General features: G+C 36.4%; 1 protein-coding gene across 1 annotated transcript; it reads right to left on the bottom strand.

Annotated features, from left to right (window-relative positions):
• Positions 1-31,198: 31,198 nt before the first annotated feature.
• On the bottom strand, positions 31,199-45,758 carry MANEA (mannosidase endo-alpha). The gene is made up of 5 exons (XM_072408661.1): positions 45,622-45,758; positions 38,420-38,965; positions 34,239-34,348; positions 33,270-33,346; positions 31,199-32,840 (listed from the first exon to the last, which is right to left on the bottom strand). The coding sequence occupies exons 2-5, from the start codon at positions 38,937-38,939 to the stop codon at positions 32,204-32,206; spliced, it is 1,344 nt and encodes a 447-aa protein (XP_072264762.1). The 5' UTR covers positions 38,940-38,965; positions 45,622-45,758; the 3' UTR covers positions 31,199-32,203.
• Positions 45,759-72,089: the final 26,331 nt, after the last annotated feature.

Here is a 72,089-nt window from a genome sequence, read left to right as displayed (position 1 = left end):
TGTGAATATTTATTCTGCATTCATATCTTCAAAGTTTAACCTGGTTTATTGAACTCATGTTTGCTCTATAATACTCTCAACCTTAATCTAGATATTTTTAGAATGCTAAGAGCTGGATATGTCATGTGGAAAAGCACAATTTAGTTAGTAATTTACATGGAAGCATGTGTAGCGACACCTCTGATATTCCTAGCTGAACCTACTTTGCCTCTGCAAAAAAAAAGTACCAGGTTGCTTAATTAATCCAATGATTCTGAAACTGCTAGACATAATAATTTGGCTCTAGCTCCAGGTAAGCTTGAAACTCAGCTCTGATTCACATTGCTTAGACACTAGCCTGATAAATTATACTGACACTGACAGCAGCTGTCTGCTTATTAAGGCAGGATTTAGCATTGCCACTATTATAATTATTATTATATTCCATATTTAATCTGTTCCTTCTTTGCTTATAGCGGTAAGGGATCTTTTTCTTTGCCGGGCACACTAACAATGTGCACATATAAAAGAAGAAATAATGTGCACTGTAGGAAATGCAAATACACCCTTCAAGGGGAAGAGAATGCAATAATATAGAGTAAATGAAATGTTATTGCCAAAGATATTGCAACATACCAAAACCTTCACTACTATTTACATGTTGTTGGCAAATTTGTCTGGTCCTAATCCTCCCATTACATCTACTCTAAAGGTACATATACAACATTTCGGAAATGCTATTTGCCAACATCAAAGATCGTATTTCATCTTGAGACAAATTTCAGAAATAACATGAAATATTTTGACCATTCTAACAAAACATTTGTTTGCAGTTTCAGAATTTCCTTCCATATATTAGCAAACACATGGGTGTGGAAAGGCTTTGTATGTGCAGGGGGCATTCGTTATTAAATAGTTTACTTGGTATGTAGTGAAATAGAAGAAGCTTGCACATAAGGTTGACAATGTTGCTGCAAATTAAAAATCCATGGCTTAAAAATGTATATAAGTTAGATAGTGCCTACCTGTGTTTTGGCTGAAGGACGTACATCATTATTCATCCCTTTCCCTCCTAGGCCCAATGCATTTATATATACCATACACACTTGTTCAAATCGTTAGGTTGAGAAAGAGCCATTGTAGCCTTGTTACAAAACTGATGTCAAACTTGGTATTACAAAACTGATGTCAAGACAGATTCCGGTATTTACACTGAATTTACCAATATATATGGGGGTATATTTATTTATAAACAATTTGAGTAGTGATTTTTTTTAACAAAAAAAGTACAAATGTATTTTCTGTGAAAAAAGCAACATTTGCAAAGGAGGTCTAGGGCTTTTTATAAATCAGTAGGAGTTGTGTAAATAATGGCCACCAAATGATCTTGAGTTGAATGAAGGTTGCAGTTCGACAAACATAGCAGAATTGAATGTACTTGAAAGATATTAACTAAACATGAGTGGATGAACTTTAAAGTACTTAACTAGACATGGAATACCACACTGCAAAGTGCACTACAAAGTCTGTGAAAATGTGTATATACTTTAATGTGGATTCATTTTATACTCTTATTTGATATTGTGATCACATCATTTTGTTACTATTATTTGTTATCTTTTACCAACCCCTAGAATTGTGGACAAAGCTGAGATTTAAAGAAGCTCAATATCTTTATGTTATATGGGGCTAGAAGGAGGTTAGTATAAATGGTAATTACTAAGCTGAACAGCGAGTGCACTCTATTGGCTGGTGAGTGTTACACATTTTTATACTTTGTCATACATTCACCTATGTCAATACCTTTGAGGATCATTTAAGAACATTCTCTCATCTTTAGTTACTACCTTTACTAAATTTGTTAATATCTAATTAATATCTATCAAGTAACTAAAATAAATATCAGAGCTGTAGACCTATTGTCAATTAAACCATGGCCAGCGCTCCCATTGGCTGGTTATTGCCAAAAATGGGTCCAACCTTAACAATCACCAGTCAATGTGAACACTGGCTGGTGTGTGAAATTAAATGAGCTAAACAAAGTAAGCTTAAACAATAGGTTTATTTGGTTCTGTTACAACCTACCCAAAGTCAGGCCTGAACCTGAACACTATAAATAATAGGCTTTTTATGAATTACAGAAATGACCAATGCTAAGAAAGTAAATATTAAAAAAGCTAACAATGTAATCAAACTAAACCAACCATATAAAGTAAGTTTAAATTAGAGCTCCCACATGGGTACATTCAGATAAAATGTTAAATTGGAGCATAGTATTGCTGTTATGATTGCTGCTTTACAAAAATATGTATCTCAAACACAAGTTTTCCTTCATAGACACTTGAGCACTTAAGCAGAGAATGTATTCAGGCTGTTGAAATATATGCATATTGAGTGACTGAATTGCAAATTACATACTGCTACCATTTAAAATTATGTTTCTTTCTTCTAAAGAGATTGAATATATGTTTGTATTAGATAAGTGTTGCTGCCTGATCTGTGAATGAAAAGTTTGTCTGTTGCATTTTATAGTTCTTTTGGATATAAAACAAATTTTAAAGGACTAACGAATATTAATAAAAAGAACTGTTTAAATAACATGGTGAATAACATAATTTTTTTAATTTGCTTCTTCGCATATTCAGTAGCATTAGTATTTGAGGAAGGGCCTAATAGTAGTATTAAATATATGGTATTATATGAATCTGTGCTATAAGGCTGTAACTGTGACATTTACCAAATATTTATTAGATATGTATTTTATACATGTATTATATGTATTTGTATGTATATAGTTATTTTACTGGAGCATGTATTTTAAAAACAGGTATAGATTTTACTGCATTATGTTTGGTAAATGTCACATTCACTACTTTACACACATGCCTCATAGTCTTTCAGGTTAATTTGTTAAGAAGCTGAGAAACATTACACAATAAATAGGGGTAATATTCAATTCAATTATCCTGACATGTGAAAACTCATTCATGTTGGATTTTTATCTGCTCATAGACCTGAACTCTAGGCTGAATACTTTGATGAAATACATATATGAGTGTTGTGCTTGCTAAAGGATTTCTGTTTATTCATTCCTAAGTGTCCAGAGAGTTAGAGAAAAATGTTCTTAACAAAAATGGCCATGGCTGCCAACCCCCTGACACTGCCCAGGCTTCCACAATCTTTCTCCCAGGAAGTTATCCTAAAAGACAGTAAAGTCATTTTATTGTTTTTAAATATAGCAGTAAGGTATAGCAAAGTATAGCAGTAAGGTTAAAGTCCTTCAAAACGAAAAAGATCTGTAAATGTGTCCTTCTCCATCTCCTGTGAAATTACTTTATGTTTTTACTACTTACAGACTTACAGATTTATTTTCCAAAACACAATTTAAACAGTCATTACATTTAAAAGTTAAGTTTCTTCTAGAAGAAAGCTGGGACAGATACAGGTGGCCATTTTAACTTTCTTATAGTACTTTGTACCAAAGCATGCTTGCTGCAATCAATTACAAATTATGTAGGATGTAAATTAGATCTAACATATACATACATTTTAACTGTATATAAAACAGTTTTACTGGAGTTCAGCTTTAAACGCTCTATTACTATGAATAGTTTGAACCCTGAAAATAGTATACATAGTATAGATAATTTACTGTGACCAATAACAGCACATATCCATCAATTGTATTTATATGCCATCTGGTAACCATTAGGTAGTTCTAGTGATGACTCTGAGACAACAAAAAAAAAAATAGAAAAATGCAGGAGAGAGCCTATTGATAGTAAAATGTAACTCCTGATTAAACAAACGGAGCAGAAAGGTTAAGGAGAAGCTCAGCATGCTAATTGCATCTGATTTTTTGGAGTCTGATTCAATTACGTGTAATCTGCAGGACTGCTGGCTCAGCACAGAAAACGGTTATCTGTGTCAGATCTTTGATCCCCAGTATATTTAACTTGCTCAGTGTCTCTTATTACTTGTACAAAACACTGCAGTGAAAAAATGTTGTTTATGGCCACAGTGAGCATCTAAAACTATGAAAACAGGACCAAAGGTTTTTATGTTGGTTAAAGAAGAAAGGGATTAGAATGTTTGGAGGACTTTTTGATCATTATGATTGGGATGTTGTATCGGTGGTATAATATATTCTCTATTTTTTACAACTTTGTAGAGCAGGTAAAAAATAGACTCTACTGAAAATGGTCATCATTTAATGATATGGATCATTACCCAAAATTCAAATATCAAACAATTTCTTAATGGCTATACAAGCATTTTTAAATATATTAAAAAGCCAAGCACTAAAATCTATATATAAATTTTTATTATATATAACCTTATATAAGCCAAACTAAATCCACAATTAAACATAACATAGTCAACCTACTTCCTGTGACCACATATCCTGCCCTTCCTCATGTAGGCACAGGTATACTGGGAAATGTAGTGTCAATGCATGATTATACCAGGTTTTTGTCCAACGATTTGCTTCTACTGAATGCACCATTTTTATTCACTATCAACCTGATAAAATGTGACTTATTAAAAGAAAAGATATGCGATGAAAGACATCAATTTTAAGCGGGACTTTTAAAGCCAGTACCATCAGTATATTACAAAAATAACAACATTTTATTAATAATAAACATTAAAAACAAACATCATTTCAAATACATAAAACACAATAAAATTGTAGGTGTATAAAATTACCTCTCCTTACAGAATACCCCCAAAGGGTTTAAATTCTGAATTACTTTATTCTGAACTACTTTTCTACGTGTTTCGTGGAAAAAATCAGCTTCTTCAGGAGGAAGGAGAGGAGAAATCTGATGTTTGTACTTCCAGCAGCCCTCATATTTAAAATTGTTGCAAGGAAGGAGGTGGATATGGGGGCAATCGTATATTCAAATCCGCACTGCTGAAAAGCTGCTGGTACAAACATCAGATTTCTCCTCTCCTTCCTCCTGAAGAAGTGTTTGTTTTTCTGCGAAACGCATAGAAAAGTAATTCAGAATTTAAACCCTTTGGTGGTATTCTGTAAGGAGAGGTCATTATATACGCCTATGATTTTATTGTGTTTTATGTATTTGAAATGATGTTTGTTTTTAATGTTTATTATTAACAAAATTTTGTTTTTTTTGTAATATACTGATGGTACTGGCTTTAAAAGACCTGCTTAAAATTGATGTCTTTCATCGCATATCTTTCCTATGAATGTTAGGGATGTGGCCTGTTTAAGACAAAGAAATGTATATAGGTGGATGTTTCTTTAAATATGTGACTTAATAAATTTAAACTTTGGTTGTGTTTATTTAGGTATATACTTTCCAGGTTTGCTTTAAATACCATAAAAGTCCTTAACCAGGTACCTTCTGTTATGAGGTGACAGCACTTTATTCCTACCATTTATGTTCTTGTATCATCACCTTGCTTCCCATGTTACCCCTAAATAGTAGATGTGTCTTTTATCACCATCAGGAAACCCACTTTGAAAAGTGCCATACAGGTTTTCTTGTCTTGTAGACATGATACAATGTGGGGTGCAGTGTGTATCTAGCTAAGGGCCATTGAGCTTTATATGTTTAACAGACCTCTTCCCCTGTATTGACAAATCTTTCTCTGATCAATGGACTCTCCTTATGGTATTTTTTTATTTACACATAGAACTCTTATCAAGTTCTGTTGTTGAGCCAGCTGAAACTAGCATAGCAAAGAGCATATTTGTAAAGCATTTCACTGTGCTAAATGAGGCCTTAAATGAAATTCTCTCAGGGGCTACATCTACTTCAGGGTTTATGATTAATGGTAAATTAATTTGTAGTTATATGACTTCTCCTAACAAAGTTGTTTCCCTAGATACAATAATGCCATGCAGAGGTCCAACACCATATTTCTCCTTTTATTTATGCCACCCCCTAATGTATGAGGGTTGTGGGGAGTGACCATGTCTGTTAGATTACAGAGTTCACTGGGCAGTGGGACTGCAATGTAGACTGCAACCTACTAAATATCTGACTTATTTCCTAAACTTTTTTATTACAGATAATGGAGAAACAAAGACAAATAATTCACACACAAAAAAAAAACATTTACATGTTTTTTTGTCTCTAATATCTCTTTTATTACACAGTTTTAATTGTTACTGTTCATATTAAATTGGAGAAGCAATGTTTTACTTAAAATGGATTTATGCACATAAAATAAACCACTCCAAAGGGATGATAATTTGAAATTCATTAAATAGATGAAGCAGAAACCAGCCTCTTGTGACTTGCTTTGTACTTAGTGGTAAAAATTTAATTGATTTTCAACATTCCTGCCAAAAAGGAAGCAAAAGAATGTTTTCCATGAGAGACTTTAAATAATAATCTTTACGTAACTTCCTCTGTCTGTACACATTCTTTGAGGCACATATGGATTTTTATGGTAAAACTTACTGTACCTTAATATAAATTCCATAGTATCAGTATAAACATCTTGGGTACAAAAATAAAAGTGATAATTCATTGGATTCAATATCAATGTCTTGGTTTACAAGGTACTCAAGTCAAAGCATGTAGAGTGCTATGTGCCCCAGGGACAGCGATAACCCTAACTCATTATAGGGTCGATGAATCACCGCAATATACTTTTAATACTGAAATCAATATTTGATATTACATACTTCCTAAATATCCAAGCATGGGTATATATATTTACCAAGAAGTAGATTGGCAATGTATTTTTTAAAGACTCCATTGGCTTATTTTGCACATTTATAGATGCCAAAACAAAACCTCAACAGCAAAACATTTAAAAACATCAGAAAGATTCAGTATATATTCGAACTCTAAAAACTGGTCATTTATTTCCTCATGAATCTAAGAATAGTATTATATAACAGGTACAGAGAATATTAACTATTTTTCATGTATGGGATGCTATTTTACATTTGCTCCATTTACATGAATTATGTATTTTTATATATTACCACTTGGCAATACATTATTATGCTTTGTGCTTTCACGAACAGCAGAAACTGGTATTACATTTTTATAAAATGTTAGTTTGGCAGAAATGTATAGTTATGGTTGCTGGAATTCACAATTACCTAACAGTAACTGAATAATGTTATTCGCAATAGCCATAGAAAGGTAGGTAAAACAGTTCTGCTAAAAGATTTTATTCAAGCATTGCATGTAATACTAGACAGCGAATGATATAATAGGTTTGAAATTGAAAACGTATAGACATGTGAGGTCATTTTTCAATTAACATATTTATTTACATCGATAGTATGAGATGAGAAATTTTCTTCATGATACTGGGTCAAAATTTGCTCAATACTCTGTTACCTTTGAATCATATTAGTGGCTTTGAGAATATAATGACATATTTTAGTTCTGACAGATTAAAAGATAATCTGGCAGGGTAACCATACTATCAGGAAATCTAGTGGCCTTTAATTAGCAACAACTATTTTAGACAATCCCTTGACCCTTATAAGCACATATATTTTTTAGTACAATAAAGAATTATTTCATACCATTACTACTCAAGCTTTAAAAACACCTTGGCTAAATGATTTTATCTGCTGGAGTCCAGCTTTAAATAAAACATTTTTTTTATGTAAACAGAAATTAAATTTTGGTCCCTCATCAGTTTTGAGAATTGTACTTGTCTACAACCTGGCATGACATTTGCTTTTTAGCAGATTGTTGCCAGCTCTAAAATATATCTGAAACTTACGTTCCATTGTATGGGAAAGGGGGGTTCTAGCTTAGATTGGGGTTGGAGCTAAACCCATATCTCAATGAATTGGTGTATATGTGATGATGATGTGTGTATATATACATAGTGTAAATCTCATACGGAAAAATCTGTGTATCAAGGTGTTCTGGCTTTTCTTTTTCTTTTTATACATTTTCCCTAATTTCTCTGTTTAGGCTGAAAGGATAAAGCTTGTTGATTCTAGCAACAAAGCCATTTTGGTGTGTAAACCGTTTCTTAGTTTGCTGATGCTAAAATGACACTTTCAGCCTTTGTGAAATGACACCAAGCAGCAAGCTGATTCAAATTCACAGCTTCCTTGTTATTTAGGAACATTGGTTGACTTAAAAAAATGTAAGATTTCCACTAATTAACTGATTAAATACAAACTATGTATCCTAAAATAAATGCCATCAAGAGGTATGTAGACACCACTGTTGAAATCCCATTTAGTATTTATGTTTTTTGGTTGAGAAGAAACATTTTAAGATGAGGAAAAAAGATTTACTGAATGCAAATTCAATGGAAATCACAATCAATGTTGGCTCTGTATTAGCATGTGCAAATTAGTTTGCTGTATATATTTGCAACATCAAGGCTGCCAAAATAAGTCATTGGGGATCCTGATTGTTCCTATAATTTACCAAACGGTGCAATAATAAAGCAATACAATCAGAATTTTTTTTTCTAGCCACTTCTAGAAAAAAAACTATTTAAGCTACCCATCTACTACACCAGCTGATTGCCTAGCCTTACTATCATACTAACAAAATCAGAAGCCAGAGCCACATGACCCATGTCAAGGCTACAATGAGGATCCTGAAAGAGACAGTTCTTCACTCTGTGCCAGTACACCTAAAGCCAACTAGAAGAGTAGGGCAAGGTACACTATACTAATACCACAAATTAAATAAAAGCAACAATGGGAACCAAGCCAAATTGCATTGGCAAGCAGGTGGGCAGTTTGGAAACCTTTATTATACGTGTAAATGTGTTATTAACAGTCATCAACACGTGGCCACATGCTGTTATAAGGACATCCTTCTGATACCATAGGCCAAGATCTATGTTGGACATACAGAATTCTTTCTCTGTAAATTACACACAATGAAGTTCGGTAAATTACGTTGTCTGCTACCTATTGTCATGCACTTTTAAGAATGTTATTGATATGTCAGGTGCTTTGCTTAGTCAAGAGGTAATAGAAAGAAAAAGATAAAAACACATATGATAAAGCAGAATGAAAGTCTGCATCGTGTTTGGTAAGCACTTGCCATATTGTGCAAGTATGCAAAACATGCTCCAACATTATCACAGGCTTACCTCCCAAAGTCCCCTCCTTCAGCGAAAAAATGTCCACAATCTTTCGTGTCTCTTTTATTCAGTTATTCTTCCAGTTTTTTTGGCCATCTTTAGCCAGCACAGAATGAAATAACTCCTACCTGCTTGCTAGATATGTAAATAATAAATATTTGTGTGCAAGATGTCAAACGTACCGAAAAACAAAAATTTTCTTAAATTGGACTATATATATATATATACACCCATTCACTTCAGGCCTGATCTACATATACAGGGACTCAAATCTGCAGGAATACAATTACTCATGGTCATATCCAGTCCCTTTAATTACCAATTACAGACCTCATCTTAGTGTAAAACTCTCTTTGCTGACCCCTGGGCCAGACCTTATCTCAATGTAAACCCCCTTCACTGGCCAGTAACCCTACAGGACCTCCAGGAGCAGGGCCCATTCACCAGTGTGAACATTGCAATAATAAAATCCTGTCCCATTGGAAGGATGGAAGCACATAAATTGTCTAACATGTTTTTGTATGCTGTAACATAATAGTACGCTTCACTGGAAACCTAACCTAAATTCAATTTGGAGGAGACTTTTTGCGGAGTAGTGTAACTTTTAGATTTCTTTGATGTTCACTTTGTCAGCACTCCTTAGGTTTCTCATAATATCATAAGACCTGCTAATATATAATTACTATTTATTGATTGCATACTAGTAGCCATCTATGTAGCAGAGCTGCTATTTACTTTATTTTTATAACATTTACCTTTGAAACCTATTAGTGGCTTTGAGAATATATTGACATTTCTTAGTTCTGACACAGACATTTGTGTAGGGAGGAAATAAGAACTGGCACAACAAAAAAAAGAAAATCATACATAGAAAAATGTAAGAAACATTGAGGTGATGAAATAATGGTGCCACAGGAGTGCAAATAATTTGAAAAAATGAAGTGCTGTAAATGCTGCAAGGAAGGGTTACACTTACAATCAGGAAAGATGCACAGAGAAGCAAAAGAAATATGGACAATACTTATCTTTTTATTGGCAGGAGCATTTGCTGGAGGCACATACAATCTGGAAAATGGAGCATATCAGAGAAAAACATAAAAAAAACTTGGTACATGCCTGCCAAATACAGATATATAATGTTTTAATGCATTAGGCAGCTTTAAAAGAGCAACAGCACCGATCTAAATCCTATAAAAAAGAAATTGTACATTAGTTTTTTCCATCCTTTTGTATTACATGCACACATAGAAATAAAGTCACCTACCCTGGGGCTGTAATGGCAGCAATGCCATTGATGTAATGTATAGATTTTTTGTATAGGTTGTCATGGAGAAGACAGTTAAAAGGGCACACTTTGTGTAAGCCATTAATAGCTGTAAGAGCAAAACGTAATTTCTCTCTTAGATAAACTGTAAGTCATTAATGTAATTTCTCTCTTAGATGAACTATAGGTCATTTATGTAATTTGATGAAAAGGCCATTGGTTATTAATGTCTTAACAAGCTTATTACGCTATAACATATTAAAACACTCCTATTTCTTCTATGCACATATCTTGTACTGAATGTTTGCTTTCTCTGTACATAAGCAGTGACTTTTACATTACTTTTATAGTCAACTCAGGTGCTCTGCTTGAAAGCATGTTAAATTATAGCTGCCTGCAACTAGAAATGACCAAGACACAATGTACAATCAATGCGCAATGTTGGCTTTTAGATAATCTGGCTCACAAATACAGTTGGATTTTGCACAAACCATGAATAATTTTGCACCCTGTTAACACTTAATAAAAATGACAAAAGACAAAATACATTTCTAGACATAGGGAAAAAAAACACAGCCCTGATTATTTATTGCGTCATCTTTGTATCCAGCCAGAGCATGTCTGTAGCTATTTCTTACTTTTATATATATTGTATTGAAAAATCCTACTGATTGGTATTTTTTTTGGTAATTAATTTGTTAAATAATTGTTAATTAAGTTAATAGAAACTAAACTTCAAAAGCAAGTCACTTAGACTAATTAATCAAAGATGATTTATAAATAACTGAGCTAACATTGTACATTCTTTTTCTGATGCAGCTCCACAAGTTGTTATTAATGTAGTGTTCAGAAAGTGAATCTTGAATGCTGCTGTCAGCTTGAAACAGACTACAACACTGAAAGTTCCAAATAAAGAACAAATTGGAAAAAAAAAAATTGTGCAAGTCAACTTTATGGATGACTACTCCTAATTTCAGGCAACATGGCCAAGTTAGATATTCTTATAGTAATATATATATTATCTACTTCTTGTTAAAGTGGAACTAAAGTTTAAAAATTTGCATACAGATAAAAGGTGATATCCCATCTGCAACAAAACATACTTACCTGCCTGATCTTCTTCTGTCAAAACACCTGATGCATCTCAGATTCTTCTGCAGCTGCCAGGACTGGATCAATTGGGCCTGCACAGGAGTTATGTCATCCTGGCCCTGCCAAAAAAGATGGCTGAGGATCATAACTAGGAACAGAAAAAGTAAAGGGATGCCAATTTCCGCAACAGAACAGGGATTGATTTGAAGGTTATTTCAAAGTTACAAAGGACCTGCCTGATCACAATTTTTGTTGAAAAAAAGTTTAGCTACTCTTTAAACTGCAATATTCCCTTTGTAGGGGAAAAAAAAGTTTATCAGTAACAAGAAAACAAAAATAGGTATTTGCCACACGTCAATCCCCAGTCAAATGTAGGCCATTTGTAGCTAAGGCCTACAGATATATTCCCATCTGAGAACCCTACCATAGCAGCAGGTATACCAAAGTGTCAAAGTTCTGTAAAGTTACAAAGTGACATGCAATGATATACCAATTCTGTCAAAGACACAGGCCTCGGCAGAGGGAATTAATTATTATAGAGTATGGCAAAGGGTAAGTCAATTAAAATATTGTGCCAGATACCTTTTGGCCTTTATTGGTAATGGTCAGCATTTAGCATTGGGCATTTTGTAATAATGAAATTGTTAGGAAACTATTTGCAAAAGTCTGTCTAATCCAAGTGCAACTTTAAACTACTCTGTCGATTGATTAATAAATAGGAAGTGTATGGATGCTAAAGCAAAACTCATTTGAGTTCAGCAATCATTTTAATTGCTTTAATATGTTATGGACTTTTATGTTTTTTTTAAATAAGCTGTTCCTAATTGATTTTCTATAGAGACCTGCAATCCCTTAGAAGAATTTTCCAATATTGTAAATTAGAAATCTGTGAAACAAGTTTGTCTAGAAAGGTGTAATACAATTTCCATGTGACTGCTCTGTTCTGAAATTGAAATATATTGTGCTAAGAAATTATTACTGAAAGTCTCACTTTTTCAACTGCTTAGTATTTATGTCACTCAGAAATGTATTAGTTAAAGGAAGCCTGTTCTAAGAAAATGTGTAGGTTGTTATTGTTAACCTCTTTTATTAAAAAAATGGTATATATGTTTTTTAGCTGTAATGCTCATCCAAAGGCTTAAGTACTTTCTGAGTCGCTCACCAAGAAGAAGTTTTGAGATTAGAAATACAGATTTTAGGATGATGGAAATCCTCCATAGATTTTTCAGTATAGGTTAAGGAATATGAGCATAGGAATAAGAAATGTTGGAAGTGTTGATGTGAATTTTCTCTATTAAGAAAAAAAAGGAAATATTCAACAAAATTCATAGGGCAGATCATATTAATACATGCAAACTACATTTTTAAACCCACATGTAACTTACACTCTCCTGAACATCACTGATTTAATTTATTAATAAATATTAAAATCCTATGGTGGATTTGCCAGGATCGGACAATTTACAATTTTAGGATCCATATTGGATTGTCTTTCCATGTTTTATTAGCAAACCACTAAGCCACTAAACCACTAAGTGCCAAATAGGAAGGATTCCTTTAATATTCAACAAACTCTGATCTGTATGTAAACCCTATTGTTATCATTGCATTTGTGCCAAGGTGAACATGTACAATTATACATCTCTTGCATTGTAAATGCTCAATGCTAACATTAAGGACAATCTGTAATCTTTTCAACATCCCCTCAACAACTTACCAATGGGAATAAATAATTAAGGTAGTAGCAAGGTGTGACGAAAGCGCCTTCTCTTAGTCTTCACCCTGCGCAAGGTTCCAGGTCCAGGTTGCTGTATAAAGTACAAGCTATTCGTCAGAGTCACTGGGCTCCCTGAAGTGCTCAATCTGTCCTTGGCAACAAGATGTATCCGTGAGAGCTCCCGCTGAAAGGGTTATATGGCTTTTTTTATGCCAACCACAGGGGTGGGACTAATAGGGCAATCCAAGGCCAACAAGGTCACATGGTTTATGATGGTTTGTGGACACACCCAGGATGCTCCTATTGTAGCAAGACTTATAATTCCCCAGGTTCAGGTTTTATGAACTGCCAACCCCCAGAATATTAGTTAGCAGAAAATATGGAGTTCAAGGACACCAAACTAGGCATCGCCGGGACTTATAGTTCACAAGAACGGGCTAAATATTGTTCCCAGGCTTCCTGCTCTCAGAATGCTCACAGAAATGATCCGACTATGAATCGGCCAACTACAACTTTGTATGGAACTGTGTAGTGGAAATATGAAGATTCCTAGTAAATGTGTTCCTGAATACAGCTCCATCAGATGTCACTTCACTACCCTTATCTGCCAGATGCTAAGTTTTATGACACATGGCAACACAAAATTCCAACTTTTACAATACATGTTGTAAACTAGTGGGTCTGGAAGGATGTGTTGGTGGGTTGTCTGGTGACAAAGCTGATTACCTGGTATGAGAGAATTTATGATCTTGTGCCAAACTTTTAGACAAAGGCTCTAAAGTGGGACTCTAGCCTCCACTCCTTTACCTTTAAGGGGAAACCCACATTAGTGCTCTTCCCAATATCACACAATAGTTCACCTGTAAATGTGTAGTTTAAACTCTGCTCACTTTAAATATGTATTCAACAGCAGAGGTGGGATGATTGAATTTTACACTGATCTCAATGAATCCCTCCCGCCCCTCACCAATCTATTCTCACGGTAAAAAAATGCACCTTTATTGACTTCTACAGCAGCCCATATCTCTACCCAGGTACCGTGGGCATTATCTATTGGCTGTCTATCTACATGGTTTTCATAGGGTCCTAGAGCTATAACAAGGTGGGCAGCCTAGACTCCAGTAGCAGATTACTAGTCCTCAATTCCTGAAGTGGCCTGGACTTACATTAGAAATATGCTGATGAACAGGATATGCTCTTTATAAAGTGGGTCATGTTAGAGGGTATGCAGTGTTTCAGCTGATTGGGCATGTATTCAATTCTTGTACAAGACCACAATTTATCTAAAATGTGCTCTGCTTTTCTACCACCTTTCGCCAAACTCATCTGATATACTGAAAAGACATATAATAATTTTTCAGTAAAAAATTAAAAGACAATTGGTTATACTATCATAGACCATCAAATAAAAATGTTGTTTGTGCTGCATTAAATTTAATCGCCATCAGTGTAATATCTGTGGTTAGAATTATTGCCATAGAGAATTGGCAGTTTTGCAAACAGCAAGAGAATAGATGTAAAATGTAAGCATAACATGATAACAATAATTGTTTTACTATATTGTCAGCAATTGTTGTCCCTCTCCATTAATTCTTTTATCCTCATAGGAGATTGTGTGTCCATAAAGGATGTCTTACCAGTAGACTGAATAAATGCTACTAGCTCAGGTTTCACATTTTTCTCCAATGATCTCAGAGGCAATTATGTGTTATGCAACATAAACTATATTTTTTTACCCATTTCACAACTTCATAACTTGAAATTGACATGTACATATTTTGTTTATTTGGGCATACTAGAAATCATTATTTAATGGTTATATTCCCCCTTTTTTTGGCTCTATAACTGTTGATCATGCCAGTGCTTCTTCTTTCTGTACACTAGTCTGTCGGTCCTACAGTGTTGTTGGCCCTGGGTGCAGATTCCTGCAATATTACAGCCGTGTTGTCATCAGTCAATGCCCACAATCCTGTGAGTGCTTTCAGTCTGGCAGAATAGCTGATAATGTCACTTACTCACGGTTGCCCCAAGACTTGTACAAGGAGTGTGCAAAAGATGGTGCCTGGGAAGGGCTGGCAATGGACCAGGAGCTCACAGATAAAGCAGTATCTAAATTCCAACATAGACAAGTCCAGAATACAGAGCAGAGGTCATACACAGATAATCCGTCCACCACACCATGTACACAAGGGAAAAACACAAGCAGAGTCGGGGTTACAGGCAAAAGGTCGGTCAAGTCCGGGTAAACTCACAGGGTCAGAAACAGGCAATAGTGAGCAACAGTAAATCAGATGAGAACTTTCCAGCACAAATAGCCCAGCTAAATGCAGCTAAAGCCCAGCTAAGCTGGCATAGATCACTGGGAGCAGAGGGGCTATAAAGCCCCAGCAGCGAGTGGTAGCACAAGAACACTAATCTGTTCCTGTAATCATAATACTACACGGAGGTCTGAAGTGGCCAAGTATACCTAAAACTCACATTTTATTTTTTTTTATTTAGGAAATCTTCCTAATCCATAAAGTCAACGTAACATTCACATACCATAATACACAATCAATATGATTTATTCTTGCATTTACAGTCATGTTGCCCATTAAAAATACCAAAATGAAATATTAATACATATAAGAAAATGTCTTCTCCTTTTTCTGACAGATCACAGTAACTTTGCACTGTGGTTATGACTTTGAATAGAAGCTGCAGAACTGTAGGCTTTTCAAAGGCTATTGATGTATCATTTTAATGTTTCTGTGAAAAAGTCTAAAAACCTTCAGACTGTAAAATGACACATTTTACCTTTATGAAATCCAAGCATAATGCTTTCTTCTATTAAAAAAAAACTGTATTTCTCTGCCTATTACATGTTATAACTCACACAAAATTTCAGTGTTGTAAGATTTTTTCCTATTACAAAATCCTGTATAACATTTTTAGGGAATTACATTTTGATCTGTACACGGAGACCAGTAATTGAGATTTACTGCTTTCCTGCTCATTGGGGTTGATTTACTAAAGGAGTTTAGACTTTTCACTTAGAGTGAATTATTGTTCTGTAGGGGATAGTTCATTTAGCATATTATTATTATTATTATACATTAATTAGCTTAGTGAATGAGGTTCACATCCAAATATCATGTTTCCTTGCACGTGATTGGATATTCTTTGCAAAATGAATTTAACTAAGTTCACTAAGCCAAGTGAATTCTCTCTTGTTGTAACTAATGTTGCTAAATGAACACGCTAGACCCCAGCTGAACACATCAAGTAGGGAAGATGAAGTCATCATATAAATGCAGGCTTTCTGATACAGGTACACTGGCATTGCAGTGAAAAATAAGATGATTTGTGCTGTATTAGCCATTGAAAACTATAATGAAGAAAGTTTGGTATAGTTGCTGTGGAAGGATAGTTTGATAAATGCACACAGTTACTAATAAATGTTAAATCAACTATATTAATAACAAACAACAATCTGCAAAGGACAATAGGTTATTGTAATGTTGTTATTTTTCATAAGTCTCTGATGCATTAGTTAAATGTTAATACGTTCTCTGCACTGTCCTTTCTCCAATTAAATTCCATGTAGAATCAAAAATTCAAAATATGTTTCAGAACAGACATATCTAGGTCATATCCAATCCCTTCTAGCAATTGTAATGTCATCAACTCTCTTGAGGTTGAAAGTATAATTTGCAATTAAATTTTTGCATTCAAATATTTAGTATAATTTGTCTGATTCTGCAGTCTAACGCTCTGGCAATTCAAAAACAGAATATCAAATGCTAATTGTTAAATGCTACTGTAAGCATGTATGTGATAACAACACAAGAAAATATCAAAATTGATCTATGTTCTAACCTTACTACAATGAATGCAGCAACATTTTTGTTTGAATTATTATGTACATAATTCTTCCACCCATCCCCTGCAAATATGATATTGGTACTTACCTACCTGATAATATGAACAATGGGAACAGCAGTTTTCCCTCTTCAGTCAGCTCTACTTGCCCATTTTGCAGTTTGTTCACATTTGTATACATAAATTGTTTCTCAAACCCTCACTATTTACCCACCAATCCATATTCCTCCTCTTAGATTGTAAGCTCTTCTGGACAGGGTCCTCTTCTCATCCTGTGTCATTGTCTGTATCTTTCTGTCATTTGCTACCCCTACCTAATGTACAGTGTTGTGTAATATGTTGGCGCTATATAAATATTATTATTAATAATAATAGAAATAATAATAATAATACCTGGTTGACATAACATGTGGCTTCTTTCCCAATTTTGCCTAATTCAGAAAAATTATCTTTTGTCTCTTTACGTAACCCCAGTATTGATCAGGTTTTCTAAAATAATTTTTTAATAAATCACTAAAGTGACATGGCTATGGACTTTGTACAGCTCTGCGTAATATGTTGGAGCTATATAAATACTGTGTAATAATAATATTATAGTCTACTGTTACACTAATAACTTGAAAACTGCTATTGATGATGCACGGATACAAAATGCACGGATATGCATGGATACAAAACAAATAATTGTTACACAACAAAAATCAAAATGCAACCAGCACCTAACACTGGAAAATAGGAATGACTGAGGACCAGTAAGGAAACCAAGACGCGTAGTTTGCACTGGTATAAATATTGAGAATGTTTTGTTTAGTATATTGTATTAATTATTAGTTAGTATAATAAATATTTAAGTTTTACTTGTGTATTTGAACAACAGCCAATGTTGATTCTTTAGCCTAACACTGGACATTAAATTGAATAGTTAAAATGCTTTATGATCCAAAAATCCTTTTTTTTATGCAACATAATTTCTAGAACCACAAAAAACATGTTTTCCTCAGAGAAATGCTTCCCTTTTACCTGTTAGTATAAGATCAAACACATTTTTACCATTTCTGAAGTTGTATAAAAAGAGAGAATTCTGTAATTGCATAACGGTAAGATAGGAAAAGTACCAAACAATGTGGAAGAGCGCTTTAGAAGTGAATAATACATGGCTCATCTAAATTAAATTACACACTGCAGTCTTTGTGGACTTTGTAATTAATGTAATTTGGATTCATACAATAAATGTTTTATCTAGGTAGTTTCATATTTTTGTGCTGCTGGGCTAATCATAAATGCCTTAAATCACACTCATTCATTTTTTTCTGCTCACATTAAAGTGCTTTTCCCAGAGAAAAATGTAATGATAAATAATTTAAGATTTATTGCCTGATTTAACCAGCAGATCACTAAATTCTGTAATGTAGAATATTAACCCTTTATTACACAGGTCAACAAAAAATAAGTTTTGATAATCATCAGAAACCACAGCAAACTTACTAAATCAGTTTTTCAAGCAGAGTTCACATCACCTCAACACGTTACAGTTCCTGTTATGAGTACTATAACTAATATAGTTAACTTTGTACGTGTATGTATGTATTTTGTACTAAAACGTAAGCTCCATTGGAGTGAATGTTTATACATCTTCAGTGTGAAGTAAAAAAAGGTGCACTGTGGTATCGATCTACTGAACATTGTTAGTCAGGTACCATTGTTTCTTCAGAAATGCTTAGAGTATGATTTTCTTGTGTACTCTTTGTCTGGATTGTGGCGGTACAGAATCCAGCAGTAATCAGCCATCATACGTTCATTCCAGAAACCTTGGTAGTGGTGCTCCATTATCTGAATGTCCTGGTGAAAACGTTCTCCTTGTTCGTCACTCACCATTAGTGTTGGTCGAATAGTTCACTATTCGATTCGGCAGCTATTCGCTCGAATATAGCAAAAAAATTCGGGTGGTCGAATGTCAAACCCGAACACCATTGAAGTCAACGGGAGGAAAAATTCGGGTTTTTTTCAGCACTGTGTAGAGCAGCTACAGCCTCCAAACAGATGTAAAAAGATACATTATAAATGGATACATAAAAAGATACATTGTAAAAGGATACATAAAGATACATTGTAAAAAGGATACATAAAAAGATACATTATAAAAAGATTAATAACACTATTACATACCCCTGTACTTCACATGAAGATTAAAGTGCACCTGTCACATCAATTTTAGGCTAAAGCTAGGTACACACTTCCAATAATTATTGTTAGAAAATGAACGTTTACGACCGATCAACGATTATGCATGATTATACTTGAACAATCATATTCTGCACAATTCCGTACATGCTGTAACAATATGATCATTCATATATAATCCACCAACAGCGTCCACACGCTAGATACAATCGTTTGAACGATGCAGGGAGGGACATGTAAAGGAGAAAGTGTACCACAGAAACATGCACAATCACTGAACGTCACGATACTGTACACACGATAGATAGTGAAAGATCGTCGGCCAATCAGATCAACCGTGGCGGTCGTTCATTTCCAACGACAATCCTTGTTCGTCGGCGTCCTTGGTCACTTTTTTTTGGCCAATCGGTTGTTCATCGGTCGTTTCTAACAATAATTATTGGACGTGTGTATGCANCTTTAGTCCACACGGACTGCATTCCTATGGGCTAATCTACACCAGGACATTTCCTTCAGGCACGTTTTTAGCGTTATCTTAAACCTTGCTTGCAACATTTAAAAATTAAAACGCTGGATAAACGCGGGAAAACACTTCTATTGAACTCAATGGAGGCTTTTTCAAGCGTTTAAGCTTTTATGAAAGCTTTCATTGAAAACAATGGGGGCTTTTATAAACATTTTTAGCAGGACTTTGGAATCTGGAAGCCCTCTTTAAAAAGGAGACTCCCAGATCTCCACCGCCCCACCCTGGGGAATGAGTACAGGGGTACATAAATCCCCTTACTCATTCCCTGAAAGGGTTAAAATTTAAGTAAAAAATAGAACAAGGCATTAATTTAAAATTATTTTATTAATATGTGTGTTTGTGTAATTTAACTTTTTTTTTTTACAGGTTATACCAATACCAGGAAGATTTCTAGGGTTGCAATGAACCTGGAAATCCTCCTGACAGTGAGGGATTGCAGGGCACTAGGGGTTAAATGAGGACAAGCCTCTCCATTCACCCCTAGTGCTCTGGCTGAGGTTTTATATTTCTCAGCCATTCAGCACTAGAGATGAATGGGGAGACTTGTGCGCATTCATTCCTAGTGCTCTGTGATTGGCTGAGAAATAGGAAATCCTGATGACAGCTCAAGCATTATCAGGATTTCCCTTCCCTCAGCCAATCAGGGAGCAGGGCAATCAGCAGAACTTTACTATGCTGACAGCTCTGCTCCCTTGATCGCTCCACGAGGAGGGGGAATTCACTTCAGAGGACCTTCCTAGTGGGGGCAAAGCCATTAGGGCGGGGCTCAGAGTAAGGCCTAGTGTGCTCCCACCCACCCCTGAAATGGCCTAGTGGCCATAAAAGTTTGCCGACCCGTTTTAAAGGAACCAATGAAGATACACCATTCAGATGGAACATGCTCTTGTGACAAACATTTAATTCATGACAGTAGCACAGTGAGCCATCACTAGTGAAGAACATTATCAAGTTACCATTTTGTTTTCTGTAGAGAGTTACAGTTACACCCTTTGCAAGCAAGTGCTTCTGATTAAGCCATGAGGCAAGAAGTTCTGCTTTGTATTTGGAGCAATTTAGATCACGAACAAGATCATTCAGCTCTGCTTGTGTAAAGGTCTCCAGCTCTGAATCTTCATCAGCCAAGTAGTCAGGATCAGATGATTCAGGGTTGTAAATGGCTGCAACTTCAGCGCATTCCTTATCACCTTTTACAGAAGCAAGTCCATCATGTGGCGGTACTGGAACTGGCAATGAATCCTCACAGGAAACAGGCCTATTTGCAGAATGGAGGCTGGGATATACAATTTTGTGCTTAGTTTTACCTGAGAATCCAATTTTGTTGACATGGCAAAAATAGCAGTTGACAAGATGGTCTCGCGGTTCTCTCCACACCATCGGGATTGCAGATAGCATTGCTGCTTTATGCCAATTTAGCCAGTCACCCAGTCCGTTGGAAAAACTGGTACAGATTACCAGTTTTTCCATTACCATGTGGAGCCCAAGATTTATCCTGGTCACCTAGTGGACAGCCGAAATATAATTTGTATATCTTTTTAAGTTCTGTGGTAATTTGGCGACGTTATACTTTTGTCGTGAATTAACCACACATGTAACAGAAACTGTCTGGATCATTAAGGCAATTTCTAGGCATGATGACAAATGAAATCAATCGCAGTTAGTGCAGTCTCTAACCCTAAAAAAAAAAGCTGTCAATAAATGTTGTTATATATAAAGGCTATTTATAACAAATTTCACACATTACATAATTAGCTGCATCACAAAAACTAGACGTGCTAGAGAAAAACTGAAGTACAAAAAAAAATACTATAAAGCCCACATAAAATTATATCAGATGAAAATGACATGTTGACCTTTGTTATTATTCTGTTTTTTTTATAGGTGTTCTACTAAATTTATTATTATTCATCATTCATCATTAATCATTATTCCTTTTATTACTATTACTAATAATACCATTCAAGACAACAATTTTTATTTTTGCAATAAATTGGCAGTCAGGTTCTTTTGAGATTTTGTCAAGGGTTTTACAGGACCTCACTCTCTGTTGTGAATATGTTTGTGTTGTTTGTGAATATGAACTTACAAATTACTTTACAAAGTAAAAATACCTTGTAATACTATAAGGCCCTGGTCAGCAGCAGTCCTCACCAGACCCCCGATCTAACACCGTAGTGTTCACCTAAAGCAAGCCCCCTCTCAGTCTCGGGAGACTGGTTACGTGTCCCAGCACTCGATTACCCCAGGACTTTGAATGGGCTAGCAGCAAGCCAGGAGCCCACTGATAAAGCAGTACCAAGATTCCAACAGAGCAAAGTCTAGAATACAGACTTTGCTCTGTTGAAAAAGACACAGGCAGAGTCGGGGTCACAGGAAAAGGTCGGTCCAAGCTGAGTTCAAGCGGGTTGTCAGGAACATTTAAATTTGTAAATTTGTGTAAATGTAAATGTGTAAATTTCCTCGAACTTCCAATGGTTCTGTGAAATTTCGTCAAATCGATTTTGTGAAACCATCAAAAGAGGAAATTAAAACAGGAGGATTCCCAGAGCTGCATTCAGCCCTGGGAATCCTCCTGATTGCGATCCCCGGGGCACTAGAGGTTAATTAACCGTGAAAATCACATCAGGCTGAATGGCTAAAGGGAAGCAGGGGCTGCAGCTATCTTATCCTGGCTGCTGCAAATTACATTGCTGGACAGAATAAACAGTGTTTCATACTGCAATGGCGCACAGCACAAAGTCCACAGACAGATGAGCATTTCTTAACAAATACATTGTGATATCAATAGGATCCTGCACACACAGACAAATGTTCATAAGAGTGATTATAATTCCACATATATGTTAACAATTTATATGCATATTACATAGTATTTAAAGGTTAGGTTCTTCTTTTGACAAGTGCCCTGTGTACAGAAACATCAAAACTCTCTATTTGTTGTTAGTGCAATGGTTAGTTATAACAGGTAATAATAAAATTAGGATATCTACAGCTCTGCAGAGAGAATGCTAAAGCTAAAGTACAAAATGCTCGTTCTTCCAACGAGGATTGCCAACTTTGGGTAACTGGTTGATCCAGCAAACATGCTGGAACACCAAGTTTCACTGATGAATGTGAACTCTCTCCAGCCTGGAAAGCTTTAATAAATCAGGCCCTATAGGCCTTCCCATATTAAAGGTCAGCAACAATTTATTTTCTAAGATCGCTGAGATGTTTGATGATTTTCCTTCTTGGCGTTGTGTTAACACACACCTGAATGCTCTAAACCAGCAGACTGCCTAATGATCACTTTAATTAATGTATTTGACTAGCAGGACATGACTGCTACCTCCTAAATTCAATGGACGTGATAAGGGTATACACAATTTTTCAAACATTGCTTATGAATTTTGAAAAGTGGTTGCTAAACAAAAAATAAATTATGTGTTGTTGTAGTTTTTCTTAATTTGTATATACCTAATTTTAGGACCTGATTTTTTTTTTAATTAAATCCTGATATGCAAAAGCTTAGAATTGAAAGAGGGTGTACTTTCTTTTTCCCATGACTATATATACATATATTGCATTATACACAAGTTTTACACAAAAAAATTACCTATAGTCCTATAGTTAATTTGTTTGAGGTTAACTTATCACAATTATTGATTTAGTTAATGTACAGTGATGAGCCTTGATATTGATTGATGAAAAGTATAAAATCAAGCTATACTGTACCTCACTTTCTTAGAAACTCATAACGTGGTTAGGGTTGGTTAGGGATGATTAGGGATGACGATGTTCATTTTACCTTGGGTTTGAGTTGAATCGTTTGGGGTTTAAGGTTCCTCAGACTCAGCAGTCTGAAGCCAAGGTTAAAATGGCCAAGCATAGCACAGGTCAGTAAAATCCTCTAGGTTTCCCTGTGCTATTACCAAATCCCATGTGATCTGTCACTTAGTGATGGAAATAGTGATGGATTAATATCAGTGGATTGATGGGTTGCCATTTTTGAAGATGGATTTACATTGCTGGACAACATGATTAACAATGGTCAAATAACATATGTCGAAAAAAGTATATATATTTCCTAGGTCTATAAATATGTGTGATGTTTACATCAACAAGAAACTTATTCACACCACGTGAGTACTGTAGATATTTATTGTTATCCTCTCTGGGAACAAGGGGGTATTACATCTTGGAGTGGATTTAATAAAGTGGACCCCCACATAATTGTTTTCCTTTTATTAAATCATTTGAACACTGGGAAAAATGGACCCCCTTAACCAGACCCCTATCCAGGCATGTAGATTAAGTTGCCAGAAAAAGGGGGTCCCATGCCATTGGTGGTCCTAATATTAAGGGACAGGACCTTGTTCCCACATCCTGTCAACCAGAAAGCACATGGTGGGGCCTATCATAGAATCACCCTCCTTTAAAACTTCCTAGGTTATATTAAATTCATAATTAAAAAAGAATCCAAAGTCTGAAGATATGAAGTCTCCTAGCTGTCTTTTTTTAATATGTGTATTTTCACATGGTGAATGAGTAAAATAATATATATTTACATGAAATTATGATGTGTTTTGTGCTTAGGTTGACAAAGAGTAAAAAAAACTATGAAATCTGAGTTAAATGTGCATGGATGAAACAAATTTCTACAACACATAACTAAATCAAAAAGTACTGTAGGCCGTCTAAAGTCAGCCTTGAAAGAGGTGTATTAACAAAAGAGGCACATAAATATCAGCCCACACATATCATTTAAATTACAATTTTATGTTATGTATACATTTTGCAGCTTAAGGTTTTACTTCTTTAAAAATGGAAATAGAAATGTTAAAGCAACCATGTCAGGTTGTAAAAAAATGCATGAGTTAAAACTGCTCCCAAAGAATAGGCAGGATTTTCACTTCTCGGGCAGTCTGTGATCTCTGCCTCCCCCCATGCCAGTGCTAAAACTTTAACCTTCAACTTAATGTCTTCAGCAGTTTTATAACTTCCAATTGGATGCACGACCTCCCTACCACACATTGCTGAAATCCTTGGAGTGTGTGGGAAACATATGCATCCAACACTCTCAGTTTTAAATGCTAAAGAGATTGACCGATGCTGTTGCACTAGAATAGAGAACAGGTAGAAAACATTGCCCATCGGGGGCCCCATCAGATCTTGTACTGATCAGACTATGTGCCACTGGGAAAAGTTTTGCAATTTTTTATTGGACTCATTTTTTACATCACAAAAACCTGGCATTTTAACAGGGGTGTGTTCACTTTTTATATCCACTCTAAACATTACCTTACATATATAAACATTTCAACATTTGATGTTAAAATAATAGTCTATACTGTTTATAGTCAGTGCAATTTCTTTCTACTTCATCCTTCTCAGTGTCTAGTAGTTTGTGCAAACTAGGCAAATTTATTATCAAGAAGCAGGCAGTATGACCTAAAGCTGGGTACACACGTGCAATAATTATTATTGGAGATGAACGACTAAAGAGCGTCCGATAATCATTACCAAAACAAGTGCACAACGACGCCAATGAACCAGGATTGTCGCTGGAATGAACGACCGTCCCGACGGATCTAAATGGGCGACGATCGTTCGCTATCTATTGTGTGTACGGTCGATCAGTGATCGTGGATGGTTCTGCAGTACACCTTCTCCTTTACATGTCACTTCCTGCATCGTTCAAATGATCGTATCTAGCAATGTGTTTACAATATTGGTGGATTTTATTTGATCGATTGTATCATTACAGCATGTACAGAATTGTGCACAATATGACCCTTCAAATAAATTCGTTAACTGTTTGTTTTCTAACGACAATTATTGCACCTGTGTACCTAGCCTAAGAGGCAGCAATGTTTATTCAATCATTATTTAGTAATGGTTTATAGAATAAATGTGTAGTATTTGCAATAATTGTATTATTAAATGGAATGCACTCAGAGGACCGCTTTGCTGATTACAGATATGATAGTGATGATGTGTTTGGTTTAATAGTGACAAGTGTTTGGCTCTCTGCATGATTCCTTTTTTGAGAACTGTTAACTGTTTAATGAATATTTGTATGATATTAGCAATATTTAAATCATCCAGTGGAAAAATATATAATAATATATATGTATATATATTTACCATTTTCACTTAATACTGAACAAAATCTGAGCACACCAGATAAAAAGGGTTGTAAAACTTTGCTGTTTTTACACTTTATGACCAAGCACATAATACATACTGGACCCTAATATTTTGTGACAAAAAGTCAGAGCCTGCCAGAGAAAGATATCATTAATGGCTTCAGGCAATGATTTTGACTTTTTAAATTAACTTCAGCTTGAAAAAGCCCCTTTTTCTTTTTTTATTTCTGCAAGTTGCAAAAATGAAAAAGAAAAATGTCCCGTCAGGAAAACTAATAAAACAGCAAAAATTCCAGCAGCTGTGCTTTATGATAAAATTGTTTATCAGCTTACTGAATTAAGTATTTAGGAATACTTGGATAATTTATTTGCCTTTGGTTTGTAACATATCAAACATGAACACAAACATAAGTCTGTTAGGAAATCTGTAGTTTACCTAACTGAGCTACATGTATGCTGTATGAAGGATAACTATAAAAGAATACATTTTCTGGCTTTAAAAGGTTTATTTTATATTACATATCACAGTTGTTGAAAAGTATAAGAGATGATGGTGCAGTTGGCTTTAGATCTGTAGGTTACAAAACTTAAATCCAAATGTGTTTGAAATAAATTACCCACTTGCTCTGGCTGCTGTAGACATAGTGTACCTATAACAATCCTGGTCCTGCAAAAAAAAGTATTTTCTTCCATATGTGTTCTTTGAAAAGGTTTTTTTTTAAAAAAAAGCTATGCAAAAAAAGAAAGAATGCAGGCTTTTAAAGACCCATTCCAGACAATTAATATATATATTTTTAATTTTTTTTTTTAAAGTAATATAGAACTTGTTTTTACTGTTTTATAAGAGAAATCTTGTAAAGTTTTGCATCTAAGTTGAATAATGTGTTTTTTTGTGTCCTGAATTCCTCATAAAAAGAAGACTGTGGCACTCCTGTATCCACATCCTTACAATAAATATCAACTGTGTGCCATCTAAGGCACTGCTGTCCCTTACTGCTGGTCAGATAAATAACTTGGAAATATCATTACTGTGCTGCACATTGTTCTCATTCACATTGCTGCAGAGAAAGTTACAGCGCTAGGTCTTCCTACTTCTACTTCATTTATTCGGTTCATCTGAACCCTCTTTGTATCCCCACCAGTCATCAAAAGAAAATTCTGACAAAAGAAAGCAAATGTTCCCATTCTACTATGACCACCTGCACACAAAGACAAACTTTGGAAAACAGTAAGTAATGGACAATTGATTTCAGATGCAGGAAGATCACAGCCTTGACAGTTTTGGTCAGTTTAGTATTATTTTACTAGAATAAAACATTAGTTTGCTTTCTGTGTCACTGTTTCCCCCTCCCCATTTTGTCTGATACCTGTCAAACAGCCATGAGGTGGGAAGGTTTTCACCTACTGCATGTACTGTCAGATAGGGGAAGGTGTGCAATAATTCCTCAAATGGGGAACCAGACAATACAAACGTTGAGCTAGAGTGTGCTTTGTGCAAAGAATTTCTGCTACATGTAATTTACACAAAAAAATATATGCATTATCCAGGTGCTCAGTAACCTACTCAGCAGCTTCCAGTATCCCCAGATTCTCTTTAGCTTTGCAATTTCCACCTGAAATGCACCTTTTTTAGCATCCCCAGCACATATACGGAGGCTGTGTACAGCTGAAGGGGATTTTAGAGTATGTTCTGAAGCCAAGGAACAGATTAGTTCCTGGCTACAATATTGCCCTGCCAATGGCTGCTAGGCATTTTTAGTGGCTCTGCTCCCATTCACCAGTGCCTGTTTTAGTGTTAATCTTGGTTTACCAGCTGCTGGTGGAATTACCTGGGGCTGACTCTGTTTCCTGACCCTATCACTGTTTGCTGCCTGAGCTGATCCTTGCCCATAACCCTGACTCTACTTTGCCTGTACCTTGTCTGGTGGGCTGTCTACCTGTGTATGACCTTTGGTTCTGTTTCCTGGACTTGCCTCTGCTGGACTTTCCTGCACAACCTGTGGATCACCTGGTTGTTGACCCTGAACTGTCTTGACTTCTCATTGTGTTCTGTTCCTGTAGACTTCTGGTCCTCTGTCAGTCCTTTTCCAGGTACCATCTTTTGTGCATAGTAGTCCTGGGGCAACTGTGTGCTAGGACCATGCAACTAGCAACATCCAAGGCTGAGCAGGGGCTTTAGCTGAAGGGGGCTGGACTGGGGCCTTATAGGTATTCTATTAGATTGAAATCTGGGGAATGTGGAGGTTACTTGGGTACAGCGAACTCATTGTCAAGTTTAAGAAACCAGTTTGAGATGATCTGAGCTTTGTGACGTGGCATTATCCTGTTGAAAGAAGCCATCAAAAGAGGAGTACACTACTATCATACTGGGATGGATATAGTCAGCAACAATACTATGGCTGTCACATTTAAACAATGATCAGTTGGCACTAAGGGGTTCAAAGTGTGCCAATATAGTATGCCCCACACCGTTGTACCACCAGCAGCCTGAACTGCTGATAGAAGGCACAATGGATCCATGCTTTGATGTTCTTGACTCCGAAGTGTCCAAATCGGTTTTCACAGGCTTAATGATGAACAGTATTTGGTTTCACCAGTCTGGATTGCCTGTGCCATTTGCAAATTAAAATGTATTGACAACTTTTTATGTGTTATTTTTTTTAAGGGTTGGGAATCCTTGGTTTTGAACAACATATACACTATTAATAAGTGAGGCAGTATGTCTTTCACATTTATTTTCAAACATATACAACTACTATAACCTCTGTTTCTAACAAAGTAGTTAAAACAATTGAAGTTTTTTTCCTTTTGCTGACTAGTTAGTAAATGTGCCGGGAAATACTTAAAAATGCATTTTCTTTTGTCTAGACATTTAGCTGTGTTGCAAAATGCATGAGCTGGAGTACATTGTGTTTTGTGCAAAATTCAACTCAGTACAGAAAGTATTTTTAAACTGTCATTCAGCTAGGTTTTATTGCTGTAACTTATCTGTTAAGGTCTCTGAAACTACTGAACAAATAATGAAAAACTGATTTATTCAGGTATAGCAGCTCATTATTGCAAATAGCTGGTCAGTCAGCCTACAATTTGATATAAAATTAGTGTAGACATAATAAAGACATTCAGATATAATTTGCCCGTAATTAGAACAGAAAGATGGATGTTCTTAGGAACAGATAGACTAGAGATTTATTATTGAGGTCTGATATGGTGGTTCCAGCAGCTCACAAACTGTGACCCCTCTTATTTATACAAATATAAATTTCTAAATTTTACCTCAAATAGAAGAAAAACAAAAGCATGCACCAAACAAGCTATGAAAAAAAACTGTCAGTTATTTAGTCTCAGCTTTACGGGTGGGCATTTCCTAGGGTAGTCTGTTTGCAAATGCAGTCCACCCAGGAATGCCTTTGTACTATTACAGTGCGTGAGAAGCCATGATGTAACTTGAGGATTTGTGTCCTTGGTAAAGTTTATTATTCTGCTATTATGGTGCTCATTTCACACAGAAGGCAAGTAAATTTACACTCAATGGAGTCCCAAAACAGTTCAATGTTTCACAGCATTACAGGGTTGTACCCCTTGTGCAATACAAACAATTTAAGGTTTGTGATTTATTGAGTTGTCATCAGAAGCAGAGGAGAGCTAATGAAAAAGGTTAGTGAAAAAACTGTTTAAGACATGGGATTCTAAGCAGGTATGAAGCATGTTATAGGTTTGACCAGAGTTCAGGGTTAACACAGGAGAGAGTTGTTATAGTTTCAGAAAATGAGAGAGTTAAATAATTGTCTGCACACTATAATGTGCAGCATGCCTACAGACTATTAGAACCATGTATGAGCAATAAGCAGGGTGACTGTGATGAGTTGTGACAGCTGTCTTCTCTGCACTAACACACTCCCCACTTCTGATTGCTCACTGACAGAGACTGTGAACTCTACATATTTGGACACTACACAGAAGGAGAAAATGTTGGTTTGAGGGAATTTTTAGGATTCTGACTAGGCTTCAGGAAAGTGGTTGGAAATTGCAAGATCAATCATAATACATGCTTTTATTGCCATAAATTGATGACCATATCAAGACTCTGCCAAGATGTGAAAATTAATACGCATCTTGGTGGTTCTAATACAACGAGTGATGGAAGAAGGAAGAAACACAGATCTTTTTCTCCTAGTGTTTTGAGGATAGAGCTTTTTGTGAACATTTTTTTTTTTACTTGAAGGACAAAGGACTAAAATAACTGTAGTTGTTATATATATATATATTTTTTTTAAAGAATTCCTGCCAAGGATTGAGCCCCTTTATTACAATTTGCAAATTACTGCCATGGCACACTGGAGACGGAATTTTAGCTTCAGTATTAGGTAGGGATACCTGATGAAGTCGGTATGGGGTATATATTGCATATTAAATGTGTGCATTTTTACACAGTGTACAAATGACCAGAGTGTTTAGCCATGATTGCATGTACAGTAATGATGATTTCATACCTAGTTGATTTACATTTCTTTTAGAGTGCTGAAGATCATTAAAGGACCAATATAAAATGACAGAGTTGCTCCAAAGCAGGAAGAATAACCTCCTGTTTATACAAGCACATAAGTGTAAATGATTAATAACATCAAGTAAATACAATGGAACAATAATCACACTCATTCAGTAGAAGATGTAAACTTCTGTAAGCCCTAAAATGCAAACACATGTAATATCTACACACACACCAACGAGAAATATTTGTGCTGTTGTTACATTGCAAAACACACAGGAGCCTCTTGAACCAACATACCATTATTTAAATCTGACTGCATCCCCACTCGGTGTTTTATCAGTAAAAAATCTGCAATGAAGAATGATAGGTGGGCTCTGAAGGTCTGAAAGTGAATATAAAATGACAATGGAAGCACACACAGCAGAGGGTCTGACATTCAGATATTAAATAACAGAAATTGATTTACTTACCAATGAAAGGCACACTTACTGGTTTGATAAAAGGGACCCAATGATCACCCACCTAGCCAAACACATTTAGGCCTCCTACACATGTACATAATGTAACATTAATAGAGGTAAAAAAAAAGGTCAGTTACTTTCCACACACTGCTGTGTCCCCTTTTATCTAGTATGTATACCTGTGGTGGTTATCAACAACATGTATTTAGACATTTTAGACAATATATATATATATATATATATATATATATATATATATTATACTATATATACACTACAGAAGTATAATATTGTCTTTGGGAATCAGAAATAAAAATTCTCTACTACAGAAAAAAACACTTTAAAAAGTTTTTTTTTGCCTCCCTGGGATTAGTTGTGGGGTTTTGGTTGTGAAGGATGCAGGTTTGAGTTTTTGTTTTTATTTTTATTGTCATTACTCTGGTTTCCACTTGATTTATTTTGTAACTAAAATAAATAGACAAAAACACAGTTGTAAAGAACATATGTAATACCACATAATTTGCATGTATGAACTATTACAGATATTTGCTATATGCTTACAGGAGTTGTCATGATTGTTTAGCATACATCTCTGTAGAGCATAGAGTTTAAGAGACAAGAGTGTTGTTATATGTCTACAATGTGTCTACCTTAAACAAAAAAGGTATATCATTATTATGCAGAAGATTTCTAGTACTACAGTGATTTTCAAGTTAAACTGCAAGAAATTATTTAATTTACAATTAAAATCCTCTTAAATTAAAAGAAAAACATAAAAAAAACACATATTTTTAAATAGGACTTTTTTTTTATCCTAAATGCCTAAATTTTGCAGCTCATAAAATGTATTTTCAGCACTTGTGCCTGTGCATTGCTGCAGTCTCCCACCTGCAATCATATTGTAATAATATCCTTGTGCTAATTTTGCTTGTGGTCATTTGGACACAGTTTGTTTGTGCTACAAATATTACAACCATACAGACTTTGCCAAAAATAAAGTGCAATGAATGAGCAAAGTGGTTTTTCTAGATCTAACTTTAGAAAGCTCAGGGTTAATATACAAAGTAACTTCACTGTTTTAGGTGAGGCCAACTCCTCTAGATGGGCGCAGATATAGTGTGTTTTGGATAGATTTCCTGATGGTTCTTGCTGGTTCTGCCTCTTTATACATAATTACAGCAAAAGCATGACTCTTGCAGATGCATTTTCCAATCCTTTAACCTACTTACGAAATAACCCAATGGCCAAATGTAACCGCAGTTATATACAGGAATGTATTTAGTGGTCTGCAGAAAATGGCTCACCATGTGGGTTTCTAAATAGTAATTCAAATTGCAAGCAACCATACAAAAGCACATAATAATGAGACAGAGGTAACCTATATGTTAAAAAAGAATTTCAATGTCTTGAGAACTCAGTTACCTTAATATAAATCTTATCATTCAAACCAGCCATTGTTCACGTTCCTTTGTGTATTTTGCAGACCATTTTCTGGTAATCTCCAGATAAATGTTAGGTTTATGAGGCAAGTAGTCCTCATACTTCATTTGCGCATTCTTTTTTGGAACTGCTGCTTCAATCTGAGTTCCTTCATGCCATTCATTGAAAGATGTGATGGAAACAATACTTGGTCGCACCAATAATGCTGCATTAAGAGCAGTCTCATAGTATTTCCCATTTATCCTGTTCCTTGTATTTTTAAAATTCCAAGGACGTATGCTAGTGTCTATGTACCCTGGTCCAACACTTGGAATAAATATCAGATTATTAGTATCACAAAACTCTTTTAAACTTGACCAGTGCTGATGTGAGGATCCATATGTAAAACCATTGGTTGCAAAGTATGTATAAAGTCCATCAAAACCACTTCTTTTTATATCGAATTTATGTTTTTCTTCTACGAGCAAAGCAACAAAAATTCCATCATATGGCGTATTCCGAATGCTCTGGGGTCCCGATGGCATAAAGAGATTGGCCCACTTGTCAGGACTTGTTATATAGGAATCATAAATGTAAAACATAGGCACATTTTTACCAGTGTTGGTCTTGTACCTGTAAAATGCCGGGTGGTTTCCATATCTAAAACAGTTAACAAAAAATTAGCAACACAAAGATTATTAACAAATCTCAATGCTATCAAGCTGCCTGTCTTCTGCATGACCTAACCTTGGATCATCATGACTTTGAATCTCACCTGCCCAGACACCAGACTATCTTGAACTTGCTTTGCTTCAGTTATCTGCCCCCAACCCTAGCCTAGTGCTTATGTTCCTTACTGAAATTCCTGCCTGATCTCTAGCTGTTCCTACAACGCAAAAAACCTACAACAGCTAATTGGGTTACCATTTCGGAGGTTGAAACAGAAGGGAAATATTTTTGTCAGTGTGTGTGCCAATCTCAACTATTTGTAGGAATGCATTTTATAAAGATAAGTTGCATAAAAACTGTGCTGAAATAAATAAATAAGCACAAAAAAGTAATGTGAGATACTGGAAAAAAAATACATACTTGTCAACAATATATATTATATTGTCACGTAGATTAACATCATCTCTGTCTTTGTATGGCTCAATATGAAAATTAACCTACAAAAAAAAAAAAAAGAGTAAAACCTTTATTAAATACACAAGTACATTTTCCCTGGAAGCCAAAAGAAACGTGGTTGAAAGAGAAAATGCAGACATTTATTTTCCACAGAGGTCAGTCAAGGTTGAAATTACAGTGTGAGACATATTGGCACGGTCATTAAAATAAACTAGGAACACATATGCATGAGACTACAATGTAAAAGTCATTTAGTACAAGTGTCACATATTCTAATTAATAGGATGGTAAAGCAGAGAACAAGGTTGCTTCTTTAGACCTTACAACACATTAGGACTTTCAAATTAGTCCAGCAGTATTTTCAAAGCAAACTTCTATGTGAAGGCATAACATAACCATTGTTTGAAGTCTGTGAATAAAGCCTGTAGGAACCAATGAAAATAGTGCAAAAATGTGTCCAATCACCAACCAGCCCTATAACTGCTCCAGGCATGCAGTGTCTTTTCAATAGTAAATCATGAAAAAAGTGTTGGTTCCGCTCACAAACAACTGCATGGCGTGCAGCTCATCTCCTACATTTGAACATTATGATAAACTCGCCTGCCTGTTTGGATTCTTTTAATGCTAACAGATTTGTTCCTTGTCTCTTCATTTGCCATAGGTCCTTGGTTGACCACCAAGGATGTAACGTTTGTGCTTTTCCCCAGGGGTTGTATCATCCTGGGACCTAACTATATTCTTGGCATTATACAAGTGCCAGGAAAGGGCAAGGTGTAAATTGCACAGCCCATGTGTTACAAGCTTTGTACACTATTCCAAAACAGGGGAAAGGTTTTAGCAGCTACTGGACTGGCTATATGTTTTTATTGACTGATACAAAATATATAGTAAAAATGTCTCAAAACTGCGCACACATACATCTCATTTACTTACCTTAAGGCCATATTTATGAGCCATGTCCAAAACATGAGGCACCAGATCGTCAGAAGGGATACCATTGTCATCATTCATTTGCGGTGGATACCATGATAAAGAAAGTACACCTGTAATGAATTATAATAAGCACAGGTAAAAATGAAATGAAAAGAGAGAGGTGCCATAAGACTACCAAAACTATTTCTTGACAAAAACGTATTCCACAGGACGAAAAAAAAAAAACAAGAAAAAGAGGGTTTATTTTTGGCAATTAAACAATGAATTAAGTTATTATCATAAACATCAACGTTGGTCGAGCATGGTAGGTATGAACATAGATGAACACAATTATCTCTGCCCCAATGCATTTCACCAATAAGGCTTCATCAGGAAAATGGTAGAGATGTATTGGTTTCTTCTATCGAATGGTATGGAGCTCAAAAATTTTGTTGCAGGTGATGAGAACATAAAGTAATGCTGGCAATGAGTTTTAATTTGGATAGGGTCCCAGGTTTTTTTTAGATAAGCATCTGAGGATGGTAAAGTTAGACTTAGTGAAGGTTCAGAATATTCTCAAAAAGTCCTAGTCTAAATCAAATCAAATAATATATGATTGGGAGAATCGTAGGAGATTGATAAGTAAGCACTAAGTTTGTGGGGTGCAGCGGGGGTTAATGTTGCCGGGGGCCAAACATAGGTAATAGTCAAAGCCGTACTAATAGCCTAAAAAAAATTACATAATGTCTGCATAAAAACTATACATGATAAAAAGAATATTTTTAGAAAACATAGCTGTACTTTCGATTTTACACAATGCAGCCTGGTAAGTGAAGATCAAACAAGGCACATGTACTTATTACTTTAATTGTCACAACTTGGAGACTTTGGATTGATTCAAATATTCAGAATTGTAATCTTTGCTGTGATGATCACAAAACTAACTATAATTTACTTTATGTGTCAATGTTTAACAGAACCAAGTCTGTTTCCAGATTCTTTTGAGACTGTAAGATAATAACATTGATGGGGTTCTGTATCATCTAGTGACAAACCTAAAAAATAGTTCTGACTAATGGACATCATTGTTTGATGTCAGTATCGTTTTCTATTCCTCAACTAACATATGGTTATAAACAAGTACATAAGGAGCAATATACTACATCTACTCTGATAATTTGCTCATAAAACAGGAATACTGGACAGCAATATACTACACAACTAGATGAAAATATTCCAACATGTTTTCAAAAGACTGGTGACAAAAAAGGGCTATATGAAAAACTATATTTTCTGACCAAACAAGCAGGTCAGTAGGCATTTTTTTACATTTTCAAAAATAATGGCAAGAATTAGGCAACAAGACATTATGCTGTCATTATTTAAACAGACTCCTTAGACTTAACCAAACACTAGGTGAATTCGAATAAAAATCCTGAGTGGCCAATCTAAAGAGGTGACATTCACGATATACTGTATGCTATTTTTTAGCTAGATCATCCCTCATGGACCACTGGCCTCTTTTCATTTTAACAAGGCATCACATCTGCAGTAAATTGTACTTTATAATTTCACACAGTTGTAATGCGAGTCCTTACACTGTTCAATTGTCCTGAAAATTTCTCATATTGTTGCAGTCATGGGAAAATCTAGAAACTGCAGGCTGCAATGAGGAAGTATAATGCACAGTTTAAAATGATTTTAATGTCACCCATTTACTTGCAAACCTCTTTATGTGCTATCATTAAGGAGTTTTACAGCCATTCCAATCAAAATTCTTTCCTACTTATAGGATATTAATCACATCGCTTGCACCTTAAATTGTGTAACCAGTCCCCTGACCACCGATAAAAAATAAAACCTGCATTCTTCCACATGCTTATGCAAACTGCTGGGAAATGTTCAGAATTTAAGAGGAGCAGTAAAAAAGTGTTGTATCATCCTGGTATTCTTGGAGGGTATATACCATTATTCAGGTATATGTGTGCCGTAACCGTGTTGTGCTAATAAAAACGTTCAGATTATTTGCCACTAGTTGTCTACAAACAGGACTTAGAAGGCACTCTAGAGCCCAGGTATTTATTACAGTACTATGCAGGACTCCTCAATTACAAATATATTTATAAAGAGCTTTAATGAAACGAAGTAGATAAAAAGATGATATTTATAGGGGTGTTTCACCCAAAAGCAGAAAGACAGTTTTTTGATGCTGGGAAGTTTTAACATCTCTCATGAAGCCTTATGGTAATTCCTCAGTACTTTGAGTTTCTGGTCTGCAGATCATGTCATTGTAGGGGGAGTCCTCAGCTCACTGTTAGGTTTCCATTTTACTTATTTAAGTATCAAACAGGAAATACTAAAAAACAGATGGTTGGGGGTGGAAATACTCAAAATTACCATGTGAACAGGAATAGAGTCAAGGATTAAAGATCTGACTGTTACTGTACAATCCTAAATGTACAGAGTATAACTGAGAATACCAAAGACTGTTGATTCAGGGAATATTAGATTGCTTAGGGGATCCTTATTACCATGCTGAGCAAATTTAGGTTTTTGCTTTCCTCCGGAAATACCGAGTTTAGGGTTCTAAACATAAAAGGCATTTATTTGTTCTTTTTTCCACCCTGATTAGTTAAACTTAATGTACTAGTGTCTATTTCCAATTGAACTTTATAAGAAGCCAGGGCCTAGCTGAGGACAATTGAATATTAACGTCTAGTAATTTTATATATGTGTTTTCCCTTTGCCTTTGGTAAGAGCCAACAAAAAGCTGCAGAACAACACTGTACAGATGAAAGAAAAAAGGAAGGTTACTTTGGATTTTGTGATCTTAAGGCTTTAATAAAGACAATATAATACATTGAAATTATATGAAGATTTTTTTGGCAGCAGAATGCCAAGGTATTGGGATGTCAAAAAAATTATTAAATAATATAAAAAAACTGATACAGGACTGTGAAGGAGCAATGGTCTAAATTTGTTATAAAGTGGAACTAAAGTATAGAATCAAAGGAGAGGTGGGAGAAGAAAAGAGGTTTGACGGCCAAAAGACCAAAAGATTTTTTTAAAACAGTATTCGTGTATTGAAGTATAATAAATGATCTGTTTGATCTCTTTTTTTTCTTCAAATTTTTGAATGTACATATACAGACCGTTAAGCCTGCCCACAATTATTCCCTGAAGAACCTATCTTTGGTTGGAAAATTTAAAGCTTAAATACAGTTTCCCCCCGTTTCATTTGTTTTGTTATGCATTTAGAAATACGTATGTATATTGACTAAATGACTCTGATCCTGTGTAATGGAGGAGAGGGAGTGTAAACAGGAACCAGATAATTATTTGTATGTAATTTTCTTTCACTTATACTTCAATACACAAATACTGTTTTGAAAAAACCTTTTGGCCGTCAAACCTCTTTCTTTCTCCCTTTTATCCTTTGATTCTATACTTTAGCCAATACAAGGGGTGGCCTACATGCACCTAAAATAGTAGAAGCACAGTTTGCTTCAGTGTAAAAGTGGAACTAAAGCAGGTATGGGCAAACTAAATTGCTACAAATTTGTGCCCTGGAAAAAAAAAAAAGTGACCAACAACACTGTTCCCACTGAAATTGAATATTTTCAATTTCATTGTGGCCCCCGAGCCAAAAAGTTATCCCACCCCTGAACTAAAGTGATAAAAAAATTCCAAAAGGGACAAAAAAATACACTCCCTCTCCTCATTGCTCTACTGGGTTCATGATCTTCAGCCAATTTGATAGGCAAGGGGGAATAGCATATCTCCGGTGTATTTGTGCCTTCTGCAATAAACAATCTGCCTGCTCACAGTTCCTCTTTTGTTTTTTAGTTCCACTTTAAGCAGTGCACATGACTAACTAGCAGCTAAATTATAAATATATTATGAAATATTATAAATATATTGTATTACAAAAGCAAATTCTATCATTGTTACTTGAAAATTAGATCCAATTCCGTTTAGGAACCATGCACACAGATATTCAGGTAACTGTAAAGCGTTTGAAAGCTTTGACCTGGAACTGTTAACGTCTAATATGTCAGTTCATTTACAGATGTGGGAATGTTTACATACATACTTTACCAAACCTAAAGCAAACTTTTTGTGATAAGAAACTATTTTAAAAAAATATGCATCTGTTACAGTAGCTATTACCCTGATGTGCTTTACGATTTGAAAATCATTACCTATAGCAGCTGATTGAATTTGCTTCATATGGGCTTCCAAAATAGATGGATCCTTGGAACTGTATGGTCCTAGTTCTGGATAAAAATTAGCTCCAATATCCTCAGGAGGATTGTGTTTTCCAGTGGGGTAATTACCTGCGATTTTGGCATCCCAGTGCTTTAACAGTTCATGATTCCAGTGAATATATTTACCATCAAACTTGGGGTTTCCATACCATGTATAGTAGAAAACATGAAGGTTATAATTAGGAGGTGGTAAGTTTTCCATCTTTACAGGGTCAGGCTTCTGTGAAACAAGCATTTCAGCTTGAGGTCTATGCTCTGACTTAACATTGGGTTTTACAGAAGGTTTCTCTTGATGAACAGTAACTTTCTGAAATTCAGGTAAAAGACCTAATCCAAAGGGGCTTCCAAAAGCAGCTGTTTCAGGCCTCAATGACTTCAGGGCTAGCATAAAACTACAGACAATTAAAATGACAATTCCTAAGGTAATGCAAGTTCTTCTGCGAAATCTTGTCATGATGACATAGCTCCATTAATTTTATGCTGTAAAAAAGAAAACACATTAATAATGATTACACTTAATCAAGTCACCAGCAAAGCACAAGAAATTTCAGTTGTAACATTATTATGGTGAGGTGGTGCTGGTATAGTCTACAAAGGTCCAAACAGAATTTGACTCTTGGCATAAAACACTATAGGTGGTCTTATTGTCAAGCTTCTAGAACACATCACTTGGCTAGTTGAAGGGAAGACACTCTCATTGGAAATCCCTCATAAGTCTGCAAGAATTCCAACTTTATCAAATCATCTGAGAGCATTAAATACTCATTCATTTTGTCTGCTAATCCGGTTTTAGAACTCCCATTTACATACCTGTGGGCCTTCATTGTGGATTGATCTGCTGGTTGATGTCTGCATAGTGACAAAACCAACACTATTTATCAAAGCTCCTCTCGTGAATGAGGTTAGTAGCCACTGACACCAAACATCTCATTCTCACTGTGTAGCAATGTAACAAGGAATTCCTCCTACTGACCATCTTAAGGAGGAAAGCAAACTGACCCCTAGTATAGGAGATATATGTCTACTAACAGAATAAAAAAATTAAAAAAAACTTAGAACAGCTGAAATATTTGAAAATATTTGATATGAATTTATACAAGGGATGTCCAGCTTTAGGGGCCCAAGGCAACTTTTGTATCTACAAATTAAGTGGAGGGCGACATCTGAAACCGATCATTACTAGTAGATATCGCTATCTAAAACAACCCCACCCCCCTCAACACATACCCACTATGGCTGTAAACCCAACATACACTGGTGGTCAGTAGCAGGCTGTAAATATAAAAGCACATGTTAACAAATCATACCCATTCCTGAATTTTGGATTTACTTGGATAAAATCTCAGTGCATGGATAGAACATACATGTATTTTATTGGCAAATTAATTTAACAATTTATTGAACTAACTGGATTCAAACGTCATTGTAATATGTTAAAGATATTCAGGGTTAAAAAATTATCTCTGTAGAGTATACTTTCCACTTCAAGAAAACCAAGGAGATTTAGAATATGATAAAAGGATGAATCCCACTGTTCTGCTACATAAGACAAAAGAATACAGGATAAAGAATTGTTAAACTATTACTGTGTGAGAAGCTTTTGCATTTGCCATCAATGCAATTTTTGACAAAATGTCAGCTGGCAGTAAATTATTGTCAGAAAGGTTACCCGTTTGATGACGCCTATTAGTTTAAAGAGTACAAATAAAGAGATAAGCCATATGATGTACACCTAGGAAGAAATGGGCAATTTTATCTACAGCACAATCACAGTAAGTATAATACTTTCCCAGACAATGCCTGAAATTGTTCATGACTCGTGAAATTGATCTTTGGTGTGATTAACAAAAACAGTTTATTTCTAAAATTACCTTTCAAATTAATGCATTCGGGTGCACGGATCTACATTGTAACCCACTATATATGTAAAACAAGTCGCATATTGCAACATACCATAGCAAATATTTAACTAATCTTCTTGCTCTGTATATACATAATAAAGATGTAATAAAATGGTGTGATTTGGAGTCTTTTTCTCTGACTGCCTTGGTTTGTATGTTGACAAGTGGTGCTTTTGCACAAGCATACTGTATAAATGCAGATAAAGACCAAGGGACATAACCCTGACATGGAAAATTTACAGAAAAGTGAATTAGGTGGATTGGAGATGTGTCCAACTCACCATAATCATTGAAAGGACAGCACTTGATGACGTTGGCAACACCAGTTCCTTCTACCTTTTTTACACTCTATGGCATACTCCATCTAACCTCTCTGCTTTTTGCCTCAGCACTGTAATTCTGTTTACCTGCTTGCCCTTTCTCTCCTCCGTATAGTAGAACTCCACCATCTCCCGGTTCTCTTTTACAATGTTCATTCTCCTACCTCACAGTCAGAGCAAGCACATACAGAGCACATGCAGTAAGTGAACAAGGATATAGTACACACACAGAAACAAAAACAAGTACAGTCAGAACACTCACAACAGACAAAGCATAGACATAAAATGCAGCATACAAAGCATCCGCATTCTAAAACACATACAGGAAATAGGTGCAAGTTGTGGTCTAAACCTTTATACACAAGCCAGATGGCTATTGCACGACATGAAGCATTGTGATTGTCTCAGCATGTGTATATCCTTTCAACTTTCGTTTCAACAATTACACACTCACAAGAACATCTACAGCTCATGCACAGTCTCAGAACACAAACAGACAGAACGCACAAACAGTTACAAAAAATGTAAACCTATTGAATAAATAGGCTGTTGCTTTAAACGCAACCAATTATGCACACAAGATAGAACATTTATCTATCTAACTTAATATTTAAGTATTTCTGTCTCAAAGCCTTACTGTACAACATTTGCAAAACGTGGCAAATTTTAGGCAAAAGTTGTTCTTTTATTAAATATTGAGGAATTAGGCCAAACCATATCTTTATTTACATCCTCTATCCAGCTCAGCATGTTCCTCAATATGATGCTGATGAAGTGCATGTTATGAGTATGTACAGTGCTCAACCAAGAATATTATTTGAGTTGGGTGGGAAGAAATTGTAGGTGGGTGGCAGCCCCTGTATTGTAACCCAACTCTTCAATAATCCAAAAACAGCCGAGTAGTTACTGAAAAGTGCTGGGTGGTGTGCCCAGATAAAAGGGGGAGTAGTTATCATACACTTACTTAGTATAGGAGCGTATACACTGACTTATTTGTATCAGCAGTGTACAAAATGCATGCTCTTAAAGAAACTAATTACAACTATAAAGTACCTTGTATATCAACTGTTTTAAAAAAATAATATTCTGTATTTGAAGCACTTAGTGATCTATTTATGAATGTTTTCACCTTGGCTTTACCCACTTTTAACCAACATTACAATAAAAATGAGCAATGTGTAAATCAGCTTTAACTTATAGTTCATTTCTAATTGAATACAATATAAAAAATGTATCCATTTTAGGTAAAAGTTGGGTGATTGTTGTTTAAGAATTGGTGTAAATTACAATCAGCCATTATTTTTCTATAAATTCTCTTTTTTACTGCCATTTCAAAAAAGGATACACACTTTAATAAAGAATGTTTTAAATGCTGAGTAACTTCCTCTCAACTTCCTTTTTACCTCTTATCCTTTCACTGGCTGATTATGTACGCTTCCATTTCTGACCTGGTTCTGTAATATACAGCTTGCCAGGTTGGTGTTCTAATCCCATCATTGTAAAACCTTCTGAACCACTGACCCAGAATCAATGTACAGCTGAAGGTGTTCAGCTGATTGTCATATAACTTCAGTTACCATTCTTCACAATGGCAGCTTACACAATCTCGAATAAATATTAAAGTTGTTAGCAGCTCCTCCTCATTAGAATATTATGGCTGCCAGTGGTGGAGAATACAAACAGTAAGGCCATCTCTCGCCTTCAATGATCCCAAAACCGGACCACTGCACAAAGATTAATCCGCTGCTTGGTTTAGGGGGTCAGCTGATTTGGATTTCAGTCTCCATCCTGATTTATGAAGAACGTCTGTTTATTACTTTGAAATTATATGTTATGTGTTCAAGCAGCTGTACACATCTTGGCTTTTCACCCGATATAAGCATGACCGTTTCTCGAGTGACTATTATCTGTGGTGTATGTAGCTTAACAATTGATACAAAATACAATACAGAATACAATGAAACGGCATATAAATAGCATGCCAAATGTCACATTTTTGTTTACAATATTTTTTCCATGCAGACATGATAGTATTACAAGACACATTTGGAAATCTTAATAGCTTCAAACATGATGTCAATGATGCAAAGCAATAAAATTTAAATACCGGTGGTTAAAGCATTCTAGGATTATTTAAAGTGTAAGCAGATAAAAATAAACCCATCAAGCTTTGTATTCATTAAAACGCCTAAATGTATTTTTTATTAGCCCCTTAATTACAGTATTATGTTTTATTAGCCTTGAGTATAACCCTACATATAAGCTTGTCAGTGATGCAAAGTATGGCATCACAGATAGCCAAGCACCCAACAACTCCACAAGTTGGTCCTCTCCATAACAATTTCATTGATGGCTTCTTTTAAAGCTGATTTTTGGGCAAACATTAACCTCCTCTCCCACCTGTCTGTAAATGTTGCCAAAAAAAAATCCTAATTGGCCTTTTTACATGATCGGATAATGCTCCAGTCCTAGTGTTACCTCCAGACCCGTCAGTTTTCAGTAACCATCCAGCTGTTTTTGGGTGGTTACCAAAAAGTTGGGTCTTTGTACAGGGGCCACCACCTGCCTACAACTTCTTTCCACTCAGGTTAAAGAGAGAGAATACCGAGTCTCAAATATTTTTTCTTCTTTTGTTTAAAGACAGACTGGTCCTTCTTTAAGTGACTGAATGGTATGGACACTTCCTATTGTCTGTCCAGTGGCAGGCTCCTTCCACGATTTAGATATGGGGTCTGCAGCAGTGACGTCAAAGGGACTGCAGGGACCAATTAGCATTGTAACATCTGTAGCAGCAGATTATAGGTCCCCTGCACCTATTAGGTGAGTATATGTTCACCTTCAAGGTAAGGAAAAAAAAAAGGAAAAAACAAGCCAAATTCTTGCAGGAACCATGACAAAGTACCGCTATTACGTAAATGTTTCTTTATTTTTGGATATAATTGAAACAAGGGTGTATATGGACTGAAAGTCAGGGCTGGCTCACATAAACAGTTGTGAAGTAGCCACTTACAGCTCCACAAACACAGCCATATTGACCTTTGTCAGGACAGTGGGTTAAGTGGACAACCAACTACAAAACAGTCACACCATCACTTAATATAGAAATTTTCCCTTTGTTTTAGTGATGGGTGACCTGGGACAGCAGGAAAAGCATGGCCGGCAGCCTCTATGCTAGGGCAAGGCCGTCTATTCATATCAATGGGATGCCTAATGCACCAAAAGCGGTGAATGATGCTTTTCCTGCCACACATCTCATTGTAAGGAGTATTGGGGCGCTGTTCAGGGTGCATTGCACGGCCGGGCACCATGTGATACAGTAACGTGTAAGGTACCACGGGGCACACGGGACAGGGTCCTCTCCTCCTCATGTGTCACTATCTGTATCTGTCTGTCATGTGCAACCATCTGTAATGTACAATGCTGTGTAATATATTGACGATATATGAATACTGTTTATTGATAATAACCGGCTCCATATGGGGCACAATGCCATGAACAGTCATTGAAGGAAAATTGGACAATACCATAAGCATAAAACTATATAGGGGAGGGAAAAGACAATTTTTACCTGTATAAAGATATAATTTATGTTAGGAAATGTTTTCAATAGGTAGTACTAGCTGTGCTGTACAAACTTTACAAAGTTAACACAATACCAGCTATATAAATGTGTATGGGTATATATATATATATATATATATATAAACTATATAAACACAGAGATACATGCACTATAAATGTTTTTTTTATTTCTACTTATTATTATTAACCTCCTGGTCAGTTACCCCGAGCCTAGTTCGGGGTAAAAAAACATGCTGAAAGCGTTTACCCCGAACTAGGCTCGGGGTAGCTAAAATTGAATTCAACCGTTGCCTACCTGGTGCCGCTGGTCCTCCATCAGATCCAGCCCTCCGGCAGAGTTCTCCAGCGTCGGATGCCCGCCTTCTCCTTCCCTCGGCGCTCTCGTACGTGTCCCTTGGCGATTCCTGATGACGTTGGTGCAATCGTCGGTGCGGGCGGGAGGAGCGGCGGGACATTCAAATATTTTGTATTGGATTCAATACAAAATAGTTGTATTGAGTCAAATACAAAGAAATCTTCATATAATATATAAATTTATTATATATATATATATATATATATATAATACAAGCTACTGTACAGTTATATTACATATTTCCCTATTTTTTTAAACAGATTTTTGTTTTTCTTGAAGTTTAATATTAAATGTAAAAATTTTATTAAATATTGGACATATTTTGGTGAGTTATGCCTAAGAATTATAGCCTCCAATGTAAAAATATAGTACCATACAGTATACAGAATTATTGCATTTTCAGTATTTTTTACTACTTTTTATTTATTTTGCATTCTTGTTTAAGCTGATTTTCTGTTTTTTATTTAATTTTATTATTAAATTATTATTTTTTTTATGAGTGTGTGTTTCAAACTTTAATATATTCAGGATATCTACTACGCCCTTGTTGTTTAGACATATTTTGGTATGTTACAGGCCAACAATATAAAAAAAATTATGAAAAACAGTGTACCGCTTCTGGTACAGAAATCCAGACATCAGTGAAACGCCCAGGAGGGTAATATTAATATTATTATTGCTAGTATCATGTGAATACAGCTGTGTGTTGTTTATAATTGTCTACACACAATGTGGCCATGCACACGTCTGTACACACATCTCTACAATGGGAAGGATATATGACAGCTATGTGACATGGAATTGCTGTACAGGACAATCCCCTCATGGAGCTGCCCGCCTGCTGTACAGACACCCCCAGTCACGTGACGTGCGCCCACCACAAGCACACCGGACCCGGGTACAATATAATACATACAGCCCATAGAGGAGCCGCGGCAGTATCTGAGCCGTGCAGGGCACGTCATATCAGTAAAATACCTGGCTGAGGACACACACTATCCATGAAGAGCGGGCTCCCTCCGTGCAATGCTTGTTATTAGTAGCAGACAGCTGAGCACGCAGAATTCAGACACTTCCGGGATGGGTGACACACAGGCTGAGGAGGAGGAGGGGTGACACGGGATGGGAGGAGGACAGGAGCTCTCATACACACACATAGGAGGAGCTCACATTACACAGGGGAGACAGGTGTACAGAATACAACTTACTATTGTCTCACACCTGTAATAATACCATTACAAGGAGGAAATCCTGAGCATAAACCAGACAATACAATCTGTGGGTAACAAAGCCAGGGTTTCTGTTTTCTTCCAGTGAGCAACCATCATACTTTTAGATTGAGGATTTCTATCCCTAAATCCAGAGAGCCCCCCTGTTATTTACACCCCATATTCCCGCTTGTTACATATCTGATAATTATAGAGGAAGGCTGGGACAGATCTGTGGTGAGAAAACAAGGGATCAGTACCTAGCTGTTCTCTTTGTCTAAACACTGCACAGGACTATTATTATTACTAATAATAAACTGTATTTATATAGCACCAACATATTACACAGCGCTGTACAATAAATATGGACTACATATTATATAAATATACTGCATATAGTTCTGTGATTCATGGTGGTGAGAATGGCACCTCGTGTCTTCAGTGTGCTGGGTGGGCAGTGTCTGTTCTTATTCTCCATGTATATATTGGTTGTTTCTAGCCAATTTGATGGTCCAAGCAAGAAATACAGAGTGGCACCTCTTTCCTCCCAAGTGGTACCTCTCTCCTCTCTATGGTGGCACTTCTCTCCTCCCTGGTGGCTTCTCTGTCTTCCTTGGTAGCACGTCTGTCCCTGGTGGCACCTCTCTTCTCCCTGGTGGCAATTCTTTCTGGTGGCACCTCACTCATCCCTGATGGTACCTCTCTCTTCCATAGTGGCACCTCTCTGTCCCCTGGTAGCGCCTCTTTTTTTTGGTGGCACCGATTTCTTCTGTTTGACAACACTTCTCCCTGGTAGCACCTTTCTCTCCTCCTTGGTGACACCTCTGTCTTCCCTGGTGGCACTTCTCTCCTCCCTGGTGGCACCTCTGTCGCACTTCTCTCCTCCCTGGTGGGACCTCTGTCTTCCCTGGTGGCACTTCTCTCCTCCCTGGTGGCACCTCTGTCCTCCCTGGTAGCACTTCTGTCCCCCCTGGTTGTACCTCTTTCTCCTGGTACACCTTTCCTCTCCTTGGTGGCACCTCTCTTCTCTCTGGTGGCCCCTCACTCTTCTCTGATGGTACTCATTCCTCCCTGATGGGACCTCGGTATGTCCCCTGGTGGCACCTCTCTCTCGTGTAGTGGCACCTCTCTCTGCCCTGGTGTCACCTCTCTCTTCTCTTTGGTGGCACCTCTTTCCTACCTGATGGCAGCTCTCTCTTCTTTATAGTATCACTTCTCTCCTCTTTGATGGCACCTCTATCTGTCCCCTGGTGGCACCTCTCTCTTCTCTTTGGTGGCACCTGTTTCCTACCTGGTGGCCCCTCTCTCTTCAATGACACAGGAGGAGATGACCCCGCCAAGAAGAGCTTACAATCTAAGATTAGGTAATTATCAAAAAGGGGACCCAATAGACTGGAATTTTGTAACATTTGACATGGTTGTATGAAGAGAACAAAGGGTCTACATATTGTATAATGTCAAATAGTGCTGAAAGGTCTCACAGTATAACACCTCCTGTAATCATCAGCATAGCACATATCAAATATTTCCTAAATATTTAACTAACTTTTCAGTTTTATCGTAAAATAAAACATGGAAATCGGCAGTTGGTGATGGGGTGCCAGCAGCAGAATCACTGTATCTGTATTGCAGAATGTATGGCACATACAAACATATTTATACACACAGTAAAATATACAAAAAAACTTAGTAATACACATATCAATGCAAAGGAGCATTCACACTCATTGTGTGGTAAACACACCTACAAAAAGGGGAACACACTATTACATAGGGTATTTTAGTAAGAAAACCATTAATAAAGGCCATGACCAAATAATTCCAAAAAATGGTTTAGTGTGAGTTATTCTATTGTTGGTATTAAGAAATAATTGACCGTTATAATCTCATGAATTACATTAAAGTACAGTTACCCTTGAAACTGACTTAGGCTATGTTCACACTTGGATTAGGTTCTGACAAGGTTACTGCTTCCTCATTCCAATGAACCACTACTTTTTTGATCATTTTTACAGGGACATTTGTGTTACTTCCCTTATTTACAAAGATTTGAAAAAGTGATTGTTAAAGTTTTCGGTAATTTAAAATCAGGTTTTTAGTTCTGTAGGGGACTGCCTTTTTCTATCTGCTTGCTGAGTTGTAACTTTGTAAATTGCAAATAAAGTTGTTGAAGTGCTTCCTGCCCCTGATAGTGGCCTTAGAAACCCCATCACAGATTACTTAGGAAATGCAGGAAGTACAGGGGCAGAGATGAGAACATGTGCTCAGCCAGGGTTGGTGCCTGCATCCCTTCCAGAACACACTGACAGCTGTGTCTGTGTGTAGTGCAGTATAATATTATTACCCTCTGTATCAATGGGGTATATGTCATATTTGTTATCAGAGATCACTTTGGGAAATCCCTACTGTCAGTGTATCAGCTACATACACAAATATATATTGTCTCTGCCCTTTCAGTTATCTTTGCAGATCTGCCCCCTCTATCTAGTTACATCTAGCATAGGTTAGGCATCCGATGGCCCATAGCTAGCAGAGGTCCGGTTGCATTGGTATATTAGTGTGATTGCTAGGGGCTAAATGGTAGTGCAGATAGATTGTCCCTGAACTCCAGAGACTTTGCCCGCTTCCCTGTAATCCAGGATCACAGCACACACAGCCCAATTGTCGGTTGGAGGATCTCCTTGCTGCTGTTTTGAGGATCATCTCATCAGGATATCTTTGTTACAATCAACTCCAGAGGCCTCTGCAACAAAATCCTGACACTGATCATACCTGGAGGTATTTGTGGTTATAGACTGTATATATACCCGGGTATATCTGTGCACAATTCTCTCAAGAACTCTGTCATGTATACTTATTGGTGTTTATGGATTGTATATTGTTATTACTGTTTTGAGATATAAAGCTTACAAATACTCCAACCTGTGTGTTCATTTACGGGCAAAGGTTAATGTTGCATGCTGGGTGGAGTGGTTCCTCGGGTGCTGTTTTATATTACTGTTATTATTTCTGGTTAATGTCCCAGGAAGGGAGCCCCTCTGCTAACAGAGACCCTGTCCTGGGTGGAGGCACTGCCAACTTTATTAGTATCCTCACTCTTCCACATAGTGATGGCCCGGGATCCTCTCTGTTATCTACAGGTTAGCACCATAGCCTGGTTTGTTAGGGTCATTTACATGACCCCCCCATAACAGGGCTACAGTTCCTCTATAGCCTGGAGCTGGTAGTCTTTGACATTAGGCTTCTGGCATTGAGAACTAGTGTATAACAAACTTATCAACATATGCCTTTAACTGAAGTACTCCCCTAACACTTAACCCTCCTCTTGTTGGTGGACCTAGAGTAAGATTTAAAAATATGAAGGATTGCTTACCATTCTCAGGTGTGGATTTAATACACCACATCTTACTATAAGTGGACTATAGGTGGATCAAACATATTTTTTTTATATTGAGTGTCTGCACACTAATTAATGCGTTAGTTTAAAAAGTGCAGCTCTTTATTTTCTGTTACCTAGATCACAGTAAGCCTAGAAAAACAATACTGTAAAATTGGCACATCTACTGTATAATGAAGGCATCTAAAGCTACCTAACCTCCCTGGTGGTATAAATAATAAGTATTTTTAAATGTAAACGTGGTACATTTAAAAATACTTAGTATTTTAAATTTCCCGCCTGGTCCCGCCCCCCAGCTGCACACGCAGATGCCCAGCTGGCATCTGCTTCCCCTGGCCTTGCGTCCCCATTGTTCACATGCCAGGGATGATGGTCCGGTATCTGTGTAACCTTGCTGGAGAAAGCCATGAGCACCGCTTACCAGATAAGCTTTTAAACTCCCTGGCAATTTTACCCCTAATGTGGCTCGGGGTTATCGCTTCACCCCAAGCCACACTCGGAATTACCACTAAGGAGGTTAAAGACTCACTTTATAACATTTTCTATGACTTACTGACCTGTATTGACATTGGCATTCATCTTTATATTCTTTTACATCGTCTGTATATTTTTATGTTAGTTATGTTATGTTATGTTAGTATATTTTCTTCCTCTGTATTTTACAGAAGGTAGCTTACTATCTTAATGTATATATATTGAATAAAAGTCAACCAGTAAAACTGAGTTAAAATCCTAAGCTATGTATGTGCAATGTGGCATTAAGTGGCATTCAAACACAGGCATAATGTACCACCTATTTTGTTTTTTTGGCCTTATTCTCCAGGCTAGCACAGCAACTCCCACAACCCTCTACTCAAATACTTGTTTTGTAAGATCAAAGTAATGGGACTTCTTCGTATTTTGAATGGCAATATCCCATTAGGTCTGGCCGAAGGTACTTATTCAATGGTTAGTTTTTGCAAATTCACAGGGCTCTTTGGGAACTTTGAAGGGTCATCTTAGAAAAGATAATGTAGGGTCTGGCATTTTACAATGACTATGCTTGTATGCTAATGTTTTAAATGTTGACAAGGCTAGTAGGGAAGTCTCAATAGATTGTATTGGAAAAGCAGAGGCCTCCTAGGTGCATTGATCATTTGGTTAGTCTGACAGGTAACAAGGTAAGACTATGAGGAGGTAATACTATTTGACAATGGAGATATGTAAAGTCTCTTTTGTCAAAAAAACAAACTCCCTGTCCCCTAGTGGCTTTTTGTTTAAGCTAAAGTTTAAAACTGAGTACTGTGTGGAGTGACGCCAGCCACTGGGGATATAGGTGCAGGAGTTACATCATCTAATCAATGAACATGACATAGAGGTTGGCCATGGAGCTGGTAGTGAAGATGGTGGCTCCCTCGGATGCAGCAAACACAGGTCCTGGACCTTTCATCACTGCAGGACCACTGCACAGGGTAAGTATGTGTCATCATTGGAAAATATGCTGTGCTTGTTTATGTATGAAGCTCACTACTCACCAACGACTTTAGTTCTGCATAAAATAAAGTTGTTATGCTTCTTATTTAATACTCAAAAATAAAAATGCGGTATCAGAATGTTTCTGCACTACATTCTGTGTTAAGTGCAATTAACCTGTAATTAAGGGTTTGTATCATTATTTTCTTTTCTTTGTAAATCTAAACTAAAAAGTATGAAGTACTTCAAAATTGTCTTTAGTGATTCTAGAAAGCAAGAGATCTGCCAAATGATGCTTGAACTATATAAAAGTACTTGACTAGAAAGTTACTTTTATCCAGCTGACTGAACGAATGTGCCATTACTATACTCATCACAAGGGAAGCTGTAGGGTAGCTGCACACTTCTAAGTTTGCTGCTTGATGAAATTGACAGAAATACCACTAATTAGACAAACTATTTCTCCAAGCTGCAATCATCTATATTTTCATCTTTTATGTCACACACTATTTACTAGATCGGCTACAATTAAATCTGGAATGGTCTATTTAAAACACTTTGTACTGGCTTTTCAGTTCATTTGCTCATATGGTGGCTGAGAATAGATGCCGCCTCTCAGGGTGACTGTCATCATTAAGCTGCACAGAACAATTGGAACCATTGAAACATGGCGAGGAACTGTAAGGTGTACTGAGAAAAGCAATTGTTAGGAATACAGCTTTGGCTATTCTCACATCCGTCTTCTAGAAAGTTTTTGCCTCATAAAAACTAAACTCCTTGGCCATTTTAAGTTTACCGGCAACCCTAAATCACTAAGGGAAACGTGCAGTATTGGGTGTGTTCCCATGCTGTACTTTTGTTTTCCCAACACAAAGGGGCATTACACTGGTTATGTAATAAAGGGGAGTTTCAGATTGCAATATTATAGAGCAATGCAATGCCATAACAAAAAGTTGTAGAAGAATATATATGACATTTTATTGTAGTATAAAAATTACATAACAAAACTTGGAACCTACTTGGTAAGTATTACTGAAAATATCAGATGACAAAGACAATTACTAATAGGATGTTAAGGAATAAAATTAATTTAGCTGGAATTAGTTGTTTCTGTGCGGGTGTCTTCTTCTTCAGTGCATTATTCACCAAGCCGCCAAATAATTCAACATAGTCACCATGTAATAACACAAAACTTCTGCTGGTTTTCAAACTTCACAAGGTATCTGAACATAGATGAAACCAGATGTTTCTCACATAATGGAATAACCTCAGCCATTAGAAGTGTGAGTCACATAGAAAAGGTGATTTACATTGAAAAAGTGTGCTTTCTCATGCGATTTATAGAAAGCTCTGTATAAGTCTGTTCCCGAGGCTTGTATCTGTACCCAAAGACAAGCACAGACTGCAGAGGATCCAAACTCATATATCATGCTAAGAACAGTGGCCTTTTCAGTGAATGCTTTTTTCAGAAATTGATTTTTAAAACAGGAATTTATGGCTGGTTTCTCCTGGTAGTGTGGTATAAGAAATTCACAGACACCTGTGCATCTTAATTTAAGGGGTTTATTGCAACTCAACACAAATGGAGAGAAAACTAATCAATAGAGTTAGACCTTGCAGCTGGCCTTCAGCATCCTCAGTGAACCTTTAATTCATGGCAAGCTGTAAGAGAGGCATTTCGCTTCTGGAGCAGGTGTTGCCTTCAAGTAATACTCCCAAATTCAGCACCAAAAGGATCCTGTCCTAAAGCACTTCTCTTCCGGGTCCCTTCTCTTTCAGCCTCTCCCTGCAGAAGTCATTGATCACTGGGAACCATGCTCATTCCCTTAGTGGTTTCCACAGGTCTCCCTGACCGCCCCCAGACATTTTGGTGACAATACCATTTTCAGGGACTTTCAGGGACCAGTAGAGCTGTAGTAATTAGAAATAAAGTCCATGGCTTTTCCATTGTATCTAAATTTTAAAATCATTCTCGTTGTTAAGCCTATATATGCACATTTCTTAAATATTAGTAAAAAAACAAAAAAACAACAGCTTTGAACAAGCCACTTAAATTGAGCTTTTTATGGGAAGAGCTAATTGGTGATTTAAAGGTTTTACACTGACCTCTAGTGGAATAATAGAAGAATGCACATTCAAAGTTCTAACAACACAAATGTGAATCAAATTATGTCAGTAAAAAACACTGTACAGTTTTTTTACTTAGTATTCTAATATGTAGCAATATTTTTTATTTTAATGTCCAAATGTAATTTACAATTTTCCTAGCAGCCTATATTTTTATTTTGGTAACATTATCAACTTGCATTCAGTAGAAAATAAAACTAGGAATATATTGTGTTTAGTTTTTTGTACTCCAGTTTATATTGCCTGGCTTTTTTAATGTTGATTTTACACAAGTTTGTGTGTTCCCTTAACCATACATTGCTACAGTCAGGCAGAATATGCACTGATCATAATAGCATAGGTTGGGCCGTGTCATTTATATATGTCTTTTCAAATTTAGGCTTGGTCCACACGGACTGTTTTAAAAATGCATGTTAACGTTTCTATGTATTTTTATGCACTTTTACAAGCGATTGTAAGCTTTTTAGGAACACTTCTATTGACAACAATGGGGGCTTTTTTAAGTGTTTTTAGCAGGACTTTGGAATTTGGAAACCCCCATTAAAAAGGAGACTCCTGGATCTCCTCCACCCCACCCTGGGGAATGAGTACAGAGGTACATAAAACCCCCCTAGTGGTGTCTGTGTGGTCTCTATATTTTAATGTGACCTTTAAGAAAATGTGTTTATTTTCAAAAAAAAGTTGTTTTAAAAATTTTGTAGTTTTTTTGGTTTGTTTTTATGTGATCTCCTTTACAATTTCCCAAGATCTTTTAACCTTAGGTGATCCAATAGACCTACAGTTTAACAAGTCAATTGTGATTGTTTTTCAGCATTTCCATTCTATGAATTATTGAAAGGCTAAAAACAGCACAATTGTCCTAATAAAACTCAAGTGGTGTGATGCGCATTGTTATGTGCCAATGCAGATATGCTATGTGAACTGTGTTCCAAAATGTGCCAGCAACTTTTGCGGAGAAGGATCCTCATTCAGGTTTTTCTTTTTTTTTTTATAATTTTTGTATAGTTGGTAGAAGGAAAACATGATACAAACAGAGATACAATATAAATGAAAAAAAAAGAAGAATGAGGTTAATGACATAATTACCAACATGCAGTGATATATTGTGACCATAAATATGTTTGCCTTCTAGCATTTTTTCTTTTTTATATATAACAAAATAAACAAGGGGAGGGAAACTAAACTAATAACATTTGCAATGTCAAACAACATCAAATATATTGATTAATACAGTATGGAATATACACTAGGTAACATACTATATGGGCATTGAGTAGAAGTATACAACTTTAAGTACCACTTAAGTGGGTTACATAGTTACACAGTAGGTTAGGTTGAAAAAAGACATAAGTCCATCAAGTTCAACCACTAGGGAAATAAACATATCCCAGATATAAAACTCTATAAGACATAGTTGGTCCAGAGGAAGTCAAAAAACCCTTGTACAATTTGCTTCAACAGGGGAAAAAAAAATATTTCCTGATCCCGTGAGGCAATCCGATGTTCCCTGGATCAACAGTCTCAGTTATTTTTACTTTAAAGCCTTAATACCCAGATATACTCTGTGCTTCTGGAAAAGCATCCAGCTTTTTCTTAAAGCAATCTATAGTAGTTGCTGAAACTACTTCCTGAGGGAGACGATTCCACATTTTCACAGACCTTACAGTGAAGAATCCCTTCCTTATCAGGAGCTTAAACTTCTTTTCCTCCAGACGCAAAGAGTGCCCTCTTGTTCTTTGTAATGATCTCAAAGTGAATAATGGGGAAGAGATTTCTCTATATGGATATATATTTACACAGGGTGATCATATCCCCCCTTAAACGTTTCTTCTCAAGAAAGAAAAGATTTAGTTCAGCCAATCTCTCCTCATAGCTGAGCTCCTCCATTCCTTTTATTAGTTTAGTTGCCCTTCTCTGCACTCTCTCCAACTCCACAATGTCCTTTAGTGAACTGGTGCCCAAAACTGGACTGCGTATTCCAGATGTGGTCTGACAAATGCTTTGTACAGGGGCAGGATTATGTCTCCATCTCTGCAGTCTATTCCTCTTTTAATACAAGAAAGTACTTTACTAGCTTTAGATATTGCAGCTTGGCATTGCTTGCTGTTAATAAGTCTATGATCTACCAGAACCCCCAGATCCTTTTCCATTTCTGACTCCCCAAAATGTATTCCCCCTAGACAGTATGAAGCATGCATGTTGTTAGCTCCCAAGTGCATAACTTTACATTTATCTATATTAAATGTCATTTGCCACTTGGCTGCCCAATCAAACAGTACATCCAGGTCTGCTTGTAGATTATAGACATCCTGTATGGACTTAATTCCATTACATAGTTTGGTGCCATCTGCAAATACAGAATGGTACTTTTAATTCCAAACTCTATATCATTTTTTAAGATGTTAAACAGTAAAGGTCCCAACACTGAACCCTGGGGTACACCACTAATAACATTAGACCATTCAGAGTATGAATCAATAATTACAACTGTCTGGATGCGATCTTTAAGCCAGTTCTCTATCCATTTACAGATTGACTTTTCTCAACCTATTGAGCCTAACTTGCATATTAACCGTCTGTGGGGTACAGTGTCAAATGCTTTAGCAAGGTCCAAGTACAGTATATCAACTGCTTTTTTCTATTGTCTACCTGTTTACTTACTTCCTCATAAAAAGAGAGTAAATTTGTTTGACAACTTCTGTCTTTCTTGAAGCCATGCTGACTACCACTTAAATTTCTTTGATCATACCATGTAGTATAACGAAAAAGCTCAATCATACTTTTTAATAGCGTAGGTGAAAATGTGTCTTCTAAAAATGACATCTACACTTCAAAAATATTGTTAAGGAAGGTGTGTCAAGATGTTGGGTAGTTTATCAATTATCATTAGAGAATGTAACAACTGTATATTATGAGACAGAACAGCAGGTTCCAGCCAGCACTTCATAAAAGACTTCTTTTGCGGCCAGAAAACATAGGTTTGCTAGTTTAGATATAGATTTACAATCATTAGACAAAAAAGGGTCTGGAGGAAGTACATGAAAGAATGCAAGATGAGGTAAAAATGGCTAGTCACAGCCCGTTAATTTACGGACATAGGTGTAAACTAGGGACCAAAAATGTTGTATTTTTGGACAGGACCATAATGCAAGTCTAAAGAGGCCTTAGATAAACTGTATTTTGGGCATGCTGACAAGAATTTAGACATTTTGGAGGATTGAATCCAAAGGTCAAATGCATAGTAAGCCCTATGTAATATTTTAAAGTGCATCTCTCTCCAGACTTTACTAATAATCAATTTACGTACAATTGGATTCCAGAAATTCCAACGTTTCCCGGTAAGGGGAACATGGGAAAACATGGGAAAAATATGGGATGAAGTTGTGTCTCTTGAGGACATAATCTGATACAACTCACCAATAGACAATCAGGTAGGAAAGGTACATATCAATTGTAAAATTGAGGACAGTAAAGGAGAAACAGCAGCTGTACCGATACGAGCATTGACATTTTACCTGCAAATAGATCAAAAAATGAGAAACCGGGAGAGCATATTTTATCCACAAAATATGAAATGGTAGAAGACATTGCTCCTCATCTAACAGATGACTAATATAATGAACACCACGTCTGAACCAATAGTTGAAGGCCTTGTATTGTAAACCCTGCGGGAAATCAGGAATAGAATGCAATGGCATCGCAGGCGTTGTTAAAGTAGTTAAAAACCCCATAAAGTTTCCTGACTTCTCGCCAGGCCACAAGCGTATTTCCAAACAACAGGTTCGACCTGATTGTCACGGGGATACGTGGAAATGGAATATGTAACAGTCCAATTAAAGACCATGGGTAGACTGCTAGAGTTTCCAAGTGGACATCATTGTAATAGGTAGAAATATGCCACCAATCTGTAATATGTCGAAAAAAACATGAAAGATTATATTTTCTGATGTCAGGAAAATTTAAGCGCAGTGGTTCTTTCTGGAAGTTAAGTTTATGCCTAGCTATGCGAGTGGTTTTACCCTGCCATAGAAAAGACATGAATGCCAATTGAAATCTGGCAACACCTCTGTGTTTAAGGAGAAAGGGGAAGTTCTGTTGTGGGTGGAGCAGTCAGGCAAAGCTCACCATTTTTAAAAGGTGGCATCTGCCCATTGGTGAAAGTGGAAGCATCTTCCAGCCTAACAATTTTGCTATAATCTTTTTTATAAGAGTATCATAATTTATAAGAGTTACTTTAATGCCTAAATATGTAATATAGTGATGGGCCACTGCTAAACCCATGTGTTTTGCCCAGGATATTAAAGAAGAATTAAAGAAACATTATCTTACTTTTATGGTAATTAATGCACAACCCTGATAGTTTACCAAATAAAGTAATTAACTGTAATACATTTTGCAAGTCCCTTCTAGAGTTTTGGAAAAACAATAAGAGGTCATCAGCAAACAGGACTGCCTTGACTTCCTCCTGGCCAATATGAATACCTTCAAAAACATTCGACTGTATAAAACTTTAAACCAGCGGTTCAATCGCAAGATCGAAAAGGATCGGGGACAGAGGGCAGCCCTGACTCCTACCGCTACACAATGAAAAACCCTGAGACAAAGCTCCCATAACATGTACTTTTGCCCCGGGGCTCGAATATAGGACTCTGAGAAAAGTTATGATGTGGCCCCCGAACCCAAATCTGGATAGTCCCACTACATCATGATTATTAAGAGAAATGGGACTATACAAACTAGGAATAAGTGGGTCCTTTTGTTTTTTTTAAATTACTTTTTTGTGGGCCATATGACCTAATTCCAAATAAGTACCAGAGGTGAAGACCTCGTTATAAAGAGATTGGAGAGGAGAGGAGATATCCTCTACTAGAGTTTTATAAAATTCTAAGGAAAACCAATCCGGGCCCAGGGCTTTGTTATTGGCAACCCCCCTAATAACTCTCATCACCTCTTCCTGGGTAATTTCAGCATTTAAAATATCCAGGTCAGCATCAGATAATGATGGAAGTTGTACCTTGTCCAAAAATAATTGACTGAGCAACGTTACTACCAGTAGAACAATATAGCTGTTCATAATATGTCGCAAAGATATCCGCGATTTTTGCAGGAGTGGAATGCTGAGTAGCTTGTGAGTCTTTGATACATCCTATCTGTTGCAGAGCTCGATAACCCCTTGCTAAATTGGCCAACAGCTTTCCCTACTTATTGCCTTATTTAAAAAATTTGGCTTCACGGTACGATCTAATTGTAATGTTGTACTGTTTAATCCAAAGATCGCAATGTCTCTTGGCCTGTATCCAAGCAGAACGATCAGAATCAGAAAGTGTGGAACAATATTGTAGATGTGACAGTCTCGCCTGGGCGCGAGCGTTGATGTAGTTTTGTAGTGTCGTCTTCTTCAAACGTGTTACATAGGCCATAATCTTCCCTTTAAGAACAGCTTTAGCAACATCCCAAAATAACATGGGGCAAGAGCTATGGACATCGTTGTGGTAAATATAAACCATCCACCAGTTCTGTACATGGTGCTGAAAAAACTCATCCTATGCTAAGTAAGATGGAAAACCCCATACACTGAGAATTATTAGCCAGGTCCACGAAACTGGAGCATGGTCATTAATGACCAGAGGGTGTATATCAGCATCGCTTAGTTTCAACAGTAAATCTGAAGAGACCAAAATGGAATCCAATCTGGATATCATAGAATGGACTGCTGATATGTGGGTAAAGTCCTTGTCTAGAGGGTGTAGGTGGCTCCAGGCATCTGTTAGACCTGAAACTTCCATAAACAATTGAAAACTTTTATCATTTACATAAGGAGAAAGCTTTAGGAAAAGGCTTCCTGTCTTCATGTGTATTATTCGTAGCATTAAAGTCCCCTGCCATGATAATCAGGAAACCAGGCAGTTGCGAAACAAAGTTGGTGAGTTTTGAATAAAAAGTACGGTTTTCCTGGTTTGGACCATAGACAGCAGCAATTGTCAAAGTCTTAGAGGAAAATTGTAAGGTGATGGTAGCCCATCTACCAGTAGCACAATCTTGCTGCTTAGCTAGAACTGAATATCAAAGCCTTTTGTGGAGTAATATCAAAACCCCAGCCTTGTGCCCATCTGCAGGAGAGCCCTAGACTTCACCGACCCATTGCTTGCACATCAACGAAAATAGAGAGAAGGGTAAATCTGTCTCTTGGAGGACGGCTATATCTGCCTTTAACTTCTTGAGATGCCTCAAAACCATAGTAAGTTTTTGAGGAGAAAGAAGCCCCTTTACGTTCCATGTGATGACTTTCATTTAAGTGGATCCAAACAAAGCGTGAAATATGACAACGATAGCATTGGTGTGGTAAGGGATGATGGTCGTCCCAGCCTAGCGCCCGAACATTTTGAAAATATACAATACCCAAGATGTTTCCAAACCTAATTTGAAATTGACATTGCTTAAGAACAACTAGAATAAAAAAAAAAAAAAAAAAAAAAAAAGGTGGAGGGTGGAAAGTCCATGTAGACGTAATTGTTGAAAAAAAAAAACAGGTCATTTCTCGACTTCCTTTTTTCCAGATGATTGAAAACGAAACCTGAAAACGGGTACAATTTGCATACTATCCTAGAGTATGTGTAAAGCGTGAAAACCTATGCTTTAGCATTTGCGTCTGGTGGCTTTAAATAGAATTAGATTCTATAACGGGTTGTAGTTGAAGTGTAGTCGATTCCTTAATCGTAGAAAGAAGGCTAGGTTGAAGATTCTTACTAACCTCCTAAGCCAGTTTCTGATAATCCAAAGAAGCATACGGTAATAATGAGGGGGGGGCATGAAATCAGTATCATCCATCCATCCATCAGTATCATCCATCCATCAGTATCAGTATTATTATTATTAATAAACAGGATTTATATAGCGCCAACATATTACGAGAATATGTTCCCGAAGAGACGAGCGGCATAGCCAGAAGTTATGCAGCGATATAGCCACCAGATAGCTGGAGCCAATACACTCTTCAGCCTCTCACATCAGGCGCCGGAACCCGCCGGAACCGGAAGTCAAGTTTTTCTTTTTATGTGTATATTGTTTGTTTTGCTAGATGTGCACTCATGTATGTAAATACATGCATATATGTATGTATGCATTTATATGTGTGTACATATACATAAAAAAGAGATGTCTAAAATGGCATTCAAACCTGCATAAACACCCTGAAAGGCTAGAAAAGCAAGAACATATGTTTGGCACATGTGGATTTGTCCCTGGAAGTTTGATATACTAGTACTATTTGAATTGTGAAAACACCTAAATAATGCATACAATCCAGTATTTAAAGAGCAAAATTAGGTTAAGCAACAACAGAACATCTGTTCATTTCTAAGATTGCTTGACCCTGCTTGTAACCTTGTCAATCAATGTGATTTAATGTTGTGCTTGGCAACCTGGACCTCCTTCTATCACCATCAGGTGTGTTAGAATAAGTATGCAACTCAGCTGGACAGCTGATTGACAACCTGTTTGGCCAGGAAGTGGAAGTGTGCTTGTATACAATAGGGCTAAGATCAGGCAGCACACATGAGAACAAACCTATACCACTACTACAAATCAACAGAGGAATTGTGTAGAACACTGGCAGCAAACCAACATGAGTGAAGTATGTTAAAGGAAAACAAAGCTTATTCAGCAAATTTCAGACTAATAAAAAAATAAAAAAAATAAAAAACCATGACAATTTATTCATAAAAGGATATGTACATAATACATTTAAATAACAATATGTGACAATCTGACGTTGAGAATGGGACAAAGGGAACAAGGGGGTTCAAATACTAGTTTGGAGTGGAAACCATGCATAATTATTTGTGGATAAAATGACAAAACATTGCTGAAGAATTACTAAACAACAGAAACCAAATTTAGAAACCAGGCACAAAAACATTGCAGCATCAGATGAAGCTAACAATAATGAAGATTACAAAAAGTCACATCAATGCATACCATCCAAGCAAACTTACTTGATTAATCCTCCTACAAACCAGTCCAGTTAAAATAGTAAAAATGAAAACGCATATGTATTTATATACATTTCAATCTAGTTTGACATACACACACAAGTGAAATCACAAAATGTTCCTTTATATACCTATTATAACATCTTTGGCAACAATCTTTTGTTCAAATATTTGATTTCTCTAAAGCCAAACTATAATGAAATTTGAATACGATCCAAAATGCTTTTGGACATTTTTTTTGACATTCATACTTTTGTGTGATGAAATGACATATTATAAAGTACTAATTAGTATATATAGCTTGATATGATATAGTTTGCAGTGTTGCAACCAGTCCAAAAAAATGTAATAAAACAACAATTGCACCCAATCTGACTATAAATGAAGCAATGTTCTGAATTAGTATAATCTAACATAAAAATGTAGCACTTAGCAAAAAAAAAGATCAAGCATTAAAGATTCAAATTGACCTGTAATGGACTGTAGATGAGCACAGAACAGGGACCAAGTGTGTGCTAATTGATTGCTATGACATCACCATTCACAAGGCTTAACAGATCCCCCTGAATCCCGTAGCTGAAAATGAATTGCCTTAATTGGCAAATTCTCAACCCCGCTGCTCATTTATCAATGCTGTAAGCTGGCAGGCGAGTGCACTAGCACTCAGCCCCTGCTCACCCTAATACAACGTGGCCAGCAGAGCGTATATGCGCGTGGGACGCTTGCGCCTATTCACTTGATAAAACAGCTCTATTGCATCCACTGAGTCTGTTGGTGTGTGTGTACGTGTTTGTGTGTCAAGAGCTTTAAATCTACTGTATATTCTTTGCAATGTTTTGCCCTAAAGTATCAGGAATTTAAATCAAAAATTTCAACACTGCTTGCGTTCTACTTTTGATTACTCAGCAGTCAGGATGAAAAGTAATTTCAGTTTTGCCTCAGCTTGCACTATATCATTATGATATTGCCAGATAATTTTTAACTATGCCCATGTTAAGTAAGATAGCATACGTAGTGGAACTATGATCAGAACCCTGCATCCCTGGATTCATCATTTCTTTAGGTCACAACCTTTTCCAAAGATGTTTTTACAGTTTCAAAATACTTTCTTAGTATTGTAACTTTCATTAAAATCATTTTAGACAAGTCTTTGCCCAGACCCTTCCTGGTATAGCATGCCAATATTCTCTCCCTGCCTCAAAGTTGTGTTCTTGCATAGACATTCTCTAATTTGCATTGCTAATGTAGGCTAGAAGTGATGTTTCAACTCACACAGACATGCTCCCTGGTATCATCATTAGGAAACCCACCTTGAGAAATGTCATGCAGTCATGGCTGATGTAAATGCATGAAGAAACTGACTGAAAATAGGCTTTGAGATCAGCAACAATAAGGTCCAATAAAGGATGAAAACAATAAAATATTTTTTGATTAAAAGAACAGTATTAGTTTATGAAAACTAGATGTCACTTTTTTCTTGTTTCTGTTTGTTGTATTTTTTGTTATTGTTTTGTAAAAACCTAATAAATACATAAAGAAATAATAATTTTGTGAAGTTAGGAATGGATTCTTCCAAAATTCAAAATTGATCAGTTGTTCCACTGAGGAAAAATTAGCCCACTCTGCTATAGTCCTATATGCCTCCAGAGCAGTGTTTCTTAACCAGGGTTCCTCCGAAGCAGCGGTCGCCAACCAGTGGAAATTTTAGGGGTCTGCGGCTCTGGTTGGTGAATCCCCGAGCGGGGTCAGGAGAAGGACCCCGCTGGGGGGACGCACCGGCCAGAGCCGCAGACCACGTTCCCCTGAGCAGTTCCCAGGTTTAGGGAAGTGTGCAGGCTGTGTCCCTGCACACAACCCGCCCACTCTCCCATTGCAGGCCTAGATCTGAGATGGGAATGTGAGCGGGGTTATGTCATAATGACGTCACTCTGGAGGAGGTTTCTTCCCTTTTGAGTGACATCAGGCTCCCCACACTTGCGCGGTTGGGAGCTGATGATTTTAGTGGTTCTGTGGTTTAGTGGCGAGGGGTTCTTTGAGCAATGACCAGTTTGCAACTCTACCTGTTGGCCACCAATGTAAGAGGCATTCTTCCTACTGACCATCACACTATATATATATATATATAGAAATTATAGTAGGGGGTTCCTGAGGACTTGAAAGGTATTTCAAAGCCCCCTCCCCTTGTAAAAAGGTTGAGAAAAGTTGCTCTAGGATGTCTATTTATAAAGCAGTGAATCTGACAATCACCAAAACATTCCCTGGTGGAGAATCAGTCTCTGCTATTGAAATACATGGACCTGAACATTTTTCCATCCCAAAATATTTTGATGAATGTCAGATTCACAGCTTTATGATTAGACCTCTAGGAATGCCCAAACTGAAACTTTAGTTCCACTTTAAAAACCAAGCTAATTTACAATTCCAGGAATTTAAATATTCCTAATGAATGCTTACAATTTTCATAGCTATTTTAAAGCAGCCAAACGGCAAGGAAAACAGAGTGACAAAATTGGAAAAAATGGGAGAGATATGTTTTACAAGATTTTCATTTACCGCTTGTAAAGAATTGAATAATCTGTGCTGTATTTCAATAGAACATTACCAAAATGGCAAATTATTTGTAGAAAATAAGTTAAGATTTAAAATGTATAGTACTGACACATTCCATTGCTCAACAGACCATATTTTTATCATTAGAAAAACAATTAAAAAGAAACTAAAGTACACAGAAAGGGCTATTCAACATAGATAAATATTCATTGTTTGTTTTTAAAAGTCAAGAACCTACAGAATCAACAGATAATTGCCTGAAACATAAACATACCATGGTTCTCCAGTGGGCATTTATACTATCCATATTTTCAGTAAAAATACCAAAAAATAATTATTGCTGAACATCCAATTGCTATAATCTCTAACATTCCCCCATTAATATGAAACTTTTCTCAGCTAATAAATAACAAAAAAAAACAGACATGTAAAAAAAGTATGTACATTTAATGTAAATCATTGTCTTTTTAAAGATACTGAAACAAGCAAATAATACATCTTCATTTAAACAGTTCCAACAGATAAAAGTGATATACCTAGGGATAATTTAAAACATTTTACACGATTTTCTTCAAGAAAAATAAAAATATATAAATATATATATATATCATGTGTATGTAACATAAACTCTTGTTTCCCTCAAAATGCTATTATAATGAGAATCTCGGTTTATAATTGAGTTGCACCAGCAGATGACTCTTTGTCCTCATAAGTGTGTAACAAACTTGCTTCCCATTGGAGACATAAGACGTGAGTTTTTTTTACACATTTTACATGAGGACACAGCACCATGGCTAACAATAATGCATAAAATCTTTTGCATTATGCATATATTTTGGCTTGGATTTACTGGGATGTCTAGTCCTAGACAAATTAGCAGTCACTTGAAATATATGCCACTTGTAGACTATTTAAATTTCAGTGGAATGATTCAATTCAAATAGTCTGGGGATCTTTTTACATCCTTTGCTTTGGTTTAGGAGCATTCACAACATTCACAACTTTCTGAGGACCTTAGAGAGTTCTTTTTACTATTGGTATTAAGACACCACATATACCAATAGCAAGGAGTACACCAGGTCTTTAATACCTGATATTTAAATAATACAAAATACTCCCTGAGGAGGTTCCTAATTGGGCAGCACAGTGGCTCAGGGGTTAGCACTCTGGCCTTTGCAGTGCAGGTTTGAGTCCCAGCCAGGACACAGAGTTTGCAGGTTCTCCCCGTGTCTGCGTGGGTTTCCTCCCACATCCCAAAAACATGCAGTTAGGTTAATTGGCTTTCCCCTAAATTGACCTTAGACTACAATAATGACATATGACTATGGTAGGGACATTAGATTGTGAGCTACTTTTAAGGAAAGTTAGTGACATGACTATGGACTTTGTACAGCGCTGAGTAATATGATGGCGCTATATAAATACTGTATAATAAAAATATTTATTGGCACCTAATCTGGAATGCCAAATTTATTGTCAATTTTAAGGGTCATTTGTTTCTCTATAAAATGTTTTCCTGTGGGGATTCTTTAAATGAAGATCTATTGTGTGCGTGTTCAAATATGCTAATAAGAAAAACATTTCCATGAGGTTTTTCATATAACTGTACATCTAAATTTAAAATTATGCATCCTTAGGGAGCAACAAGAAATGTGGAAAACTATATATTTTAACTAACTACCTTCACTGTTTAACATGTGAACACTGTTTCCTAATTCCTAAAATATTTGTAAACCTTCAGTGCAAGTTTTCAATCCACCTCTCCAGCAATGCCTTCTCCTCATCATTGGGTTCCGTTCCTCTTCTGGGTTAAATGAGTTCCAGATTCATTCATATCACTTCCTGTGAGCCCAGACTGTCACCCATGAACACACAGGCCTCCATTTATTGTGGTAGGGGGAAGAATTGGCAGATAATCTTTATAAATTGGACTTTACTGCAGCCAAGAGACAAATACACAGACAAGTATATATAAGAAGCAAAACATATGCATTTATGCCCACTCATTCCTTAATAGAGGAGAGGACCTGGTCTAACTCTGCTGCTGTTTCACCTACAGGTCCCCCACCCCAACCCTGTGACTGGACAGTGAAAAATAGAAGCAGGGGATGGATGAGTTTATTATTCTCAATGCCAAGTTGCTACTGGTGAATTTGTGTCCAATATTTCTACTGAGAAAAGCAGACATTTTGCCTAATGTTAGGCTTAGTCTTGTTTATAGCTGAATAAATCAGATGAATATTAAGTCATCTTTCTCTTCCAGGGACTGAACTGGTGGGGGCTATTCCATTTTTTCCAGGGAACTGTGTATGAATCAAGACTGAGCACTTATTAGTTTAAATTTGTTTTAGCATTTGATTGCTATATGTTAAGAGACGCTTATCTGACCGGAAATCCTGTGCTGTGGTCCACCCCAATATTACACCCTGTTTATTCTTTCCAGCGATGTCACTTGCAGCAGCAAGAAGAGCAAGGATATAGCATTTTTTCTCCTGCTTCCCTTTAGCCGTGCAGGCTAAAGATGTACCATTTCGGCATCCCCAGCACACACTCTGAGGCTGTGCACAGCTGAAGGAGATTTTAGGAGCAGATTAATCCCTGGCTCAATCCTGCACTACCATTGGCTGCTGGGAATTTATATCCTATCAGCTCCCAGTCACCAGTGCCTGCTGTAGTGTTAAGCTAATCTAATCTGACCTGCTGCTGGTGTGTTTACTCATTAGATGGACCACTTCATGTGCTGATTGATGATATCTTCCTAATTATTATATTATGTAGCATTAACCTCTGACAAACATGGGCAGATTACATCTCTCTTTTTCTATATTTGTTTATACATTTTAGAAAATCGGTACACAGATTTTAAAAAAAAGGATATATGTGTCTGCTACTGGATATAGATATGTGGTGCCTAATAAATACAGCAAGAGCAAAAGGGTTACTCCTGTCAGCAGTGTCATCAAATTTATTGTTCCTTCTACCCTGAGAACAAAAGGTAAAACATGATCGGTCACCAGGAACAGCACTGCCACTTTTTAAAAAAAAAGTACTGATATCTCCTGAAGCAACTGGTGATCATTCAAGTGTCAGGTTTTTATGACCATATAAATGAATGTTTGTGTTTGAAATATTCTGGTTTATGGACAACACAGACACTTTTATTTCCTTTGATTTTATACCCTAGACAGGTATTCTTCAATGGTTTACAGATTCTGTATCTAGGCAGGCTGTTGCCTGTAAAAAGCTTGAGAGCTTGAAAGCTTGAATCCTGACTCAATCCAGACTCCAATATTAAACAGTTCATTTCATACATTTGTAATCCTCTGTTTTAAGATTTGAATATTAAAGATACATATGTGAACATTACCAACCAAGCAAGACATCAAATAAAATAAATATTTACCTTGGTATAAATATAGTAATATGGGTCACAAAGCACAACAAAACATATATATTCTTCAAGGATGTCAAAGATTCTTGTATATGGTCTTGTAGACAAGATACTTATGGCCATACAAGAACTGAAAGATATATAATGCAAAGGCAAACTGTAATGTATGTAATTAGCTTTTTCTCTCCTTTTTGAAAGTTTTTCTTTCAGCGGTTTACCAATAATTATAATGAAAAATGTAACCATATCAAGGCTACTACTATAACCTGTTTGTTGAAAATTGCCCAGATATAATTTAGTTGTATTTAGGTCTTTTCATAAGCACTGTAAAGAAAAAGCCCGAGCATTACATTTATTAGAATGTAATTTTATTAGCATTTTATGTGCCCCGCTGAAGAAAATTGCATTAGATTAATGAGAGTGTTATAATGCAAAGGCCTACTTTATGATCAGTGTAGAGACATAACTTTAAATCAAGAATTAAAATGATATACGCAGTTTGTTTTTTATGATCAGCTCAATAAATTTTACGATATGTTCGATGAATGGTAGCTATATATTTTGGCACGTTTAGAACTTTGTGACAGATAAAAAGATTCATTAACCTATCTGAAACTTACATTGCATATTCGATGGCTGGCTAATTAGATTTAAATCATCAATTCTAAATTGAAATTTTAAATTTTATTACTCCCCGAATACACTTTACTTACAAGTTCATTTATTGCTGCTGTTCCCTAAAAAAAGGGCCAATAAAAACATGATAAAGAAACAAACATATTTGTTTTACAATAAAGTAAAGTACTGGGTTTGGACATTTTTTTATAAAAACATTAAGCATAATCTTTGGGCAAACTGCTAAATACACAGTTAAAATGCATGAATTGTAGTTATTTTATCTGTAATAGGTTTCCCATTATTTTCTTCTATTCCTAAGATTTACACTTAGTAACCACAAGCAGATCTAGACATTTTGTGCTTAGCTGACCATTCCAATCAATATTTAACTTGCTTATCAATCATTTGGAAGTCCCAAAACTCTGCACACATTCATTTAATTCATAATTTTTCATACATAGAAGTTGATTGGAATTCCAGATTTACCCAATCATTCATACACATGAAACACCTATGCACCTTCATTTGATAGTTACAAACTCATCCAATCTACCTAAGATTGCTGGGACCCAATAAAATACCAGTCCGCTAGGGATTTCCCCCCAGATTCACTTCAGATCCAATCAATTTATTGAATTGTAACATGGATAGAAAGTAAATATCTGCCCATGTGTACTAACCCTTACAAAGCCTGGCCAGATAACAGCCAATGTGATGTCTTCACTTTTGGCATTTAAACTGTACTGTACAGGTCGGTCAATCGTATTGCCTTTAACTGCTGAACAATACATTTGCAACAACACAATATTGAACTCGCAGCACAATATCGAGCTCACAACACGTTACTTGTCAGGAACAAGTATTGCAACCTAATAAGTGTCTGTAGTAAACCTAATTTACTTCTAAAGCTGGGCCTAATTTACTTCTAAAGCAGGTTCTCAGAACCTGATTTAGGGATAAATTCAGGTCCCAAACAAAATTATTTTTAATGTATAAAATGACATTATTTAAACTGGTCAACAAACAGTTTCTTGCCACAGATTAAAGTCATTTTCGGTTTAATTTGATGCACAGATTCCAAATATGCTATTGGTTTTGCTAGATTGGCTCTAGTTTTTAAAATAATACCTTATAGAAAACTAATGAAACATACAAATTAAGCGAAAAAAAATTGATAGGCCTACGTATACAAAGTAAAATTTTTGAAATACTTAATGTCAATATATTCTATATTCAGTATATTTACAGAACTAATCACAAAGAAGTCATTGGAAAAGCTCAGTTTGTATGACTTCTTTTTATGCTGATGATCAGGACAATCACGTTGAAGGCTCCAGCAGTAGTCTGCCATCATCTTTCTATCCCATCTGCCCTAAAACTTTTCTTCCATCACCTTTATATCTTGATGGAACCTCTCCCCTTGTTCCTCACTGAAATCGCCAAGGTTTTCTTGAAATTTTTGCAAATGGCTATGGAGATAGTGTACCTTTATGCTCATATTAGCACCCACATTTTTAAAGTTTATTAGCAAGTTTTGTACCAGTTCTTCATAATTTTGTGCTTTATGGTTACCCAAGAAGTTCTTGACAACCATGACATAGCTGTGCCAGGCAGAAGCTCGAGTATCAGTCATGTAACTTGAGAAATTTTAATAATTTATGAGTTTCCGAATCTGGGGTCCATCAAAGATTCCTGCTTTTAATTTTTCAGTACTCAATCCAGGGAAGAATCTACAAATGTATTTGAAGAGCTCTAACATATTGCTTCATTAATCCCAACTTTATGTGTAGTGGAGGGAGAATGATTTTTTCTTTGTCAACCATTGGCTTGTTAATGATGTTCGCTGCAACTTTTTTCATGTTTTCCCTTGGAGGCCATGTCACTTTTTTTCCAGTGATCCTGCTTTTCTCTACTATCCCACAAGCAGATGAAACATGGGTACTTTGTGTATCCACTTTGCTGTCCAAGTAGGAAATTACCATTTTTAAATCAACACATATGAACCATTGGTGCTCATGATAACAACAGCTTTTGTAAGACCATTTAGATATTTTCATATTCTTCTTTACGTTTTGTTGAGTGACCAATTGGAATTGATGCATAGCAGTTGCCATTATGAAGTAAAACAGATTTCAAACTTCGAGTGGAACTGGTACTCCCATATGGGCTAGTAGTCCAGGGATGTTACAACAGTACACGAAGTCTCCTTCTTCACTGAAAAATAGTAGGAGTGTCACCTCTCTTGTCCTATAAACCGTTATTTTAACTTCTGGTCTTAGACAGTTATTTTCTTTTAGCCTGGATGCTAAAAGTTCAGATGCTTGTTTTGACAGACTTAGGTCACATAATAAATCATTGGGCTCTTCTTGGGAGAACTGCTGGTTTGATGAAACACTTCCTTCATATTCACTTCCACTGCTAACTCATGGATTACACTCCAAACCCTGTATATCCTCCATGTCGGATACAGGAATATCAGAGAGTATACTGAACACTGGTATGGGAACATCAGCACCATGCGGCACAGGTCGTCTTGCTGATTCCAAATCAGGGTATTCCCACTTGTTTTTCTTGTAACAGTTCAAACCTTATATATGATTTTTAGGATCATGCCATACCATACCATAGGTACAACAAATTTCAAACTTTTCAGTTTTCCATTTTTTCACTGGCGTAGACACTCTACACATGTTTTGCATACCATATGGGGAGCCCAATACTTATCTTGGTCCCCCAGTTTAATACCAAAATATGCAAGATATGCTTGTTTCTCAGGTTTTACAGAGAGTATTTATCACAAATGTAGCAAAATACATTAGGTTCATTTAAACAACTTCTTGAAGAACTCATATTTCTGTAAAAAAAGAAAATGCATTATTAAAAGAAGCAAATAGAAGATTATTATTAAAAGAAGCAAAATAAAGATTGATAATGATATGCTGTGTTAACATTTGTTGTTAGTAAAATTGTTTTTTCTGATTCCTGTATTACAAGAACTAGAGCCAATTCAATGAATCTGATGTCATTTCTAAATTCACCAGACCTGAAATACACTACAAATATTTAAAAAAATCCTTGGGAAGGCAAGCTGTGTTATGTATATAGTTTTATATATATGTTTTTATATATTGTTTATATTACTAGATGGGCTTTGAAAAAATAAGTGTGTTGGTATATGTATTTCTGTATTATGATCGGGGAGTGTAGTCTTTTTTTTGACATGTTCTCAAGAGAAAGCCATCTACAGATGGATGATTTTAGTGACTCATCACTTATTGGGCAGCTCAGTCTAAAATGAGGACAAAGACAGCCACAAGGCAGGCGACTTCAGCTTCAGCATATTTTAGCATACCCATTGTGCTCCAGGAATCATTTATCATCTGTTAAATGTTTTTGTGTGAAATAGTGATAGCATACATATATGTAGATATGTAAAAACAAAACAAAAAAAAAAAAACAGACATTCCCCAAAGTATGTTAATTCATTGAATTCAATCCTCTATTATCCTCAAGGGACAGGTGTGAATTTGGGTGCCACATCCAAGCTTTCTCCACAATGCCTTTATCACGGATAAATGGGCTTTAAAGGCACCTCCATTCACATCCATTATTGTTTAAATTAAAAACATTATTTATCCAATCATTAAAAAAGGAACACACTCTTCATAGTATATACATTTTACTTGTTGTACATATCCAATCACAGTTTTGCTGCATTTTGCTGGATATGCTTACTCAGGATTTAGGAGACTGCCAATAAAGTGCAAACAGTGTCCATTAAATCATGCAGGATCAAGTTTTAGGTTTGATCCGAACGTTCGCACACAGTATTCACTTCCTGTGGTGCACGTCACTTCCTGTATCGTTCAAACGATCGCATCTATCGTGTGTACAATATCTTTGAACGATCGTGTCGTTATCTGTATGTACAGGATCAGTGCCATACGATCGTTCGCGGATATCGTGCAGGATCGTTCGTCGTTCGTTTACCAACGATAAAAATTGGAAGTGTGTACGCAGCTTTATGGGATTGTTGATCTCTTTGGTCCCTGAATCCCCCACTGCCTCGCTCCACCCACATCACCCATGTTTCTTGCAGTGACTGTGAGCTTTTGTTCCTGGATTTAGTGCTGTATCATGGAAGTCACTTACATCTGGTGGTTTCAGTGTTCAATTGGGCCAGGACTTGGCAACAATCTCATCAAGTTCCATTGCTGTTGGGTTGAATTGTTTTTAAATGACACCTGGTATTCTAGTGAATAATTCCAAAAAAAAACACTTAATAAGTGATCTTATATGTAGACACCCGTTTATAGTCATTTTTAATAGATGCAATTGCACCCTGAAGTCTGTGTGGATGTCACTTTTACGACACAGAAAAAAATAAATAAAGTACATGTGAGACTCCAATCAATTACTTACCAGGTCATCAGTTCATTGCCCTATCACTGTTCTCTCTCAGGTATCGTAGCAAGCCTCAATCTTTGCTACTAGGATGCTGTTTGACTTAGAGTGTCCCCTAGCTCTAAAACAGGCTTGGCCAGCTTTTTTATCCCCACCAAAACCAAACTCCATAAGACGCAAAGTAACATGCATGGTTGATATGAAATCTCCATTCTCTGCAACTCAGCCTTAACTTGATAAAACGTATATCCTTGGGGAAATTGTCCAAGTAGACCCAGGCTGAGGGGAGCTAATGTCTTCTGTTATGT

This window comes from Pyxicephalus adspersus, chromosome 4 (genome assembly GCF_032062135.1).
Source record: "Pyxicephalus adspersus chromosome 4, UCB_Pads_2.0, whole genome shotgun sequence".
NCBI lineage: Eukaryota > Metazoa > Chordata > Amphibia > Anura > Pyxicephalidae > Pyxicephalus > Pyxicephalus adspersus.
Note: the sequence above shows the minus strand (reverse complement) of the source record. Positions and strands in the feature narration are given on the sequence as shown.

Bases quoted from the DNA above. Each gene is read 5' to 3' on its own strand.
- MANEA (XM_072408661.1), bottom strand. From the start codon at position 38,939: ATGACAAGATTTCGCAGAAGAACTTGCATTACCTTAGGAATTGTCATT. The intron at 33,347-34,238 runs GTAAGTAAATGA...TTTTTTTTGTAG, and splicing joins CTCATAAATATGGCCTTAAG to GTTAATTTTCATATTGAGCC. The intron at 32,841-33,269 runs GTATGTATTTTT...TAACTGTTTTAG, and splicing joins ATAATATATATTGTTGACAA to ATATGGAAACCACCCGGCAT.